General features: G+C 48.4%; 13 protein-coding genes across 13 annotated transcripts; 8 read left to right on the top strand and 5 right to left on the bottom strand.

The window, feature by feature from the left end:
- Window positions 1–35363: 35363 nt before the first annotated feature.
- On the top strand, window positions 35364–35849 carry CLAFUR5_04707 (uncharacterized protein; the record flags this gene model as incomplete). Its single annotated transcript, XM_047903855.1, has 1 exon — window positions 35364–35849. One exon carries the CDS (start codon window positions 35364–35366, stop codon window positions 35847–35849), a length of 486 nt encoding a protein of 161 aa, XP_047760542.1.
- Window positions 35850–36012: 163 nt separating this feature from the next.
- CLAFUR5_04706 (uncharacterized protein) lies at window positions 36013–37689 on the top strand (the record flags this gene model as incomplete). The annotated part of the gene is made up of 1 exon (XM_047903854.1): window positions 36013–37689. The coding sequence occupies one exon, from the start codon at window positions 36013–36015 to the stop codon at window positions 37687–37689; it is 1677 nt and encodes a 558-aa protein (XP_047760543.1).
- Window positions 37690–37876: 187 nt separating this feature from the next.
- On the bottom strand, window positions 37877–39329 carry CLAFUR5_04705 (Glutaminase; the record flags this gene model as incomplete). The annotated part of the gene is made up of 2 exons (XM_047903853.1): window positions 37877–38533; window positions 38604–39329. 2 exons carry the CDS (start codon window positions 39327–39329, stop codon window positions 37877–37879), a joined length of 1383 nt encoding a protein of 460 aa, XP_047760540.1.
- A 550-nt stretch (window positions 39330–39879) lies between these two features.
- CLAFUR5_04704 (uncharacterized protein) lies at window positions 39880–40827 on the bottom strand (the record flags this gene model as incomplete). Its single annotated transcript, XM_047903852.1, has 2 exons — window positions 39880–40232; window positions 40284–40827. 2 exons carry the CDS (start codon window positions 40825–40827, stop codon window positions 39880–39882), a joined length of 897 nt encoding a protein of 298 aa, XP_047760541.1.
- A 1156-nt stretch (window positions 40828–41983) lies between these two features.
- Window positions 41984–43458, bottom strand: CLAFUR5_04703 (Enolase; the record flags this gene model as incomplete). Its single annotated transcript, XM_047903851.1, has 3 exons — window positions 41984–42779; window positions 42844–43183; window positions 43278–43458. 3 exons carry the CDS (start codon window positions 43456–43458, stop codon window positions 41984–41986), a joined length of 1317 nt encoding a protein of 438 aa, XP_047760538.1.
- An 860-nt stretch (window positions 43459–44318) lies between these two features.
- CLAFUR5_04702 (putative 26S proteasome subunit rpt4) lies at window positions 44319–45595 on the top strand (the record flags this gene model as incomplete). Its single annotated transcript, XM_047903850.1, has 3 exons — window positions 44319–44913; window positions 44966–45527; window positions 45580–45595. 3 exons carry the CDS (start codon window positions 44319–44321, stop codon window positions 45593–45595), a joined length of 1173 nt encoding a protein of 390 aa, XP_047760539.1.
- Window positions 45596–46098: 503 nt separating this feature from the next.
- Window positions 46099–46947, top strand: CLAFUR5_04701 (N-acetyltransferase 9-like protein; the record flags this gene model as incomplete). Its single annotated transcript, XM_047903849.1, has 3 exons — window positions 46099–46120; window positions 46179–46564; window positions 46627–46947. 3 exons carry the CDS (start codon window positions 46099–46101, stop codon window positions 46945–46947), a joined length of 729 nt encoding a protein of 242 aa, XP_047760536.1.
- Window positions 46948–48511: 1564 nt separating this feature from the next.
- On the top strand, window positions 48512–52178 carry CLAFUR5_04700 (putative T-complex protein 1 subunit beta; the record flags this gene model as incomplete). The annotated part of the gene is made up of 2 exons (XM_047903848.1): window positions 48512–50256; window positions 50660–52178. The coding sequence occupies 2 exons, from the start codon at window positions 48512–48514 to the stop codon at window positions 52176–52178; spliced, it is 3264 nt and encodes a 1087-aa protein (XP_047760537.1).
- A 998-nt stretch (window positions 52179–53176) lies between these two features.
- On the top strand, window positions 53177–53581 carry CLAFUR5_04699 (uncharacterized protein; the record flags this gene model as incomplete). Its single annotated transcript, XM_047903847.1, has 1 exon — window positions 53177–53581. The coding sequence occupies one exon, from the start codon at window positions 53177–53179 to the stop codon at window positions 53579–53581; it is 405 nt and encodes a 134-aa protein (XP_047761379.1).
- Window positions 53582–54429: 848 nt separating this feature from the next.
- On the bottom strand, window positions 54430–54826 carry CLAFUR5_04698 (uncharacterized protein; the record flags this gene model as incomplete). Its single annotated transcript, XM_047903846.1, has 2 exons — window positions 54430–54555; window positions 54608–54826. The coding sequence occupies 2 exons, from the start codon at window positions 54824–54826 to the stop codon at window positions 54430–54432; spliced, it is 345 nt and encodes a 114-aa protein (XP_047761380.1).
- Window positions 54827–54902: 76 nt separating this feature from the next.
- Window positions 54903–56011, bottom strand: CLAFUR5_04697 (uncharacterized protein; the record flags this gene model as incomplete). The annotated part of the gene is made up of 2 exons (XM_047903845.1): window positions 54903–55941; window positions 55989–56011. The coding sequence occupies 2 exons, from the start codon at window positions 56009–56011 to the stop codon at window positions 54903–54905; spliced, it is 1062 nt and encodes a 353-aa protein (XP_047761381.1).
- A 284-nt stretch (window positions 56012–56295) lies between these two features.
- On the top strand, window positions 56296–62192 carry CLAFUR5_04696 (Phosphatidylinositol 4-kinase STT4; the record flags this gene model as incomplete). Its single annotated transcript, XM_047903844.1, has 2 exons — window positions 56296–56303; window positions 56357–62192. The coding sequence occupies 2 exons, from the start codon at window positions 56296–56298 to the stop codon at window positions 62190–62192; spliced, it is 5844 nt and encodes a 1947-aa protein (XP_047761382.1).
- A 2805-nt stretch (window positions 62193–64997) lies between these two features.
- CLAFUR5_04695 (Zinc finger CCCH domain-containing protein 45) lies at window positions 64998–66879 on the top strand (the record flags this gene model as incomplete). The annotated part of the gene is made up of 3 exons (XM_047903843.1): window positions 64998–65095; window positions 65154–65611; window positions 65663–66879. 3 exons carry the CDS (start codon window positions 64998–65000, stop codon window positions 66877–66879), a joined length of 1773 nt encoding a protein of 590 aa, XP_047761383.1.
- Between the last annotated feature and the right edge of the window lie 3269 nt (window positions 66880–70148).

The following is a 70148-nucleotide window of genomic DNA, read 5'->3' as shown; positions in this document are numbered from 1 at the left end:
ATACTAGAGGCTCACTACGTCTATATAGGGGGTGGACTTCCGGTAGTTACGACTTCTATATACGGCTATTATACGGCCAGTCCTTACCTATAGTAGCTAAGTATAGTCCTTAGGCGAGAGGGCCTACCTATCGAAGGGACTCGTCGCGCCGCTAGCGAAGATCTAAAACTAATGCCTAAGGAAGGTCACCGGGGTATATAAGTCGATACTAACGAGGATACTTAAGTACGAGACCGCTATACCGCCGATCGACCTATATATCTAGGGACTACGGACCTCCTACTTAGGCAAGTCGGTATAGTATCTAGTATAGAAGGTCATCGCTAGTGCAGTCGTAAGAGCCCGCGAATTAGTACTAGTATATAAGGGCATTCGACCCGGAAACGAGCCGAACTACCGGGTAAGGGACGAATAGCTAGCAATATAATAGGAAGGTAAGAAATCGTTTGTAGAGTAACTATAGAAAGAGAGGTAGAACAACTAGGTTGTAGGGTATAGTGGACGCCCTTAGCTAGCGGGACAACCTAAGGAATAGTTAGCTACGAAATCCGCGGTTAAGTACCCCCCGAAGCTTATCTACTACCGCCTTACGAGGGTATAGAGTAGTATAGCAACCTAACTACGAAGCGAACACATCGGCCTCTAGGGGTACCTATTATAGAGGAAGGTTCTAGGATATACGAATACTAGCTACCCCTACGGCTATCGCTCCTAGAACGTACGGTACGTACTCCTCGTCTATCCGAGGTAGTTACTAGGAAGGGGGGAGTAGATAGTAAAGGCGAGGAACTAGACGATTAGGGCACTTCTTAACAACGCTAAGGACCTACGGCGTATTACGAACTAGATACTAGAGAAGGGCTAGCTAGAATAGTACCGCCTAGTAGGAGTAGTATAGGAAGAGAGGACACGACGTAGCGCGACGAGACCGGCTAGGAGCGGGGGCTAACGGAGTAGTGATATAGACTACGTACGTTTAGAGGGAAAGCTAAACTAGATAAGGAGTAGTCGGGGGCGGGAAGGGTTTTCACCTATTTGGGTTTCCCTTTATATATAATAATAGATATATACCTATATAGGCCGGATAGGGTCCTAGAATAGGGGAATGACAAATCTATCTATCTATATAGGACACCCGATTATACTACTATAATCCGCCTTAAACTCGGGGTCTTATTCGCTAACTCCTACTAAAGTGTCGTAAACCGGTCGGTAATGTCGCCTATTAAGAACATATAGGCCGTAGGACAAGTATATAGGTATAGGTATGTTATATAACTAGATCACGTGACTAGGTTTTACTAGCCTATAGGCTAGTAAACATCCGGATACCTAGTATCTACCTATACTAATACCGGCGATACTATATATAGATATACGCTATCCTATTAGGTCCTTCTTTGTCTTTTATATAATCCGCCGTCTTCTACTACTACGTAACTCGTACCTATTTAATATCGCCGATAATACGCGTACTTACTATAGAGGGATTTAGAGTAGTAGAACTTAATAATACCGGTCTAGGCTACTCTCGATAGGTAAAAGGGTGTCGTAGCTAAGTAATCGAATAAGTTCTACGGAGAAGAGAAGTTCTAGCTAAGGCGCGTATCGAAGATAAGCGCGACGTTTACCGAGCCGAGGCGTTACGTTATATTCACGAAGTTACGTGACCTAAAGGCCGTAGGCCGTAGGGCTATACCGTGATATCTAGGGAGTATAAGATACTAGTTAGTAGCGTAATATACTAGGCTATCTACGATAGAGCTTATACTATAACGTACTTTACTACCGAGCGGGCTATACTACCGAGCGGGCTACTTTTACTAAGAACTATACTACTTCTATAGATATAGCTATATAACTACTATTATAGCGTATATTGTCTTTAAACGAGGCCAAACTGACCTTAGCTGTCTAGGCTACGAAAAGCGACGCGATAATTACGAATCGACTTACTATAAAGGTATACGACGCGTCTCGAACTATACTAGGGTATCGATTGAATAGACGACCTCCTCGGGGTGACTACGAGCATAATTCGAAGAAGCTTATAGAGCTAGAAGAGAGGGTGATACTTAAGTATATACTCGAGCTAGATCTTAGAGGTTCCCCGCTATTAAAGGCTAGTATATAAGTAATAGCCGATTTATTACTATAAGAGAAGGGTCTTAAGCCCGATAGTCTTAATTAGACAGACAGGTTCATTAGGCGGCATCGTGAGCTAAAGGTTCGTATAACACGTAGATACGATCGTTAGCGAGCCCTAATAGAAGATCTAGACGTTATCGAGAAGTAGTTCTTACTTATACGTAATATAAAGGAGAAGTATAGTATCCTTAACTAGGACACCTATAACTTCGACGAGATAGGGTTTATAGATACATAGATATTTTATTAAGCTGTTGTAGTGCTCTTTGGCCTATATAGCTATACTATCTTGTTTTCGTATATATAGAGGGGAAACCGTATTAGTAAAAACCCCTCCTCCTTCCCGCCTATCTTTTCCTCCTAGTTATCGTCTTAAATTTCCCTTGTTAGGGGTACGCTAGTATTATAGGCCTGCCCTAATGACTACCCTATCTATAACCCCCCTCGCTTCCGCCTCTTATCTATCTACTCCTCCGTCTCGCTAGCGAGGCTAAACTACTAGAGGTATCCCTACTATAGTATCTACCGAGAGATTCGGCGAATTTTACCTTTGTCCCTAATAATTGACTTATAGTCTCTCCTTCCCGCTTAGTGCCTCTAATTTCCCCTACCTCTCGCCTACTACGGGCATCGTAGTAGTATATATTCTAGGTTTTACGATAGGTAGCTACACTAGTAGGCTAGGCTATAGATGTCTAGTACGCGTCTCCTAAATAGGTAGGCCCTTAATCTAATATATTCGGACCTAATTTAGATCGCTATACTTGCTTCGGCCCTTATTAGGTCCCTATATAGCTAGTAATTGTGTCTCTAGAAGGCTCGGAGCGCTATCGGGCCTATTGTCTTAGGGGGCTTCCTTTTCTAGTCCTACTCCTATAGGTAGCTCGCTATCTGTTCCGCTAGGCTTTAGGTCTTAGCCTTGCTCCCGCCGGCCTAGCGAGTTATACGCTCCTCCTCTTTTTGTGCTAGCTATTCGGTGCTTATCTATACGGCCGTAAAGGTAGTAGGGTCATCCTCTTTTTAGCTTGTCCTATATCCGGCCCCTCTCCGGTAGTAGCTTTCTATCTTATTCTTTACCTCCTAGATCGTAGTTTATACTAGGTAACCTATCGTCTTTACCGCGTATTGAATTCTTATTCCCCGGATATACTAGCCGATTAGTAATATTCCTATCTGTTGAAACAGGTACGGGTGGATGGCAGCGGAGTGGAGTAAGAGATCAATCTTCAACTGACTAATAGCACGAGCATGCAGCAATATATCAGGAACCAATATGTTGATTGTGTTGGATGTCTATCTAAGCTAAAGGGGAGAGAAGGTATCTCCCTACAAGCTGAGTCATCGTGGATGCCTCAGGCTGCCAGATCACTTCCTGATTGTTGACTCCCTTTGAGATGCTACATCTTAACACTCCCACTCATCTCGTATGGGAGGTTACAGTCTGCTCACCTCCTGTCAATAGTACTTGGACCTTTTTATGACAGGTTCAGCTGGCTTACAAACCTCTGGAAGTGTGGACCAGTCTTTGGTTTTGTAAACCCGTCTGCAACCATCTCAGAGGTTGGGGTGTACTCAACAGCAATAAGCCTCCTCCACCAAAGTTTCCTAACAGCGTTATAGGCAATGTCAATGTGCTTCGACTTGTCATGAACATGTGCATCTTTCACTAGGGTGAGGGCAGCTTGATTGTCACCTCTTAATTGGACTGGTCTCAAATTTGATACAGTCTCCTGGTTTCCAGTGATTCTTGGTTGATGGGAACAGTCTCCCACTAACTCTGGACAATCCATTTCCCTTAGCAGTGAAGCTAGGAATTGGGACTGCTTCGCACATGCATTCATAGCCATGTATTCAGCCTCCATTGTGGATGTTGCTACAGACTTTTGCTTCTTGCTCATCCAAGAAACTGGTGCCCCACAGAGGAAGAAGACATACCCAAGGATTGAGACTCTGTCTGCTTTGTCCATTGCATAATCAGAATCACAGTATCCAATAAGGTGTCCTTTTCCAGACTTTGAGAACTGAAGTCCTAGATCAGGGTATGATCTTAGGTACCTAGTGATCTTCTTCAAAGCCTTCATGTGGTAGGTGGATGGGTCACTCACAAATGAGCTCATCCTTCCTAGGGCAAAAGCAATGTCTGGCCTTGTGATTGTTGCTGGCCACATCCAAGTACCATTAATACTCTGGTACTCTGCCTTGTCACACCTCTCATCCATGTGGCTTGAAGGTTTGAGGGCCTCATAGCTGTCCATGGGTGAGTGTGTAGGTGCTGCCTTCTCATGGTTCATTCCCATCTTGGCTAGGCTGTCCCTAACAAAGTGTCCTTGGTCAAGTTTCAGGATTCCTCTCTTCCTGTCCCTTGTGACTCTCATGCCAAGGATCTTTTCAGGTTCACCTAGATCTTTGATCTTGAAGATCTTGCCAAGTTCTCTTTTGAACCAGAGAACATCTGTCAACTTTGGTGCAGCAATTGGAATGTCATCCACATGTATAAGGATTATGATCTCCCTCTTCTTATGGATAAGTAGGCATGGATCCACTTCTGACTGTGTGAATCCAATCTCTCTGAGCTTTGACACACAGAGTTGATTCCAATCTCTAGCTGCTTGCTTAAGTCCATACAAGCTTTTGAGGATTTTGAACACCATGTTTGGTGGAAGCTCAACTCCTGGTGGTGGTAACATGAAGATGTCTTCATGGAGGGTGCTTTCTGTGAATGCATTGTTCACATCCACTTGGTGAAGATGAAGATCCTTCTTACACACAATAGCCATAAACACCCTAAGGGTGTCCTGTCTTACTGTAGGTGCAAATGTCTCCATAAAGTCAACACCAAACTTCTGTGAGAAGCCCCTCGCAACTAGTCTAGCCTTGAACTTTTCAATAGCTCCACTAATGCTTCTCTTAATATCAAAGACCCATCTTGATGTAACCAGATTTGCTCCTTTTGGTGGAACAGAATTTTCCCAGGTGTTGTTACTCTGTAGAGCATCTAGTTCCTTTTGGATTGCTTCCTTCCAAAGATGTCCCCATTTCTTGTCATTCACAGCATCCTTGTAGGATTTTGGAATTGGGACCTCTTGCTTGTATGCAATGGCTTCTACAGTTGCTGCAAAGGCCATTTCCTCAACTTCTTCCAGGAATTCGCTATCCCATGGTATTGAACTGTCCACTGATTGCATGGCTGCAAAGAAAGCTTGGTGAAAAGCAGCAAGGTTCTCTGAGAGGTCCATTGCTTCTCCCACTTCAGTGGTTAGTTCGGGCTTAGGGACCATGGATCTTGGGGCTTTCTGTTTCATGTCATAGCCCTCAACATCATAGTCAGCCTTTCTCTTTCCAAGGGATGATTTAGGGACCGTCACTTGTGACCTAGTAACGTCTATTTCCTGGGGATCTAGGGAGCTTCTCTCAATTGGCTGATCAATTTTCTGAAATTCCCCTACGTTCTCCGGAGGCTGGGGAAGTTGCACAAACAGCTTTCTCGGCTGAGCGACTTTAGGGCTCTCAATTGGCTGATCTATTTCGGGGGGGCTCTGATGGACGCCTGAATGGTAGGTAGATTGTCCTAAGGATACGTTCTTCCTCGGCCTTCCTAAGGGCTTCCTAGCTGGTGCACTGCTTGGTAGATTCAATGTTGGAACATTGAGACCCATATCACCTCCAGGCTGGTCCTCAAAGAAGTCTGCATGTGTGTGTTGTTTAACAGCTCTCATGTCTGGTTCCCAAAAGAGCCAGGCTTTAGCTGTGTTTTTAACATACCCAATAAACACTGCTTCTTTACCCCTATTCATTAGCTTGTCACTTCTTGCCCATTGAGGTTGGGATCTTGTGTCCATATAGACAACAGCTTTGCATCCCCAAACTTTCAAATGGTTGATGGTCGGTTTGATACCATCAAAAGCCTCATCTGGTGAAACCTTGAACCCATCGTAATCTGGGCCATTTGGCAGTTTGTTCCTCATATAAGTTTGGGCCTCTAGTGCTTCAGGCCAAAATTCAACCGGCATTTTAGCCTCTTCAAGCATTGCCCTTATAGAGTCCTCTGAGGTTTGTATTGACCTCTCAACTGGTCCATTCTGTAGAGAGTTGTATGCCTCAGTCGGCTCGAGCCCAATCCCCAAATCCTTCTCCCACTGCTTCACTAATGCAATAAGTTCTTTTGCATTGTCAAGTCTTACTGCTTTCAGCTGCGCTGATGATTTCCTCTCTGCTTTGATCTTCCAGTTCTGGAGAGCAACTGGAGCATCTTCTCTTTTCCTAAGAGGAAAGGTCCACTTCTTCCTAGAGAAGTTGTCAACAATCTCAAGCCAGTATTTGAATCCTAGTCTTGAGATTGGTAGTGGGCCACATATGTCAATAGATACAAGGGCAAGTCTTTCAGGTCTTCTCTCTGTAACTTTGCCTTTGTACTTCTTCATCTTTGCTATTGAGCATACTCTGCACTGGTGAAAGCCATCCTTAGGGATAGGAATGGGTTCTTTCAAGTCTGTTACCTTGTGAAGATTCTGGAGCAAATTCTTCCCAAAGTGTGCAAATCTTCTATGCCAAAGCTCCCACTGCTTCAGGTCGGTCTCTGATTGAGCAGTCACAAAGGCATTCTCCATTGGTGGTGCACATGATGAGTAATGTGCCCGTTCTTGTAGGAGAGGAGAAATCTCATCAATGAATGGAACCCCCCCAAGGAGCTTTGTCTGGACAACAGTCTCACCAGAGGGGGAAACAAGAGAAAATGATGGAGGTTGCACACCAAACTGCTTGCTAAACTGGTTCCATGAAACCAGGTTCACTCCTAGCTTGGGTACAAGCAGGACATCTTCCAAAACAACTTTTCTGCCAGCTCTCCCACTCATCTCTGCATTCCCAATATGAGTGGCCAATAAAAACCCACCTCCCACTTTGATCCATTTCTTCCTTGTCAAGGGAGTCATAGATCTAAAGAGGCAGCTTTGGTCAGTCATATGGGATGAAGCACAGGAGTCAAGTAACCACTCTGACGAGGGGAACTTGCCTTGGACTTCTGCAGTTGAGTGAGCCACTTCATCATACTCATCATCATCAGACATTGTCTCTGGGGATGAGCTGCATGGTGACTCTTGGGCGGAGAAACCTTTTCCAGTCTTCTTTGCTTTAGAGGTATAAGACTGGGCCTGGTTCTTCTGGAGTGACAGCATGTCAGAGCTGAGTTTCTTCACCATTTTCTTAAGTTCTTCCATAGAGGACTTCTCTCTTGGTGTCCTCCTTGAAGTGGGTGGTGGAGTTCTCTTCTTCTTGACATGTGTTGTATTCTGGGAAGATGGTGGTTGGGAATGAGATCTAAGGACCTTTCTTGCCTCAGGCAAACTAGGGCAGTCCTTGATCAGATGATCCTTCTCACAGAGAAGGCAGGAGAGTGGTCTTGCTAGACCTGAGGGCTTGACCCAGGTGGCTGCCATGCCATACTCAGCCTTAGAGGGATCCAACCTGGCTTCTTGAGCTTCAAGGATCTTTAAGGTCCTTTCATGATCCATCTTTGGCTGAGCCATGATAGTATCCCTGGCTACATGGTAGTCAGGTGGCAGTGAGCTTAAGAGCTGGGTCATCCTCACATCAGCTTTCCTGTAATGCTGACCCTCTGGGTCAACATCAGCAATCCTTTTTCCAAGAGAAACCAGGTGTGTCCATGCAGATCTGATGGTGAACTCTTCACTCATCTCAAAGGTCACAAATTGCTTTGTGAGCTCATGTGCATGGGTTGGTAGCACCTGGCTATACTTGTTCCAGAGATACACCCACTTCTCAGCAGCTCTTCCAGATTCACATGAGCCCTCAAGCTCAAATTCATCTTCTTCTGTGATCCTACTAAGGATACTGAAGTTGCATACTGCATTGTGTCTTGTCCATGTTGGCGTATTGAGGATCTCTTTGGTTGTAGCCTCTTCTTGGAGTTTCAGAGTCTTGCCCTTGATGTTGTCAAAAGACACTTCCATTAGGTCATCAATTGCAAAGAATGCTGATTGGCTCTCCATCTTGTATCTCTGAAGGTTGAACCATCTCTTCCAATTGTCCCTCCCAAGAATTGGGATTTTGCCTCCCTTCTCCTCTGTCTTCTCTTGGTATGAATCCATAATAAATTGGATGTAATGAAACAAGGTGTGTATGTTCCAAGGTGGTGGCTCAGATCCTGCTGAGGCTTCTGGTGTAGAATGGGAAAGTTCGTAGGTGTGGATACCAAGGCCTGCTTGGTAAAGTAAAGAAGGAGCGGTGTGAGGTCTCGGGGCTAGGACACAGGTCTGTCTCTCCTAGCAGAGCTTCAAATGACTTACTTGAAGTCCTTCTTGATAGTATCTCGATGCAGTTCTGCCTACAGAGTATCTTCAAGGTATTGGCTTTGAGTAAGCCGCACAGAGTCCTTGTCTGGGTTACCTATCACTTAGTATCGAACTAAGCTCCTTGATAGGATAGACGGGGTAGACTTCTGATTCCCAGATGTTTTCTGCTACGATAGCAAGGGATACAAGTAACCTGTACTGATATAGGTTGCTCTTATTCCTGCACAAACCCGGGCTCATAACCTGTTGAAACAGGTACGGGTGGATGGCAGCGGAGTGGAGTAAGAGATCAATCTTCAACTGACTAATAGCACGAGCATGCAGCAATATATCAGGAACCAATATGTTGATTGTGTTGGATGTCTATCTAAGCTAAAGGGGAGAGAAGGTATCTCCCTACAAGCTGAGTCATCGTGGATGCCTCAGGCTGCCAGATCACTTCCTGATTGTTGACTCCCTTTGAGATGCTACATCTTAACACTATCTCTATTTCTACCGTACTTATTAACGTTGTCTTATATACGCCTAGTACCCTACGTAGGTTACCTACCTATATCCTATTTAGGGGTTACTCTATCCGTTTTGGGCCCTACGCGCGTTAAGAAACGCCCTAGTAGTCTACTCCTTTATCGTCTATGTCTTCTAGGTTATATAATAAGACGTTTAGCTCTGCCCCTTCTACTATAAAGCTCGCTACTTCTCTAGTAAAGGGCTCTAGTCTGTATCGTACTAGTACCTACTTCTTCTTCTCGCGGTAGTTTAGGGATTATAGATAGATAGATTTGTCATTCCCCTGTTCTAGGACCCTATCCGGCCTATACAGGTATATATCTATTATTATGTATAAAGGGAAACCCGAATAGGTGAAAACCCTTCCCGCCCCCGACTACTCCTTATCTAGATTAGCTTTCCCTCTAAACGTACGTAGTCTATATTACTACCCCGTTAGCCCCCGCTCCTAGCCGGTCTCGTCGCGCTACGTCGTGTCCTCTCTTCCTATACTACTCCTACTAGGCGGTACTATTCTAGCTAGCCCTTCTCTAGTATCTAGTTCGTAATACGCCGTAGGTCCTTAGCGTTATTAAGAAGTGCCCTAATCGTCTAGTTCCTCGCCTTTACTATCTACTCCCCCCTTCCTAGCGACCACCTCGGATAGACGAGGAGTACGTACCGTACGTTCTAGGAGCGATAGCCGTAGGGGTAGCTAGTATTCGTATATCCTAGAACCTTCCTCTATAATAGGTACCCCTAGAGGCCGATGTGTTCGCTTCGTAGTTAGGTTACTATACTACTCTATGCCCTAGTAAGGCGGTAGTAGATAAGCTTCGGGGGGTGCTTAACCGCGGATTTTGTAGCTAACTATTCCTTAGGTTGTCCCGCTAGCTAAGGGCGTCTACTATACCCTACAACCTAGTTGTTCCACCTCTCTTTCTATAGTTACTCTACAAACGATTTCTTACCTTCCTATTATATTACTAGCTATTCGTCCCTTACCCGGTAGTTCGGCTTATTTCCGGGTCGAATGCCCTAGTACGCTAGTACTAATTCGCGGGCCCTTACGACTACACTAGCGATAACCTTCTATACTAGGTACTATACCGACTTGCCTAAGTAGGAGGTCCGTAGTCCCTAGATATATAGGTCGATCGGCGGTATAGCGGTCTCGTACTTAAGTATCCTCGTTAGTATCGACTTATATACCCCGGTGACCTTCCTTAGGCATTAGTTTTAGATCTTCGCTAGCGGCGCGACGAGTCCCTTCGATAGGCAGGCCCTCTCGCCTAAGGACTACACTTAGCTACTATAGGTAAGGACTGGCCGTATAATAGCCGTATATAGAAGTCGTGACTACTAGAAGTCCGCCCCCTATATAGACGTAGTAAGCCTCTAGTATAATACTATATTCTGTTTAGCTTTCCGTAATATTGCCTATACGTACTTCCTCTACCGTAGCGCCGGGTCTACCTAGAGTCCGAGGCAAGGAAGGAATCGTATTTAGCAAGCTAGCTACGAGATAAGGTAACAAGTCTTAACCGCGCTTTCCTACTTATCTAGTACTACCGTATAGCCTCGTTTCGAGAGGTTAGCCCGGAGCAAAAGCTTCCCTCTACGCCCTCCCTCCCTATTTGCTCCTTAAGTCAATATCCACCTCTATAGGCCTAAGCCCTTTAGTGCTCTCTATTGACCGATATACGTATCCGTCCTCTCGGGCTATATAGATAGTGTTAGCCGTCGCTACTAGTATATACTACGCCCTAGGTTTTGACGCCCTTCGCGTTACCGTAGCCTATCTCTAGAAAGCGGCCGTCTATACCTCGTAGGTTTGCTCGGGGCATACACTACGCCGGGTAGCGAACTCCTTACGTTTCTACCTACTAACTAATATGAAGTTCCTTATTACCCTACCCTCGATCCTCCCCGATTATAGAACTAATCTACTTATATTATACGTCTTTTCCCCGTCCTAATAGCCGTCTTTTCCTTACTTAGGCTATCGTCTTTTCCTCGTCGCAATCTACTATATTAGACTAGGTACGTTATGTAGCGGGATAGGTAGTGCCTTAGGTAAAACCCTCGTTCCTATACCGGGTATTTAATAGGCCCTTATAGGCTTCGTCGCGTGTCTACCTACCTACCGTATTGCCCGCTAGTAAACACTAGATTATTTCGTAGTCCGCTCGACGCCGTTATATAGTCCGCTTAGTTATTGTTCTATAGTCCGCTCGTCTAATGTTCGTCGCTTAGCCCGCTCGGTTTACGGTCTCCGGAGGTGAAAATTCTATACTTATACTAGAGGTGTCCTGTCGAGCGTATAGGCTACGGTTCCGCGCCCTTCTTATACGTAGAAAGAAGAGGGACTCGCTCCCGACACGAGTACACGCTCGTCGGATAGTTTTTATACCCGTTTTACTAGTAGTCCTCTATTCGCCGCGGCTTCGCCTACGTTACGCGCCCGTCGCGCCTACGACGCTCTAGCGTAAGAATACTTAGCTCTCTCGTAGCTAGACGAGAGGTTCGTAGCCGACACTACGTATAGGTGATTCTCGTCGTCGACCTAGGGATTATACTATTATCGATGTCTTATTCTATAGATAGTAACTAAAGCAGTAATCCGATCTAAATACTACCTTACCTATCTCCTAGAAGATGTTTAGGTTATACGCTATAAGCTACGGTAGGCTAAAGACGATATTATATACGAGGTCGGTAACGTAGTATAATATTCGCTCGTAATGACCGCCGATAACTACGTCTATAAGGGCCGCGTATATAATTTGCCGCGTAGTAGCCGTTCTATCTCCTAGCGTTAGTCGTCGGCTCTACGTTAAAGGGATTAGGAGTATTATATATTTGCGTATAAATTTCTAGTTAAGAAAGAGAGAGGTAGAAGTAGAATCTATAAGGCCTCGAGCCTTTCTATATTATATTATTACGGGTAATACTATATAAGGGTATATAGCTAGCTATTAGTTATCTAGTACGTATACCGATATCTTAAGCTCCTTACTATAGTCTATTACCGTCTCTTATATTCCGTATCTCTTAATCTTATACTCTTTCTATCCTAGGAAGTTCGGGTGACCGCTATCTACTACGCTTAGGTAGCGGTCGTACTATTTCCCTACTACGGATTAGCGGCTAGGGAACTAAGGTTTACGTTCGGATTCGGCGTAGTATTACGTAGACGCGGTAAGCGGTAGTCGCTATCTTACCTATATATTAGGTAGATTCTATTACTAGGTCCGCCGCTTTCGCGTCTTATAGATATATAATTAGCGGAAGTTACTTATTAAGGTAGCGGCGGAGGAAAAATGGCGACGACGACGGTAGTAGACGACCGAGAGTAAGGGGGAGACGAGTAGAGGACGCTCTATAAGAAGGCGGAAGAGATAGTAGCGGTAGAAGAAGGGAGGTTTCCGGAGAGAGTACTAAAAGGAGTAATAAGCGAACTACTCGGGGGACTAAAGGCGCTTAAACGACAAACAAGCACTACGATCAATATAGCAATCGAGGTAGCAATACGAAACGTAAGAAACAACCCTTAAAGAGACCCGAGACAGACCTAGGGCCTAACGACCTAGGCAACAATCGCGAGCCAACCCACCCCCCCTTAAAGTATAGTACTACGAGTCTATATTACGGACTAGAAAGAGAAGGAAGAGATAGGAAAGATGACCGGGAGGGAGATAGTCGAGAAGATCGGAGTAAAAGGAATAGTAGGGGCAAGGGTAGACAACAAAGGGGTCAAGCTGTTTATAGCATACGTATAGGACAAGAAGGCCCTCGAAATAAATAAGGAGTAGACACTAAAGATCGGGAGCACAGCGAAAGTCTCCTATTAACAGTATATAGTAATTACGTATAGGGTCCTACGAACCTTTGACACATAAAGGGATATACTAAACCTCTAGAGGCAAAACTAGGTAATAGTACTAGGACTATAGATCACAAAGACAGCGTAGGTCAAGAAGAAGATTGAGGAGGGCAAGAGGGCCTCCTCGCTAATCTTATAGGTTATAACACTAGAGCAAGCGAACAAGGTCTTAGACTAAGGATTATACTAGGACTTTAAGAGGCTAGATATAGAAATCTATTAGAGTAACTACAGAATCCTTTAATGTTTTAACTGTTAACAGTACGGACATATTGCCCTAAAGTGTAGCAAAGCTATACTAGTCTACTTATACTATACTAGTGATCACGCGACCTAAGAGTGCCAAAAACGGAAGGAAGACACAAGATGCGTAGTATATAGGAGAAAACACCCGGTATAGTCAAACTAATGCCTAGTTAGACTATCAGCCTAGTAGAGAGCGCGGGAAGCAAGGGTAACAATACTAACTAGGTTCCTAGTAGGTAAATAGAAACAACTAGAGAGAACTACCTACCCGAATAAGAGACCCTAGCTATAAGAGGAGCTATAAATAGTGCTAGTAATAGGGAGACTAACGTTCTTGTATAAGGCAGCGTAGAGCAATAGACAAATGAGAATCAACCAAATGATAGGGAGCTAACCCTAAAGGGAAGAATAGGAGGAGGGACGGGAAAACTAACAGTAAGACTAATAGTAAGACTAAACGGACCTAGACATAAACATATCCTAATGCCTTACACTAATAGACTATCAATCATTCAGTATAATGTGAACAGAAGCAAAGACAAGGTCTAAAGGAGCTTTCTACAAGCCTTAGACCCGGAGGAACACTACATTATAGCAATATAGGAACTATAGATCAACCTATACTCTAGGATTCTATTAACTGTACGAGACCCGAGATACTACGTAGTAATAAACAGAACCGAGGGAGTCCTACGAACTTGTATCTATGTTAGTAAGAAGGTACTAGTAGAGGACTAGTAGGCCTAGCCGAGAACCGATAGGGATATTACTATAGTATAGCTCAAAACAACTTAAGGCCAAGTCCTAATCTATAGCGTATATAACCTACCTCTAGAGTCCAGAAGTAGCACACAACTACATACGCTAGGAAGGCTCCCGGAAGCAATAGACTAACAAAACCACAACATCGTGATAGGAGATTTCAACCTCTACTACCTAAAGTAGGGATCGGACTTCACCCTAGTATACCACTTCTTAGTAGGGAGGCTCATTAGTCAGATAGAAACAGCCCAAATAGACTTGATCACGCTAAAGGGAACAGAAACTTAGGCTAGAAACAACAGTTCTAGCACGCTAGACCTATGCTTTATGTCCTACGCCTTAACACGGTAGAAAGCTACATAGTTAATGACTAACTAGAGTCCTTATTAGACTACTATCTAATCCAAACCGACATCTAACTCATAGTTAAGGAGGAGAGGGAACCTAAGAGGAGGCTCTACTAGAAGTAGGCCGAGTAGACACTAGTATAGTAGCGGCTAGAAGGCGAACTAGAATAGGTGAACATTAATAATATATATATAACGGAGGGGGTCGACGACGAGAATCACCTGTACGTGGTGTCGGCTACGAACCTCTCGTCTAGCTACGAGAGAGCCAAGTATTCTCACGCTGGAGCGTCGTGGGCGCGACGGGCGCGTAGCGTGGGCGAAGCCGCGGCGAACAGAGGACTACCAGCAAAACGGGTATGAAAACCATCCGACGAGCGTGTACTCGTGTCGGGAGCGAGTCCCTCTTCTTTCTACGTGTAAGAAGGGCGCGGAACCGTGGCCTATACGCTCGACAGGACACCTCTGGTATGAGTGCAGAATTTTCACCTCCGGAGACCGCAAACCGAGCGGGCTAAGCGACGAACATTGGACGAGCGGACTACAGAACAACAACTGAGCGGACTATGCAACGGCGTCGAGCGGACTACGAAACAATCTGGTGTTTGCCAGCGGGCAATGCGGTGGGTAGGTGGACACGCGACGAAGCCTGTAAGGGCCTGTTGAACACCCGGTATGGGAACGAGGGTTTTGCCTGAGGCACTGCCTGTCCCGCTACACAACGCACCTAGTCTGACATGGTAGATTGCGACGAGGAAAAGACGATAGCCTAAGCAAGGAAAAGACGGCTGTTAGGACGGGGAAAAGACGTACAATGCAAGTGGATTAGTTCTGTGATCGGGGAGGATCGAGGGCAGGGTGATAAGGAACTTCATATTGGTTAGTAGGTGGAAACGCAAGGAGTACGCTGCCCGGCGTGGTGTGTGCCCCGAGCAAACCTGCGAGGCATGGACGGCCGCTTTCTAGAGATAGGCTGCGGTAACGCGAAGGGCGTCAAAACCTGGGGCGTGGTGTACACTGGCAGCGACGGCTGACACTGTCTGTACAGCCCGAGAGGACGGATGCGCATGTCGGTCAATAGAGAGCACTAAAGGGCTTAGGCCTATGGAGGTGGATATTGGCTTAAGGAGCAAACAGGGAGGGAGGGCGTAGAGGGAAGCTTTTGCTCCGGGCTAACCTCTCGAAACGAGGCTACACGGTGGTGCTAGATGAGTGGGAAAGCGCGGTTAAGACTTGTCACCTTATCTCGTAGCTAGCTTGCTAAATACGATTCCTTCCTTGCCCGAGGCCAAGGCGCGTCTACTGGCTAGCAAGTTCTTCCCACCCCCAGTCGAGGCTGATCTAAGCGACATAAACAGCTCTACTCCCCTAGCCCCTAGCATCGCGGTCCAACAGGAGGTGTCCGAGGGAGAAGTTACCGCTGTGCTGAGGAAGTTGCCGGCGAAGAAAGCCCCGGGGCCGGATGGGATCCCAAACGAGCTACTAAAGAAGTGTAGAGATCAACTAGCCCCAGCAGTTGCAGCGATCTTCAACGCCTGCCTACAGACCGGATACCACCCGATAGCTTTTAAACAATCGACGACAGTGGTCCTACGCAAGCCGCAGAAGGAAGACTATACGCAGGTGAAGTCGTACCGCCCAATTGCGCTCCTTAACACTCTTGGGAAGGCGCTTGAGAAGCTGGTTGCAACGAGACTCTCCGAGGCGGCAGAGGAACACTCCCTACTCCCGGACACCCAGATGGGTGCGCGCCCACAGCGATCGACGCTATCCGCGATGGAACTTATCACCTCTCAGGTAAAGGCCATCTGGTATAAGAATAGGGACAAGGTGGCTTCCTTACTTAGCCTAGACATATCGGGAGCCTTCGACTACGTGTCACACCCGCGGCTTCTCTACATCCTAAGGTCGAAAGGACTCCCTGAGTGGCTTGTCAACTTCGTACGGTCCTACCTCCAAAACCGCAGTACGTCGATCCTGGTCGGCCAGTACAGAAGCCCATTTCAAGCAGTCCACACTGGAATCCCGCAAGGCTCAACGCTAGCACCTATTCTGTTCCTCTTCTTTATGGCGACGCTGCTCCCAGCCCTAGAATCCCAGAACACCGCTGCGAGCGGCTTCGTAGACGACACAAACATCCTAGCGTGGTCTTCCTCGACTGAGGAGAACTGTAGGCTACTAGAAGAGAAGCACAAGATCTGCGAGGACTGGGCTAGGAGGCACGGGGCTCGGTTTGCCCCAGAAAAGTACAATCTGATACACTTTACGCGCCGGCCACGGTTCCACAATATGCAAGCTTCTATCCAGATACAGGGGCACACGACTAACCCGGCAAATCAGCTCAGGATCCTCGGACTATGGGTGGACCCGGCGCTACGGTGGAGGAAGCACGTACAGGCAATATTACGGAAAGCTGAACAGAATATGGCATCATGCCAGAGGCTCACTGCGTCCACATGGGGGGCGGACTTCCGGCAGTCACGACTTCTATATACGGCTATTGTACGGCCAGTCCTTACCTATGGCAGCCAAGTGTGGTCCTTAGGCGAGAGGGCCTGCCCATCGAAGGGACTCGTCGCGCCGCTAGCGAAGATCCAAAACCAATGCCTAAGGAAGGTCACCGGGGCATATAAGTCGACACCAACGAGGATGCTTGAGCACGAGACCGCTATACCGCCGATCGACCTATACATCCAGGGACTACGGACCTCCTACTTAGGCAAGTCGGCACAGTACCCAGTACAGAAGGTCATCGCCAGTGCAGTCGCAAGGGCCCGCGAATCAGTACCAGCGCATAAGGGCATTCGACCCGGAAACGAGCCGAACTACCGGGCAAGGGACGAACAGCTAGCAACACAATGGGAAGGTGAGAAATCGTTTGTAGAGCAACTATGGAAAGAGAGGTGGAACAACCAGGTTGTAGGGCATAGTGGACGCCCTCAGCCAGCGGGACAACCTAAGGAATGGTCAGCTACAAAATCCGCGGTCAAGCACCCCCCGAAGCTCATCCACTACCGCCTTACGAGGGCACAGAGTAGCATAGCAACCCAACTGCGAAGCGAACACATCGGCCTCCAGGGGTACCTATCATGGAGGAAGGTCCCAGGATACACGAATACTAGCTGCCCCTGCGGCTATCGCTCCCAGAACGTACGGCACGCACTCCTCGTCTGTCCGAGGTGGTCGCTAGGAAGGGGGGAGTGGATGGCAAAGGCGAGGAACCGGACGATTGGGGCACTTCTTAACAACGCTGAAGACCTACGGCGCATTACGAACTGGATACTAGAGAAGGGCTGGCTAGAACAGTACCGCCTAGTAGGAGCAGTGCAGGAAGAGAGGACACGACGCAGCGCGACGAGACCGGCTAGGAGCGGGGGCTAACGGGGTAGTGACATGGACTACGTACGTTCAGAGGGAAAGCTAATCTAGACAAGGAGTAGTCGGGGGCGGGAAGGGTTTTCACCTATTCGGGTTTCCCTTTGTACATAACAATAGATATATACCTGCATAGGCCGGATAGGGTCCTAGAACAGGGGAATGACAAATCTATCTATCTATCTATATAACGGAGGGGATTAACTAAGCAGTAGAGCAGCTAATAGAAGCTATATAAAGGGCAGCCTAGGCCTATATACCTAAGAAGAGATGGTCGCTATACTAGAAGCTATACTAGACACTAGAGTGTATAGCTAAAGTCAAGGAGGCAAGGAGAGCAAGAAGGAGATAGGAGCAACGACGTACCTAAGTAAACTAGGAAGCCTATAACAACGCGTATAAAGCAAAGAAGGCGCAGATCAGAAGAGACAAGACGTAGGAGTAGAGGTCAACTATAGGGATGATCACAGAACACCCGGAACAAATCTAGAGACTAGTAGAATAGGCTAGGAAACTAGACGAGGAACGAAACTCCCCGCCCTAGTTTCCCTTAATATAGGACTAAGACGGGGAAACGCAAACCACTCCGATAGGGAAAGCGAAAGCATTCGTAGACCACTTCTTCGGGACTTAGGTAGAGGTAGACCTAAGCAACATCCTAGGAACACACATTCCTCCGCTAAGGGAGGCTAACTAGTAAGTGTCTACTATAGAGATCGGAAACATTATCAAGAAACTAAAGGGCAACAAAGCCCTAGGCCTAGACAAGATCCCTAACTATTACCTAAAAGCTAGTAGTAGCCTTATTACTCTAGTGCTTACGCCAATCTTTACCTAGTGTATAAAGCAGGGGTATTGCCTAAAGGCCTTTAGGCAATTACTAACTTACGTCCTAAGGAAACCCTAAAAGGAAGACTATACTAAGTTAAAGTCATATAGACCAATTACGTTGCTAAGTATACTAGAGAAGCTCCTAGAGAAGGTCGTAGCTATAAGGCTCACCGGAATAGTAGAAGAACATAATCTCCTCCCGGTAACGTAAATAGAGGGGAGACAAAAGAGATCTACCCTTATAGTAGTCGAACTGATCATAGAGCAAATCAGACATATCTAGCACTATAGCAACAACAAGGTAGCCTCACTGCTTTCACTAGATATATTAGGGGCTTTCGACAATATGTCCTACGTAAGGCTCCTATATATCCTTAGAATGAAAAGCATCCTAGCCTAGATAGTACACTTTATATAGTTATTCCTTAAGGACAGAACAACCTAGATCCTCCTAGGGCCCTTTAAAGCCCCGTAGACCCTAATTACGAACACGGGTATCCTATAGGGCTCTATACTCTCCCCAATTCTGTTCCTCCTCTTTATAGCCGACCTGACCCTACTCCTAGAAATAGCAAACACCTTAGTATCGGGGTTCGTAGATAACATAGATATCCTAGCGTAGTCGGGGTCTATAGAGGAAAACTACGCACTCCTAGAGGAGAGACATAGACAATACGAAAAGTAGGCAAGAGAGTATAGGGCAAAATTCGTACCGGACAAGTACTAACTTATCTATTTTAGTAAGGCAAAGACAAAACACAACTTAGTAGTACTAGTAAAAATCTAGGGGTTCGAGACCTATCCTATAAGGGAACTTAGAGTCCTTAGGATATAGCTAGACCCGAAACTCAGCTAGGGACTATAAGTGAAGAAGGCGTAAGCGAGAGCGGACACTAATAGACAATTAATCGAGAGACTTACTACGTTAACCTAGGGGGCGACCTTCATAAAGGCCTAGACTATGTACAAGGCTATTATTAAGCCCGTAATGCTATATAGAGCAGCAATTTAGGTAGCGGAAAAACACATCCCGAAGAGAATTGAGGACCCCCTTAATAGAGCGTAGGTAGCCTACCTAAAGAGAGTACTAGGGGTATATAAGTCAACCCCTTACAGGATAATAGAAATGGAATCAGGTACAGCCCCTATTAGGGAGTACCTCTAGGGCATAAGGTGTCAATACGTAGAGAAGACATTAGCATACCTAGCCTAGGGAACTATCTAAGTAGCTACTTAAAGGATAAGAACCTAGTAGGAGAGGAGGAGAAGACCTAACCGGCTATACATAATCCTATAGAAGGAAGCAGACCTAAAAACATCATAGGAAATCCTAGTAGCCCTTGAACAGAGAGAAGCTCTAAGGGAGCAAGCTAACACAGGGGACAAAGGGAAAAAGAAGCAAAGCCAAGCAGAAAGGATCGTAGGTCACCTATAGGAAACGCGTTAGAACTAAAAACCGGTGAGGCTAGGAGCCCTACTAGCGGCTAGGACCTTCGGGAGGTATAACTACCTTATCTACAAAGACCTAAAGAGGGCGGAAGCAAGCATAGCTATCCAGATTCGCTCTAAGTACATTAGGCTAAGAGCATACTTACACTAAAGAAGAGTCCTAGGGTACGATTCCAAACGTTGCCCCTATAGCTACCTATCCTAAAACCCGGAGCACATAGTACTGAACTGTACTAAGTGGGTAAAAGGGAGAAGCTAGTAGAGGGCGAAGGCAAGAGACAGGCAATACTAGGCTATTATCTAGGACAGACAAGATATAAGGAGAGTGATAAGATAGATCCTTAACGAGGACTACCTAGAGCAATTCTCCCTAGTAGTAGAAACGGAAAGGTGGATAGAGAGGAGGGAGAGAGAGAGAAGAGCCGGGGAAACAGAAGGGAGAAAGGGAATCGAGAGGAGGACATCACTAGGGTTACGGGCAAGGTAGTCATAGGGTAACAACTATAATACTAGCGTACCCTAAGGGAAGGAGAACGAAAGGACAAGATAGGAAAGAACGAGGAGGGCAAAGACGAGGAGGTTTTCATCCGTTAATCGGGTTTCCTACCTACACAAATAGACCTAAATAGCGAGAGACCTACATAGGCTATAGGGCACTAAAACAGGCGAATGAATAATCTATCTATCTATATATTAGGTATTTAGGGTTAGTCGATACGTAAGAACCTATACGGTAGCGGTAGTACTTACCCTACTTCTTAAGGTCTTCGCGCTACTTATAGTTAAGCGTAGGTAGGTTCTATAGATATATCGGTAGATCCTCCTTCTTCTTAGTACTAGCGTACTATAGTAGGCGCTATACTAAGGTACCTACTATACCGGTAGCGGTACTAGTAACTACGTTACTATTATTCTAGTTATTCTAGCCGCTATTACCGTTCGAGTTACTATTACTACGGGGGCGCTCCTTCTACGAGTATAGTCGATCTATCTCGTAGAAGCTCTCGTCTAGTACGGTATACTCCTCGATAACGTCTTATATACTATCTAGGCGGCGGTCGACTTCGCGGTCGCCGAAGGTCTTAATAAAGTACTTACGGTTTAGTCGGTTACGGAATAGTATAAGCTCGGTCTTATCGGTCTATAACATCTAGGCGCGTAACTTCGAGTAGCGGGTATAGAAGGCTATAAAGGTTTCGCCTTGTTCTTACTTATAGGTAGTAATATTAACTATAGCCTTAGTTTCTTTATTAGGTATACTATATTAGCGTGTTATCTAATCTAATAACTCTTCTCTAGTCTTAAACTCGTTAAAGGACTACTATCTAGGCATAGGGATCCTCGGCTTAATGCTTCGCTAAGGATCACCTTATGTCTACCTATATATAAAGCGTAGACTATCTACCTTAGTACGGAAGGTTACTATAGTTAGCTTTAGGAGAACACTACTATACTAGCTGTCGAAATTAGGGTCGTTATCGTTCTTAAAGTACTTAGGGTTAGGCACACCCTTACCGATCTCTATACCGCGAGTAAGGGTGCGGTTAATAGTAAAGAGACGTTCTAGAAGATTAACTAGTAGTGTCTAGGTACGGGTATTACGTGTTCTCGAGTTACGACTATTATTAGGTCCTAGTCGCGGACGGTCGTTATCACGTCCTCGGCTATTATTACTACGGTCATCGTCGTCTCTATCGTTATTACTACTACCGCTACCGCCACCTCTACTAGTAGCTTCGCAATACCTACGTAATAGCTACTCGAGTAAGGTCTCGTATAGGCGGGAACGAGAGGGTCGGCGGCCTAAGCGGCCCCTACCTACGTTCTATATAGTGTCTCCTACCTTAAGCCGAGCCTTTAGATTATCGACTTCTTATTATAGGGCCTAGTTCTTCGCCTTAGCATCTTGTACCTTCTTCTTCTCCTTCTCGTAGATCTCGCTAAACTACTTATATAGGTTATTAGCTTCCTTATATTTCTTCTCTAGCTCTTATAACTTAGCTAGGTTGTAATCCTTCTTACTCTTAAGATCTGCTACTATTTTCTATATAACAAGCTCTTTACTTCGTAGTATATTATAGATACGGTCGTATTTGGTATATAGCGTAGTATACTAGGTGTTCTAGAGGTCGTTAGCTCGCTCTATTATATCGAGTTGTCTACCCTTAGTAATCGCCGTATTAACTACTTATAGTACGAAGTCGTAGGTAGTCTTCGGGTGTTAGGATATAAGGGTCGTAAGGTTATCTAGGGTAACTTTCTAGTATTTAGATACGAGAATGTATTCTGTCTCGTCGAGTAATAGATCTACCTCGTCTAGGTCGCCGCCTAGATTCTCTTCGAGCTTGAACTCGAACAGTTCTATAAAGTCAATCTTACTACCTTCTTCTCGCTCAAAGGCCTTCTAGTAAGCTTTATTAATCTCTTATTACAGCGCGATACCGGTGTCTACTATAACCCGCCGGTTGTCGTCCTATGTCTAACTCTAAGGAAAAGAGGAGAGGTCGGGGAAAAGAGATATACGGTACTTACCTTTGCCCTTAGGCTTAGGTAGCGGTAGTATACCGCCGTTTGCTATTTATAAAGTTATATTATCTAGGCTCGGGGGAGGCGTAACGATGCCTATATCCTAACTGTCTACGAGCGCGCAACTACCTACTAATAATGTCGCCGCGTTACGTTCTCTAGGTATCTACGCGCTATACGCCTTACCGTATTCTATATTCTAATACGACTCTACGCGTTCTCTAGATCTACGGTTCTGTCTATTCACATTATTACGCGTCCCTTACCTATATCCGCGATCTAGGTAGGGTAGTAGAACAAACTATAAGGGCGCGCGTACTATAGGGTCCGAACGAGATAGTTATTATTCTACGAAGCTACGAAAGAGGAGCGCGAGGCGCGGCAAAGTTATAAAGTAAAGCTAAGCCGCGCTAACCCGATACGGAAGGTCCGCGGTTTAGCCGGGCCGACGTAGCTATAGTAAGGGGTCGCGGGCTACCCGTAATAAATAAGGCCTAATCTAGTAATATAGCCTTAAGATAGTAGAAAAGCACTCCTTATCCTTTCGTGTCCTCTAATACTTTAAATACTAATAGTATAGACACTAAACCTATACGTATATAAACAAGTAGGCCTACTCGAACTATATAGGAGACTATATATCTAGGGACTATATATCGGCTACGAGACGGTACGCGAACTATCCGGGGTATTACCTATCGTATAGCGCGGAATGCCTATAGCGGAAACTAGCGAAAAACAAGGCAATTATAAATAGAACCGTCGCCCTAAGATTCTACGGCGACTATAAGGCTAGTCTATACCGGAACTAGCTAGTAGCGGTTAGGTATAAGCGCCCTAGAGCCGAGAACGATATAAAGGATACGTAACCTAGGGCGTACGGGAGGCTACGTACTCTATTAGCTACGGCGAGGGAATCTAACTAGGCCCGGCTCCCCTTTAGTATATAGCTAATAGGCGTAGACTAGGACGTATAAGGTAGTAGGATATAGGACATTATAGAGGAAATAATTATTAATAACGATAACTAGCCTCGATACGCTTAGTATTATCTAGTATAACGTTAATTATAGTAAGGATATAGTCTAGAACTATTTCCTATACGAGGCGGACCCGTACGTCTACTACGTCCTAGTAATCTAGAAGCTATAGATTAACCCGTACTATAAGAGACTAACGACCTATAAGTTACTAGGCTATACGACATACCTACGAGGCGACGGTAGACCCCGTACGTACTTCTATATTAGTAAGGACATACTAGAATCCGACTAGGAGGTAGTATACTACGTAGACGAAGAAGGCGGGGGCAATATTACCTCCCTCTACGTAGGTAGTACCTAGATATACAACCTATATATATAACCGCTAGCCTCGAGGTCTAGCCGCGACCTTAGGGTCTATAGACACCTAGATAGTACGCTTAAGAGACAAGGGTACTATATCGTAGTAGGAGACTTTAATATATACTACCCTTCCTAGGAAAGCCTTATATAGCCGTACCCTATAGCCGACGAAGTACTCGACTTAATAGCGAGTAACGTAATTGCCCTTAATACCCCGAAGGACCTAGGCACCTAGAAGAGAGGGGGACTCTAAGGCACGATCTACCTCTCCTAGATCTTAGATAGCTACTACAATATAGTAACCTACTATAGGATCAAATATAAACTCGAGGCGTCGTTAGACTATATACTAGTTAGGACCTCTATTACGATATAGATATAACGTATACTAGCGAGAACCTCTAAGCTAAACTAGGGAAAGGCCTACTAGGCTAACATCTAGGCGTACCTCGATAACTCCGAGAGGCTAGTCTAGATCGCGTAGTAGTAATACAATAGTAAAGATGAGATAGACGAGGTAGTCTAAGGGTTAATAGACGAAATAAGAAAAGCGACCTTACTTTACGTTCCGCTTACCTAACTAACGATATAGTCTAAACTATACTAGACGCTAAAGTATACTACGGTAGTAAGAGAAGCAAAGAGAGCCCGCCGGGTATAGACGAGTAGCTATAGCGAGGAGGCCTAGAACGTATATAGGGAGGTATACTAATAGAAGAAAGCTATAATACGGAGGGAGAAAGTAGTCGGCTAGAGAGCTATAGTAGAAGAAATCGCCGGCAAGCTAGCGAGGATATAGAAGCTAGCGAAATAGGCCCGACAGGACCCTATATAGGGCCCCTCCTTCTCTATCCTAGCGCTATAATCGCCTAGTAGCCCGGTTAGCGACCCCGAGGCTAAGGCGTATCTACTAGCTAGTAAGTTCTTCCCGCCCCTAGTCGAGGCTAATCTAAGCGATATAAATAGCTCTATTCCTCTAGCCCCTAGTATCGCGGTTTAATAGGAGGTGTCCGAGGGAGAAGTTACCGCTATACTTAGGAAGTTACCGGCGAAGAAAGCCCCGGGGCCGGATAGGATCCTAAACGAGCTACTAAAGAAGTATAGAGATTAACTAGCCCTAGTAGTCGTAGCGATCTTTAACGCCTGCCTATAGACCGGATACTACCCGATAGTATTTAAACAATCGACGATAGTAGTCCTACGTAAGCCGTAAAAGGAAGACTATACGTAGGTGAAGTCGTACCGCCTAATTACGCTCCTTAATACTCTTAGGAAGGCGCTTAAGAAGCTAGTTATAACGAGACTCTCCGAGGCGGTAGAGGAATACTCCCTACTCCCGGACACCTAGATAGGTACGCGCCTATAGCGATCGACGCTATCCGCGATAGAACTTATCACCTCTTAGGTAAAGGCTATCTAGTATAAGAATAGGGATAAGGTAGCATCCTTACTTAGTCTAGACATATCGGGAGCCTTCAACTACGTGTTATACCCGCGGCTACTCTATATCCTAAGGTCGAAAGGACTCCCTAAGTAGCTTATTAACTTTATACAGTCCTACCTCTAAAACCGTAGTATGTCGATCCTAGTCGGCTAGTACAAAAGCCTATTTTAAGTAGTCTATACTAGAATCCCGTAAGGCTTAACGGTAGTACCTATCCTATTCCTCTTCTTTATAGCGACGCTACTCCTAGCCCTAGAATCCTAGAACACCGCTACGAGCGGCTTCGTAGATAATACGAATATCCTAGCGTAGTCTTCCTCGACTAAGGAGAACTATAGGCTACTAGAAGAGAAGTATAAGATCTACGAGGACTAGGCTAGGAGGTATAGGGCTTGGTTTGCCCTAGAAAAGTTTAATCCAATACACTTTACGCGCCGGCTACGGTTCTATAATATATAAGCTTCTATCTAGATATAGGGGTATACGACTAACCCGGTAAATTAGCTTAGGATCCTCGGACTATAGGTAGACCCGGCGCTACGGTAGAGGAAGTACGTATAGGTAATATTACGGAAAGCTAAACAGAATATAGTATTATACTAGAGGTTTACTACGTCTATATAGATAGATAGATAGATGATTCATTTACCTATTGTGGTGCCCTCCGGCCTATACGGGTTTATGTCTATATATGTTACTACATAAGGTAGGAAACCTATTCCTAGGTAAAAACCTCCTCTCCTTCTCTAATAGCTTCCTTGCCATAAGTTCTCGGTTTTCCTTCTATTAGGGTGCACTAGTGTCATAGTGGTTAGCCTCTGACTACCTTGTCTACAACCCTAGAGTTGTCCCCCTCTTCCTACTCTCCTCCTCCTTCTTTCTCTCCTCAATCCATCTCTCTGTTTCCCTAGTAAAAGAGAACTGCTCTAAAAATCCTTAGTGGATGATCCACCTTGTAATCCTCTAGAGGTCTCCCTTATTACTAATCATAGCTTAGAAGTTTCTGTTCCTTGCCCTTGCCCTCCATTCACCTCTCCCTATACTCCATTCTTTGCAAACCAGAAGTCTATGTTCGACATTCTGGGACAGGTAGCCGTATAGGCAACTCTTGTCTTCGATACCTAGGACTTTTCTCTAATGTAGGTATACCCTGACTCCGATATGTTCAGAGCGGATTTATATTGCTATGCTTGCTTCTGACCTGGTCAGGTCTGAGTACAGTAGGTAGTTGTGGCTACTAAACTATTGGAGTGCCTTTAGGGTTCCTGGCCTCTATAGGGTTCTTATCTATTTAGTCTTCTAGAGGAGTCCTACCATCCTTTTAGCTAGAGACTGTTGCTTCTTCCCTTAGCTCTACGTCTATATAGGGGGCGGACTTTTAGTAGTTACGACTTCTATATACGGCTATTATAAAGGAGGCTAGAAGGGCAAGGCGACAGTAGACAAAGGAGTATACCTAAGAGACGTAGGAGCAATACTGTCGCGCGATATAAGAGAAGAAGGTATAGATAAGACGCGATAAGCTATAGGACTAGAGAGCGACGATCGGGCTCGTTATAGAAAACCCGGAACAGATATAGAGACTTACTAAATAGGCACGACTACCTAAAGAGTAACAAACCCCTTAATTCCCTCTAATCGTAGACCGCGAAGGGATTGCCTAGGCTACGCCCCGGGGTAAGGCAAAAGTATTAGCCGACTATTTCTTTTCGACGTAAGTAGAGGTAGACCTTACGGACATCGACCCGAGTATATACCCGGAACCTCTAGATATAGAAGATTAGGCGGTTAGCTCTAATATAGTAATAGGAGTTATAAGTAAGCTAAAAGGACGAAAAGCCCTAGGCCTAGATAGGATACTAAATGTTGAATAGGTACGGGTAGATAGTAGCGGAGTGGAGTAAGAGATCAATATTTAACTAACTAATAGTACGAGTATATAGCAATATATTAGGAACTAATATGTTGATTGTGTTAGATGTCTATCTAAGCTAAAGGGGAGAGAAGGTATCTCCCTATAAGCTGAGTCATCGTAGATGCCTTAGGCTACTAGATCACTTCCTAATTGTTGACTCCCTTTGAGATGCTACCTCTTAACACTCCTACTCATCTCGTATAGAAGGTTACGGTCTGCTCACTTCCTGTCAATAGTACTTAGACCTTTTTATGACAGGTTTAGCTAGCTTATAAACCTCTAGAAGTGTGGACCAGTCTTTAGTTTTATAAACCCGTCTACAACTATCTCAGAGGTTAGGGTGTACTTAATAGCAATAAGCCTCCTCTACCAAAGTTTGCTAATAGCGTTATAGGCAATGTCAATGTGCTTCGACTTGTTATAAACATATACATCTTTTACTAGAGTAAGGGCAGCTTAATTATCACCTCTTAATTAGACTAGTCTCAAATTTGATATAGTCTCCTAGTTTCTAGTGATTCTTAGTTGATAGGAACAGTCTCCTACTAACTCTAGACAATCTATTTCCCTTAGTAGTAAAGCTAGGAATTAGGACTGCTTCGTATATATATTTATAGCTATATATTTAGCCTCTATTATAGATGTTGCTACAGACTTTTGCTTCTTACTTATCTAAGAAACTGGTGCCCTATAGAGGAAGAAGACATACCTAAGGATTAAGACTCTGTCTGCTTTGTCTATTATATAATTAGAATTATAGTATCTAATAAGGTGTACTTTTCTAGACTTTAAGAACTAAAGTCCTAGATTAGGGTATGATCTTAGGTACCTAGTGATCTTCTTCAAAGCCTTTATGTAGTAGGTGGATAGGTCACTTATAAATGAGCTCATCCTTCCTAGGGCAAAAGCAATGTCTAGCCTTGTAATAGTTACGAGCCACATCTAAGTACTATTAATACTCTAGTACTCTACCTTGTTACACCTCTCATCTATATAGCTTAAAGGTTTGAGGGCCTTATAGCTTTCTATCGGTGAGTATATAGGTGCTGCCTTCTTATAGTTCATTTCTATCTTAGCTAGGCTGTCCCTAATAAAGTGTCCTTAGTCAAGTTTCAGGATTCCTCTCTTCCTATCCCTTGTGACTCTTATGCTAAGGATCTTTTTAGGTTCACCTAGATCTTTGATCTTGAAGATCTTGCCAAGTTCTCTTTTGAACTAGAGAACATCTATTAACTTTAGTGTAGCAATTAGAATGTTATCTATATATATAAGGATTATGATCTCCCTCTTCTTATAGATAAGTAGGTATAGATCTACTTCTGACTGTGTGAATCCAATCTCTCCGAGCTTTGACACATAGAGTTGATTCCAATCTCTAGCTACTTACTTAAGTCTATATAAGCTTTTAAGGATTTTGAACACTATGTTTAGTAGAAGCTCAACTCCTAGTAGTAGTAATATGAAGATGTCTTTATAGAGGGTGCTTTCTATGAATGCATTGTTCATATCTACTTAGTGAAGATAAAGATCCTTCTTATACATAATAGCTATAAATACCCTAAGGGTGTCCTGTCTTACTATAGGTGCAAATGTCTCTATAAAGTCAACACTAAACTTCTATAAGAAGCCCCTTATAACTAGTCTAGCCTTGAACTTTTCAATAGCTCTACTAAGGCTTCTCTTAATATTAAAGACCTATCTTAATGTAACCAGATTTACTCCTTTTAGTAGAACAGAATTTTCCTAGGTGTTGTTACTCTATAGAGCATCTAGTTCCCTTTGGATTGCTTCCTTCTAAAGATGTCCCTATTTCTTGTCATTTATAGCATCCTTATAGGATTTTAGAATTAGGACCTCTTGCTTGTATATAATAGCTTCTATAGTTGCTATAAAGGCCATTTCCTTAACTTCTTCCAGGAATTTGCTATCCTATAGTATTGAACTATCTACTGATTGCATAGCTATAAAGAAAGCTTGGTAAAAAGCAGCAAGGTTCTCTAAGAGGTCTATTACTTCTCCCACTTCAGTGGTTAGTTCGGACTTAGGGACTATAGATTTTGGGGCTTTCTGTTTCATGTCATAGCCCTCAACATTATAGTCAGCCTTTCTCTTTCTAAGGGATGATTTAGGGACCGTTACTTATAACCTAGTAACGTCTATTTCCTAGGGATCTAGGGAGCTTCTCTTAATTAGCTACCCAATTTTCTGAAATTCCCCTATATTCTCCGGAGATTAGGGAAGTTATATAAACAGCTTTCTCGGCGAAGCGACTTTAGGGCTCTTAATTAGCTAATCTATTTCGGGGGGTTTCTAATAGACGCCTAAATAGTAGGTAGATTGTCCTAAGGATACGTTCTTCCTCGGCCTTCCTAAGGGCTTCCTAGCTAGTACACTACTTAGTAGATTCAATATTGGAACATTGAGACCTATATCACCTCTAGGCTAGTCCTTAAAGAAGTCTATATATATGTGTTGTTTAACAGCTCTTATGTCTGGTTCCCAAAAGAGCTAGGCTTTAGCTATGTTTTTAACATACCTAATAAACACTGCTTCTTTACCCCTATTTATTAGCTTGTCACTTCTTGCCTATTAAGGTTAGGATCTTGTGTCTATATAGACAACAGCTTTATATCCCCAAACTTTCAAATAGTTGATGGTCGGTTTGATACTATCAAAAGCCTTATCTAGTGAAACCTTGAACCTATTGTAATCTAGGCCATTTGGTAGTTTGTTCCTTATATAAGTTTGGGCCTCTAGTGCTTTAGGCCAAAATTCAAACGGCATTTTAGCCTCTTTAAGCATTGCCCTTATAGAGTCCTCTAAGGTTTGTATTGACCTCTTAACTAGTCCATTCTATAGAGAGTTGTATACCTTAGTCGGCTCGAGCCTAATCCCTAAATCCTTCTCCTACTGCTTTACTAATACAATAAGTTCTTTTATATTGTCAAGTCTTACTACTTTTAGCTACGCTAATGATTTCCTCTCTGCTTTGATCTTCTAGTTCTAGAGAGCAACTAGAGCATCTTCTCTTTTCCTAAGAGGAAAGGTCCACTTCTTCCTAGAGAAGTTATTAACAATCTTAAGCTAGTATTTGAATCCTAGTCTTAAGATTAGTAGTAGGCCACATATATTAATAGATATAAGGGCAAGTCTTTTAGGTCTTCTCTCTATAACTTTGCCTTTATACTTCTTTATCTTTGCTATTAAGTATACTCTGTACTAGTAAAAGCCATCCTTAGGGATAGGAATAGGTTCTTTTAAGTATATTACCTTATAAAGATTCTAGAGCAAATTCTTCCTAAAGTGTACAAATCTTCTATACTAAAGCTCCTACTACTTTAGGTCGGTCTCTAATTGAGCAGTCACAAAGGCATTCTCTATTAGTAGTGTATATAATGAGTAATGTGCCCGTTCTTATAGGAGAGGAGAAATCTTATCAATGAATAGAACCCCCCTAAGGAGCTTTGTCTAGACAACAGTCTTACTAGAGGGGGAAACAAGAGAAAATGATAGAGGTTGCACACCAAACTGCTTGCTAAACTAGTTCTATAAAACCAGGTTCACTCCTAGCTTAGGTACAAGTAGGACATCTTCCAAAACAACTTTTCTACTAGCTCTCCTACTTATCTCTACATTCCTAATATAAGTAGCCAATAAAAACCTACCTCCTACTTTGATCTATTTCTTCCTTATCAAGGGAGTTATAGATCTAAAGAGGCAGCTTTAGTCAGTTATATAGGATAAAGTATAGGAGTTAAGTAACCACTCTAACGAGGGGAACTTGCCTTAGACTTCTATAGTTAAGTGAGCCACTTCATCATACTTATTATTATTAGACATTGTCTCTAGGGATGAGCTGTATAGTGACTCTTAGGCGGAGAAACCTTTTCTAGTCTTCTTTACTTTAGAGGTATAAGACTAGGCCTAGTTCTTCTAGAGTGACAGTATATTAGAGCTGAGTTTCTTCACCATTTTCTTAAGTTCTTCTATAGAGGACTTCTCTCTTAGTGTCCTCCTTAAAGTGGGTGGTAGAGTTCTCTTCTTCTTGACATATGTTGTATTCTAGGAAGATAGTAGTTAGGAATGAGATCTAAGGACCTTTCTTGCCTTAGGCAAACTAGGGCAGTCCTTGATCAGATAATCCTTCTTATAGAGAAGGTAGGAGAGTAGTCTTGCTAGACCTAAGGGCTTGACCTAGGTAGCTACTATGCTATACTTAGCCTTAGAGGGATCTAACCTAGCTTCTTAAGCTTTAAGGATCTTTAAGGTCCTTTTATAATCTATCTTTAGCTAAGCTATAATAGTATCCCTAGCTATATAGTAGTTAGGTAGCAGTGAGCTTAAGAGCTAGGTCATCCTTATATTAGCTTTCCTATAATGCTAACCCTCTAGGTCAACATTAGCAATCCTTTTTCTAAGGGAAACTAGGTGTGTCTATACAGATCTAATAGTGAACTCTTCACTTATCTCAAAGGTCACAAATTGCTTTGTAAGCTTATGTGTATAGGTTAGTAGCACCTAGCTATACTTGTTCTAGAGATACACCTACTTCTTAGTAGCTCTTCTAGATTTATATAAGCCCTTAAGCTCAAATTCATCTTCTTCTATAATCCTACTAAGGATACTGAAGTTATATACTGTATTATGTCTTGTCTATTTTAGCGTATTAAGGATCTCTTTAGTTGTAGCCTCTTCCTAGAGTTTCAGAGTCTTGCCCTTAATGTTGTTAAAAGACACTTCTATTAGGTCATCAATTACAAAGAATGCTAATTGGCTCTCTATCTTATATCTCTAAAGATTCAACTATCTCTTCTAATTGTCCCTCCTAAGAATTAGGATTTTGCCTCCCTTCTCCTCTATCTTCTCTTAGTATAGATCTATAATAAATTGGATGTAATGAAACAAGGTGTGTATATTCTAAAGTGGTGGCTTAGATCCTACTAAGGCTTCTAGTATAGAATAGGAAAGTTCGTAGGTGTAGATACTAAGGCCCGCTTAGTAAAGTAAAGGAGCGGTATAAGGTCTCGGGGCTAGGACATAGGTCTGTCTCTCCTAGTAGAGCTTTAAATGACTTACTTAAAGTCCTTCTTAATAGTATCTCGATATAGTTCTACCTATAGAGTATCTTCAAGGTATTAGCTTTAAGTAAGCCGTATAGAGTCCTTGTCTAGGTTACCTATTACTTAGTATCGAACTAAGCTCCTTAATAGGATAGACAGGGTAGACTTCTGATTCCTAGATATTTTCTACTACGATAGTAAGGGATATAAGTAACCTATACTGATATAGGTTGCTCTTATTCCTATATAAACCCGGGCTTATAACCAATTAAACAGGTACGGGTAGATAGTAGCGGAGTGGAGTAAGAGATTAATCTTTAACTAACTAATAGCACGAGTATATAGCAATATATTAGGAACTAATATATTGATTATATTAGATGTCTATCTAAGCTAAAGGGGAGAGAAGGTATCTCCCTATAAGCTGAGTTATCGTAGATGCCTTAGGCTACTAGATCACTTCCTAATTATTAACTCCCTTTAAGATGCTATATCTTAACACTAAATATACTACTAAAAGAGTATAGAGAAGAGATCGCGCCGAGCCTTATAAACCTATTTACCGCGTACCTACGGCTAGGGTACTGCCCGAAGCCGTATAGAGAGTCTATAACAGTAGTACTACGTAAGCTATAGAAGGAGGACTATACTTAGCCCAAATCGTATAGACTAATCGTACTTCTAAACACGATAGGGAAGGTCCTAGAAAAGATAGTAGCCTAGAGACTTACGTAGCTAGCCGAGGACAATTACGTACTCCTAGTAATATAGATAGGGGGAAGAAGCTAGCGATCGATACTAATAGTAATAGAGCTAATTACGGAGCAAATTTAGACCCTCTAGTACTACGGTAGGAACCGAGCGGCGTCCTTACTATCCCTCGACGTCGTAGGAGCCTTCGATAACGTCTTATACTAAAGGCTAATATATATCCTATAGCAGAAAGGCATCCCCTAGTAGGTAACGAAGTTCGTCTACTCCTTTCTCTAGGAACGGACAATATACCTAGTCCTAGGAAGGTACACGTCCGACCCGGTAAAGGTAGAGGCTAGAATACCTTAGGGATCTACTCTCTCCCCTATCCTATTTCTAATATTTATGTCTAATCTAATCCCCCTACTTACCTCTCCGTAAACCTTAGTATCGGGATTCGTAGACGATATAAACATTCTAGCCTAGTTAGACTCGATAGAAGAGAACTGTCGCCTCCTTAAAGATAGGTATAAGAAATGCGAGGAGTAGGCAAAGAAGTATAGTGCCCGGTTCGCCCCTAAAAAGTACTAACTTATACACTTTAGTAAAGCGAGAATATACTATAATATAAAGGCGGCGGTAAGAATCTAAGGCTACGAGACTAAGCTATTAGCGGAGCTACGAGTACTAGGGATCTAGCTCGACCCGAAGCTAAGCTAGAATGTATAGATTAAGAAAGCCTAGAGTCGAGCGTAAGTCAATAAAGCCTCGATAAAGAGGCTTACGGCATCTATATAGAGAGCAATATTCGATAAGGTAAGAGTAATATATAAGGCGATCGTTAGACTAGCTATATTATACGGGGCATAGATTTAGGGAATAGGAGGCGTAGGCAAACCGATCCTAAAACGGATAGAGTAACCCCTAAACAGGAAATAGGTAGGTAACCTACGTAGGATACTAGGCGTATATAAGACAACGTTAATATATACGGTAGAAATAGAGACAGGAACACTACTAATCGGCCAATATATCTAGGGAATAAGAATTTAATACGCGGTAAAGACGACAGATTACCTAGTATGAACTACGATCTAGGAGGCAAAGAATAAGATAGAAAGCCGCTACCGGAGAGGGGCCGGACATAGGACAAGCTAAAAAGAGGATAACCTTACTACCTTTACGGCCGTATAGATAAGTACCGAATAGCTAGTACGAAAAGAGGAGGAGTATAGGACTCGCTAGACCGGCGGGAGTGAGGCTAAGACCTAAAGCCTAGCGGAATAGATAGCGAGCTACCTATAGAAGTAGGACTAGAAAAGGAAGCCCCCTAAGACAATAGGCCCGATAGTACTCCGAGCTTTCTAGAGACATAATTATTAGCTATATAGGGACCTAATAAGGGCCGAAGCAAGTATAGCGATCCAAATTAGGTCCGAATATATTAGACTAAGGGCCTACCTATTTAGGAGATGCGTACTAGACATCTATAGCCTAGCCTACTAGTGTAGCTACCTATCGTAAAACCTAGAACATATACTACTACGGTGCCCGTAGTAGGCGAGAGGTAGGGGAAATTAGAGGTACTAAGCGGAAAGGAGAGACTATAAGTTAATTATTAGGGACAAGGGCAACATTCGCCAAATCTCTCGGTAGATACTATAGTAGGGATACCTCTAGTAGTTTAGCCTCGCTAGCGAGACGGAGGAGTAGATAGATAAGAGGCGGAAGCTAGGGGGGTTATCGATAGGGTAGTTATTAGGGTAGGCCTATAACACTAGCGTACCCCTAATAAGAGAAATCTAAGACGATAACTAAGGGAAAAAGATAGGCGGGAAGGAGGAGGAGTTTTTACTAATACGGTTCCCCCTCTATATATACGAAAACAGGATAGTATAGCTATATAGGCCGAAGGGCACTATAATAGCTTAATGAAATATCTATCTATCTATATAACTCTTAAATATATATCCTATCTAGCTCTTATAAGGTCTACGACTCGATCGGTATAGGTATTAGGTATATATATATATAGAGTATATATTACGCGCTCGGTAGGAATCGTCTAAACTCGAGGTATTCGAGGTAAGCGCGCCGTACATAGTAGTCGTATCGTTATAAAAAGTAGATCGGTAGATTTGTCGTAGTAAGGCGAGTAGAACGAGCTATATATTATATATATAGTAAGCGTAGCGGGTACGTATAAGGTCGAGATATCTAGAATTCGTCGACTCGAAGCCGCTCTCGAGTTTGGTAACCCTACTGTAGTCGAAATTCGTCCCGACCCTTATGTCTCTTCGAATAGCGGACTTGGTAGGGATATGGATATGCGAGAGGCCTTCCCATTGCTCACAAGAACAATACAACTGCTTCCTGACTCCTCGCGATCACTGACTTCGTACTCGTGTTAGCCTCGCTACTGTCTTGCAAATCCCGATTTATCGAGTCCTTGGCCACAACTGATCTGTCGGGACTTCGAGCATGCCTTGCTGATTCAACAGACTAGCTGATAGACCTGCCTGGCCGCGTCTCATCATGAGCGACGTCTGGGCATATGCCTACATAGGCGACGAGAAAGCGATTGCGAGGGCGATCGAAGCAACGATCCTGGACACATGCATCCGCATCAACAACCGCGACTTCGACCTACCCACCGACATTGATGCCAATGGCTGGACACGCTTCTCCAACGACTTCGTCTACTCCCCAGAATATCAGCCAATACTCGCTCAAGATTCGCGTCTCGCAGTCGAGGAGCTAGAACGAAAGGGAGCCAAGAATCTGATCGAATTGTTTCGCGCGATGACTGTCGCTTACCCAGAATACCGGCTCGTACCAATCGATTACAACACGCAGGTGCACGAAAAGGCGGCATGGGCAGAGTCGTATGTCACGATCGAGACGACGGGGCTAGGAGATGTGACAAGGCAAAGCGTGGGAGTGTTTGAATGGAAGCGCGACAAGGCGAAGAGATGGTGGATCACGAGATATCATGGTATGGCTGGAATGGCGGGTGATTGAGGATATGATGCTGCGACTGTGCTCTCCAGAACACGCTCAGACGCATGAATATGGGAACACATCAGGAAGCTATGCGTAGCACAGCGCAAGCAAGCTCTACCCCGCCAGCACTGCATTGCATACTGCGGCAGGAGCTCCTTTTGGCATGATACCGTGCTCACCAATGGCCCATTCTCGTACTGAAGAAGCAAGACAGCTCGTTTACGCCGACTGTCCGGTTGATGACCCGGGTCAATTCAGACTGCTGGTCCTGCGCCCAGGTCCTCGCGATGCTCAAGCAGATGGGACGAAAACACCTGTCATCGCCGACCTTCGCTCTTTCCAGATCTGTGAGGCGCCGCCATACATCGCCTTGTCGTACTCATGGGGCACAGAACCAACCGGGATCGAGCTTGAGATCGGTCCGTTGGCGTGCATACCTATCACGAAGCACCTAGACCGAGCTTTGCGCCAGGCAAGGAATCCACGAAAATCGGTCTTCCTGTGGGTCGACGCATTATGTATCGATCAGCAGAATGTGGAGGAACGCAGTGCACAGGTGAGCATCATGCAGCACATCTTTTCCGCGGCAGAGGATGTCTACATATGGTTGGGCATGGGGACAGACGTACTTTCAGCAAGAAATCTCGAAGATGGGCCCACGGCGGAGAATCTGCGATGGATGATTGCTTTGAACCGCGACACGAAACAGAACGACCAATTCGTGGGTCTGAACGCGCAGGCTATGCGTTCAATCATGGGACAACAAACTCATGCATGGTGGAAGCGGAAGTGGGTACTCCAGGAGGTGTCCGTCGCTAAGAACCCTCCGCTTGTGCTGTACGATGAGTACATATTCGATGGAGCGGCGTTTTTCAAGTCATGGCCTGCGGAGTTCATCCTGGGGTCTCCTCGAACACAGCAGATATCCGATGTGCGCCCTGGACAAACGTGGTCATCTGGAATCTGGCAGGCCTTCATGTCCATGGAGCAATCTATGCGTGTGCCATGGCTCATGCGAGATTGGTGGACATACTATCAGATTCACCCCAGTGAAGGTCGGCCACTAGGTGAGTTACTTCGAATTGCTGCAGCTTCGAACACGTCCAACCATCTCGATCATGTCTACGCGCTACTGGGTCTCACTACTGCGCAGCACCGAGCTGAGATTTCCGTAGACTATTCTAAACCCCCGGAAAGGCTCTTTCGTGATGTATCGCGCCTTCTGTGGGACAGGAACACGAACGCGGAGCAGCATAGTTTGGTGAAGGATGGAGAAAGCACATCTTTCGCCATGCTTGCTTTTCAGTGGTCTCGTTACGAAACGCCATCGTGGTCCTGCAACTTCAGTGTCGCTACCGGCATTGACCGTGTCGACTATCAGACGTGGACGCACCTACCTACGGGAAACAGAACTGAAGAAAGCTCAGAGGCGTTGACCTTCGTACAAAAGCGGTGGAACTACCACAACATCGAGACAGAATATGCGATACCTGAGCTGCCAACTTCCCGGGAGCACGACAACCTCATCACACTGTACGGCGTGGTCCTGGACACCGTAGAATTCGCCCTTGACGCGGCGAAATACATGAATCATCCACACGCCTGGCAGGTAATGGCCGAAGCGCTTCACTGTAAAGAAGACCATCTACGGGCGATTAAGGTCGGCGTTGCGAAATACGACAAAGGTATGCCGGAAGTACGCATGCTCGAGCCATTTCGCATCTTCACCACGCAGAATGGTAACTTAGGCCTCGCATATCGGTCTTCTCGGCCGAGCGAGCATACTAAGCTATTCAACATCGAAGTCGGCGACGACGTGGCGCTCATGCTGGGAGCGACTACTCCGGTCACAGCATGATCGCTGGGCCTCGTATCGACTGGTTGCAGCGTGCATGCTTGGCAATCATGCTTGCGGGTGCCGAGATGGGCTTGTGCATGAGTTCAAACAGCTCAGCAGGTTCATCATATCATGAGGACATCAACAAATACCGTGCCTTTGATAAGCCGCATTGGAAGCTTCTCCACTGCCTGCCATGGGACCCTTCCTACCAGTCCTCTTCTACCGATGCAGAGCAGCCTGCGCCACCAATGTATTCCCTGGCCTGGCTCTGATCATCGACCACCTTAGGATGCCTATCCTTACCCTCTGGATCCCATCGCAAGACTCCTGTTGGATCTATCACCACGACATTCTTGTCCTCTGCCATCAACCGATTGATGTCCTCATGAACAACCCGTCTCGCAACCTTGTTCAGGGAGAAGACATCGCGGAACGAGATCACGACCGCACATGCATCTGCGTAGGCACCTGAGCCTGGATCGTTAGGGTCTTCCTCCCCTAGCATTCGAGTCAAGGCCCGCGTCAAGATCTCCGACCCAGCGAATCGTACCGCACCACGCATGTGGAAGATAGCAATGCGGCGATTGCAATTAGGATCGTGGTCGTCTGCCGTTTTGATCTTGGCGATAGCTGTGGCAACGGTGGAGCGAGCAATTTGGCTGACGTCCATCATGTGGAAGCCCATATCCCGTGACAGCTTCTCGCAGATACGGACTCCGCGGACGCTGTTACCTTTGTCATCCAGTTTAGGCGAGAATGCTGCCAGGCCGACTTGTCCTGGTAGGGCCCCCAGGATCCCGCCGGCCACACCAGATTTCGCGGGTATACCAACGTTCGAGACCCAGTCGCCAGCTGCATCGTACTAAAGGTATCTACATGTCAGCATGGTAGTTCACGGGAAGAGTCAGAGCCACTCAAAGTGCCCTACTTACCATCCCACAAGTCGTCATAACCGACAACACCTGCCTCACACTATCGTGCGGAAAGATCTTCTCGTTCGTCACAGGATGATAACCAGCGTTACTCAGCGTCGCCGCCATCAACGCCAGATCCCTCACAGTAACATTGATGGAGCACTGCCGGATATAGCCCTTCACCACCTCGGGCGGATTGCAACTGATAATCCCCGCCGCCTTCAGCATATGAGCCAGTCCCATATTACGATCAAAGTCCTTCATCTCGGCCTCATAAACTTCCTCACACACCTTCAACTCCCTCCCGGCAAGCTTCGACATCACCTTCAAGATCCGATCCGTCCGCTCCTCCGCTGTCGCATTGGGGCCCACGACCAGCGAGTGTGCAGTAATGGCACCGGCATTAATCATTGGATTCATCGGGCGATTGGATTCTTTATGAAGGGACAACTCGTTAAAGGCATCACCAGATGGCTCGACACCGATTTTCTCCACGACGTGCTCGAGCCCCGCATCTTCGATGGCGAGAGCGTAGACGAAAGCTTTACTGATCGATTGTATCGAGAACTCAGCTTGATCATCACCCGCTGAGTACACATTTCCATCGACCATGGCAATCGCTACGGCCAGGCGGGAGGTGTCGGCCTTGGCCAGCACATCGATATAGCCTGCTGGAGCTCCGGATTCGTCTGGGCGGGCATGGTCGAGGACGCGGTTGAGGTAGTCCGGAATGGGGGATTTCATGGTGGGAGATGTGATTTCGAGTGTGCGTCTGCAAGTATGGCATCGCTGGTGTTCTTGTACTACTTACTGATAGCTCCTCGGGCGTACTGCGTATGCGTTCGTGCCAAGGTCTCGAGCTGTCTTGGTACTGCAAAGTCGTGGGATGATATCATGCTTGTCAAAGAGCTGACTGAGCTGAGCTGAGCGGAAACTTGGAAGAGCATTTCATCTTGAACTCGAAAGGTTACACATACATGACAAACCTATATCTATTGTGTCGTTGCCAGTTCCATACACGGCGAGACATCGTAAAGTCGCACAAGTCTTTGAACACGGACAACTTGCTTCTGCTTTCAGTTACTGCCATTGAACTTTGCTATATGGATAAGTGCTTGCTTGCATGTTTCGCTCTCTGCATACCAAATTTCCCCCCTCCCAAATGCCGTATAAATAACTCTCACACTCACGCAAGTGCGGCAAGCAAAGCAAGCTCACATTAGAAACCCCATTCCCTTCCCATCATCATAACCTGGAAATTCCCATTACAATAACCCTCCCCCACATTCAAACTCTACAAAAACACCGCCATCCCACCAACAAAAACAGCAACCACACTCAACAAACCACAAATCTTCAGCGACGACGCAGCGCCATCATACGCTGGAATCTCCGGCGAGCCTGGCGTCGTTGGAGCGGGGGCTGGCATGGTGCCGGTGGCGTGGGCATTGCACTCGGGGCCGGGACACTCGGCGTGCGTGGTGGTTGGGTAGGGGGGACGGACTGGGGTGTCGTCAGATGGTTTTGGTGGGACGTTGCCGTCGCCGGAGCCGCCGCAGGAGGTGCCGTCGCAGGGCTCGTCGGCCGGGCTTGTCTCGGCTGGAGGCTTGGGGCCGGTTGGGGAGGGCCCTGGGGCTTGGATTTGGCCTGACGGGACGTTAGTTGTGTGTGAGGAGGGAAGGGGTGGTGGGGACTTACCATCTGGAATTTGGCTGACTGGGGTGCCGGTTGGCTTGGGTGGAAGTGGGGTGCCGGAGGTGGCCTCGCAGTCGCATGGCTCGGTGATGGTGACTGGGACAGGAGTCTCTGGGCTGCCTCCGTCACAGCCCTTGGTGCACTGCTTAACGGTGGTGGTGAAGCCGGGTGGGATGTGGTCGTGGCCTGGCGTCCATGTTGGGGTCTCCTCCTCGCAGCTCTCGGTCACGGTGTATGTGACTGGGACAGTGCCGGTAGGGCAAAGCGAGATGTACTCGGTTTCGTAGACGGTGGTGTGGCCTGGCTTCTTGCTGGTAGGTGCGTGTGTGGGCGCAGACTCACACTGTGGGCAGTATGTAACACTGGTTGTTCCAATGACGGTGACCATAGTCTCTGGCATGGCGGAGTCGCAGGTGTCCACTGTGATCGTTGTATATGAGACAGATTCTGATGAGCTTGTTGGTACAAACTCGATGTATGCGTTTGGTGTGAGTTGCGCAGCGACACTACCAGCCAGCGCGGCGGCGGCAGCCATTCTTCGGGCCATTTTGACGGTCGTGTGGTTTCTTCAAGTCGATTGGTATCAGATTATGACTGCTACGCAGAGCGAGTGTCGGGAAAGCAAGCGTGAGTGAGCGTACGCGCAAGCTGTCCAAGCAGTGAAGCAGTGTTAAAAGCGAATGTGGTTTCGACTAAGAAGAAATGCTTAGGGAGATCGAACGAGTGAGATCCTCCGGAAGCAGGTATTATGAGTAATGAAGGACGAAAGCGAATGGTTTCGGAGGGCAACGGCCTTATAGCAACAATCCGTTCGCAGTGCAGTTGTGTTGATCCAGCTGGCATTCCAGAGTAAATTGCCGGCTTGGTCCCAGATTCATTCCACAGTCCCGCGACAAATAGCCGAATAGGGTCAAGGCACAGCTTGAAGAGATGAACGCTGAGATAACATGCCGTTGATCGCGGGTAAGATGGTCTTTGCCGGGGTCTTTGGCCTGGTGCATCGATAGACCTCTCTTGTGGCAAGAAGGCAAATGATGGTCATCCCCTCGATGCGAGAATCCACTGCCAAACGGGAGCACTAATACCGTACACACATGTCGCTTGAATGACATTCGGACGCACTCCCACAGTTGACCAAAGGGATGCCTTGCCAGCATTGCGCGTGGGTTGGTAAGGGTATGGGATTTGTTCAATACCGACAAGGCGGTCTCCCATCCATCGGTCTTCGCAGATCACAGCACCGGCGACTTCTTCATGTTTGACAGGACTGTCTTTGGACGACTGTAAGAGTCGTATGCCAATGCGATCAATGTCTTGGGCCAGGACCTGATGCTTCGCTGGTTCTCTGCATCAGGTGTGTGGGTAGGTCAGACAGCCGCCAGATGCTCCAGGTAGTGGGCTCGGTTGATCAGTCCAGCCTCTCGGATCTGGTCGGCGGTATCGCGCGTGTGCGTGTCCCGCATACCTGCAGCGAGATGATGTTTTCATTGAGGGCTTGAGGCATGTAGCCTTTCGAACTGGGACTAGCGTCTTTCTCGTTAAAATGCTTGGCCCGTTCTTCGCGCTGGACACTGTGATGCTTCCTGGTATACTGCATCTATCTTTCGTGAGCTATCTGTCATTCATGTGGAATCATCACGCTAAGCCTTTGTCTAGCGTTCCGGCCCATCGCATATCATACCTGCATTTCATCCTTTCGCAGCTTAAAGGTTGACAGCGTTGCGGAACTGAGTACCGGCGTAGACAGCCTCCTTACCGAGCTCCTCCTCGATTCTCAAGATCTGGTTCAGCTTGGCCAGACGCTCGCTACGTGCTGGAGCACCAGTCTTGATCTCACCAGCTCGGAGACCGACAGCGATATCAGCAATGGTGACGTCCTCAGTCTCACCAGAGCGGTGAGAGACCATGAGGCCCCATCCGGCACCGTAAGCATCCTTGGCAGCCTGGATGGCCTCGGAGATGGTACCAATCTGGTTGACCTTGAGGAGGAGAGCGTTGCAAGCCTTGGTGTCGATGGCCTTCTTGATGAAGGTTGGGTTGGTCACAGTCAAGTCATCACCCACGATCTGGAAGTCGCTGTTCTTGTAGAAGTAGCTCCAGGCCTCCCAGTCATCCTCGGCGAATGGGTCCTCGATGGACACGATTGGGTACTTGCTAGCGAGGTCGCGGTACTGCTGTGCGAGCTGCTCGTATGTGATCCACTTGCTCTTGTCGCTGTCTGGGTTCTTGAAGTCCAGGTCGTACTTCTTCTCGTCCGACTTGTAGAACTCGGAGGATGCAACATCCATGGCGATCTTGATCTTTCCGGTGTAGCCGGCCTCCTCGATCGATTGTGTGATGAGCTCGAGTGCCTCCTCAGCGGTCTGGATGTCTGGAGCAACACCACCCTCGTCACCGACGTTTCCGGCAGATTGGCCGTACTTCTTCTTGGCGAGAGACTTGAGCTTCTGGTAGACTTCAGAACCCTGACGCATGGCCTCGGAGAAAGTTGGTGCTTCGCTACAAGGGATGCTGTCAGTACACTTTGCCGCAATTTGGCATCCACCCAGGGACCTCTGCGCACCTTGGGACGATCATGAACTCCTGGAAAGCGAGACGACCACCAGCGTGGGAGCCACCGTTGAGCACGTTCATGAATGGCACTGGGAGGACGAATGGCTTCTTGGTGCCTGCGAGGTCGCTGATGTGTGCGTAGAGTGGGACCTTCTTCTCTGCTGCGGCAGCCTTGGCGACGGCCATGGAGACACCGAGAATGGCATTGGCACCAAGCTCAGTCTTGTTTGGGGTGCCATCGAGCTTGTTAAGGAAGTTGTCGACAGCCGACTGGTCCTTGACGTCCAGGTTGGCCTTGATCAGCTCTGGCGCGATCTTCTCGTTGACGTTGGCGACAGCCTTGGTGACACCTGAACAGGTCAGTACATGCCCAAAGACAGGTACGTTGCAAGCAGTGCATGAGATCTTGTGTGCCTCGATCTGCTCTTGTGTATCGTCACTCACCCTTGCCGCCCCACTTGCTCTTGTCGCCGTCACGGAGTTCGCAGGCCTCGTGGGAGCCGGTGGAAGCACCGGATGGAACGATGGCGCGGTGCAGGCCGGTCTCGGTAACGATGTCGACCTCGACGGTTGGGTTACCGCGAGAGTCGTAGACGGAGCGTGCGTGGATCTTGGAGATAGCCATGATTGCGATGTTCTAGATGGTATTTGTTAGCGGAAGGTGCAATGCAACATGTGGAGGACGGCGCGACGGAGATGTTCTGGTGTATATGCAGGGCAGCAGTGACTCCATCGTCACAGCAGCGGCTCCGCTGGGCATTGCTGAAGAGCATTTCCGTAGTCGACCGCTAGGTGATGTTTCGGAGTGCTGGAGCAACGAGCTGGTACATAGACACCGGAGCCGCGGGCGTACTTACCTGCTTGTATAGTATGGTGTTGTTGTTGCTGAGACTGGATGGAAGCTGAAGAAGGAGGGAAAATCCAGCTCAACAGTGACAACACCTGTTTGTTTTGAGCTAGAGTAGCAGCGTTTGTCTGTTGGGACTTGGGAGGACCCCACGTTGGCATGACCGGGATGGAGATGGAGGGGCAGCAGATGTGTGTTCCACGGGTGGCTGTCATCTAGCCACTTTGTTGAAAAGCATCACTATGGCTGTGTGCGACACGCGTAGACTCGTTCCTGGCCGATGCCATATCCTCACATGTTTTTGACTGGCTATCTCTGCCATTTCTAGATCCCTTGAGGTCTTCCAGTGTGAAGGAGATGGCATCGTCGGGATGTCTGCCATGTCGATCCAGGAGTATCGCTCCGTGGACGGCCCGAAGTGCTCGTTACATAAGCATGCATGAATGCCTCAGTATCACGCTCCGTCACGACGCAACACTGATCCGCCTTACAGCTCTCTCGAAATACTTGCCATCGACCAAACATCAACACATCCTCACCCCTCCACACACACCATCCTCGCCCGACTCAACAACAGCGCTCTACACCTCCGACCACAGCGCACATATTGACCCCATCACAACCCACACATTCACACCATGAGCGACCCGGAGAGAGATCACGCGCTGGAGGAGTACAAGAACAAGCTGCTGGACTCGCGAGAATGGGAGGCGAAGCTCAAGGCGCTGCGGTTAGAGATCAAGTGCCTACAACACGACTTTGACGTATCAGAAGACAACATCAAGGCGCTGCAAAGTGTCGGTCAGATCATCGGAGAAGTGCTTAAGCAGCTTGACGAGGAGCGCTTCATCGTCAAGGCATCATCGGGACCTCGATATGTTGTTGGATGTCGGTCAAAGGTGGACAAGGTCAAGCTGAAGCAGGGCACACGAGTCGCACTCGACATGACGACACTCACAATCATGCGCATGCTTCCCCGAGAAGTCGATCCGTTGGTGTACAACATGTCGTTGGAGGATCCCGGACAGGTGTCGTTTGGTGGGATCGGTGGACTGAATGACCAGATCAGAGAACTCCGAGAGGTCATCGAGCTGCCGCTGAAGAATCCCGAGCTGTTTTTGCGAGTCGGCATCAAGCCTCCTAAGGGTGTGCTGCTATACGGCCCTCCTGGTACTGGCAAGACACTCCTCGCAAGAGCAGTCGCCAGCTCTTTGGAGACCAACTTCCTCAAAGGTCTGTTCTCGTATCATTGCCGCCGTCTTTCTGCGCTAACACATCACTCCAGTTGTATCGTCCGCCATCGTCGACAAGTACATTGGTGAATCGGCTCGCCTCATTCGCGAAATGTTTGGCTACGCGAAAGAACACGAACCCTGCATCATCTTCATGGACGAAATCGACGCCATCGGTGGACGTCGTTTCTCCGAGGGTACTAGCGCTGATCGTGAGATTCAACGTACGCTCATGGAGCTTCTCAACCAGCTTGATGGTTTCGACTACCTCGGAAAGACCAAGATCATCATGGCAACCAACCGACCCGATACCCTCGACCCTGCGCTTCTCCGAGCCGGACGACTCGACAGAAAGATCGAGATTCCACTGCCGAACGAGGCAGGTCGATTAGAGGTGCTCAAGATTCATGCGGAGAGCGTGCAAAAGGAGGGCGAGATTGATTTTGAGAGCGTGGTGAAGATGAGCGATGGCCTGAACGGAGCAGATCTGAGGAATGTGGTGACAGAAGCTGGACTGTTTGCGATCAAGGACTACCGGGAGTCGGTCAGCCAAGATGACTTCAACAAGGCAGTCCGGAAGGTCGCTGAGAGCAAGAAGCTTGAGGGCAAGCTTGAGTAAGTTCAGGAACCATTCGAAAGGACACACAGAGACTAACATCAATCGCAGGTACCAGAAGCTGTAAGTATGAGCTTGCAGTGCTTGCATCGGGCCTACTATACAGTGCATCGCAAAGGAGCTTGGGTTCTACGAGCATGGCGTTAGGCAAGGCGACCGCGCCGGCGCAGCGCATGGCGCTATTGTACAACAGTAATTGCTATACTACGACAACCAATACCACCAACATGTATCTCATGGCTTCCGAGCTGCATCTTCCTGTCGTTGCCAATTCTGGACTAGTGCCACTTACAAGCCATTTCTCGCCGAATTCGCTTGTTGCTACCTCCACACCGTGGACCTCCCCTAACAAAACCTTGACAACTTTCCACCATACCACCAATGACCAGGTAGCAATGACCGCGACCTCATAAACATCGTGAACCCCATGTAGGCACCGACTTCGTGTATATCATCCGCCACATCAAGGTCTGACATCTCGCTGCAAGGTTTGCTTTCCCATTTTCCTCCTTTCTCGCAGTATCAATTTCTTGATCATCTCATCGCAAGGGAAGAAGGAAGAAGCCTGCCATGAAGCTCAACGCACACACCGGTACGCCATACCGAACACATCACTCCATAAGCCTCGCAGACTCATGCTGAACTAACAGCACTCTCAACGCCTACCCTCCTCCTGGTGCCATACAGCGAGCACCACGTTCCGCACTACCATGAATGGATGAAGGATCCGGATCTGCAGAGTGCCACAGCGTCAGAACCGCTCAGTCTCGAGGAAGAATACGCCATGCAGCGCTCCTGGCGGGGTGATCGTGATAAGTTGACGTTCATTATCTGTCAGCCTTTACGCCAAAAAGATGATCGGGAGCAACGACCTGGCATGAGCCATGTTAGAGTGGGAGAAGATGATAGTCCAGAGAGAATGATTGGCGATATCAATTTGTTCTTGTTCGATGCGGAGATCGAGGAGGGGGAGAGGGAGGTGGAGGAATTGGGAGGAAGTGGGAGTGGGAGTGTCGTTGGGGAGGTGGAGTTGATGGTCAGTCTACACGTATCCAACCCCAGCACACGATGCCGGCCCACTGCTGATCAGATAACTAGATCGCACGCAAATCCCTCCAACGGCAAGGATTCGGCCGTGCAGCGCTCCTAACATTTATCGACTACATCCATACCCACTGGCCTGATATCGCGGCCGAATACGCTCAGAGCGGAGCCATCACACCACAACTCAGCTTCCTGCGGGTCAAGATCAACCAGACGAATGTAGGCAGCATTCGGCTCTTCGAGGGTGTAGGTTTCATCCGGACTACTGAGGAGCCGAATTATTTTGGAGAGCTGGAATTGAGGTTTGTGCCGGATTTGGAGGGGTTGAGGAAGCAGAAGGGGTGGGAGGAGGTCGTGGAGTTGGGGTATGGGTAGAGGATATCTTGAATCTGTGGGGTGGGCTCTTGGTGGTATTTGAAGACCTTGGGTCCGGTCTTTTGGGTCTCTTGGTGATGAATGGTTGGCGGTGATGGTAGCAGGTGATCGATTGTGGATTGGACATGCTGGAGGTATGGGATGTTGGATACATGCTTCATCTATATCGAGTTGGTATAGACACGGTCGCTATTTCAAGTTGACTATTGCAATGTGCTGGTCCGAGATTGGGTATCATACTTTGCGATAGTAATTGCCAAGCTCAAAAAGCGTCTGTTCAGTCAACTTCCAAAACATCATATCAACAATTGCTCAACGCACAGGCAGAGACATCGCCCAAAATTACTACAGTGTATTGACACATATACCAACATGCATTCTTGCTATCCTCAATGTGCTGACATCACCACAGACCGCATCGTCGTCGTCCCACCACTTTTCCTCGCATACTACCTCAACACTAGTGCTGGGCAAGAGTAAGCGGACTGGGTCGGCCGTCAGGAATGTTCATGAAGCCGTGCACATATCTCATGTTTCACATCTTTTTGAGCCGTCAACTTACGCCTTGTGTCTCCAGATTTACCTCGAACATTCTCATGTCCACATCTGAGAGAATGGCATAGACGAACAAAAAGAACGAGCATCCCCAGTTCGAGTGCTCGGACGTAGAGCATTTGACAACGTCTACACGAGGTGAATATCTCGTCGAAGTAGTCTACCTTTAGTCAAAGGCTCGAGGCACACAGAAGACCGAGCTCCATCGCCTCAATAGCATAGACGCAAGATTTCGACGCGGCAAAGCGGCATGTCGTTGCATGAACCAGAAGCTCGCCCTATATACCGGCACGAACGCTTTCGCGCTCGATGATTTCAACCGCTCGAGCTCAAGGACACTGTCGTGTTGAGGGCAGCCCGGCGTTAATAGGAATATGCCCTGCCGTCAGTAAGTGCCTTCATGCTGATCAAAGTCCGGTCTCACCCCAAGGCCAAAGTCCATAGAAATACAGCCTCGCTGACAGCGCATGTTTCTCGCCATGGCAGAAAGACGCATTACCAGCAGCTTCATCGCAACGCACGTCTGTCTGGCGCTGCAACGATACGAGCATCACAACCCAAGGCCGGGGAGCCCATGCGCGAATTTCCACGCGATCACGCTTCTTCGACTCGGCCATAGTGCTGATGATGCCAGCCGACGGACACCGACGTCAGGCTGCTCATGTAGTCAAATGGCCCTCGTGTCGTCTCAGCAGATCACGACTGTTGGAGATCTGCGTGCATGTGAAGATGTCGTTCTTCAGGAAGGATTTATGCTTCAAAGCCAGTACATGGGACCGAGGCACACCATTGAACTCTGTTACGGAAAGTACCAGAGGAGAGGGTCGAAACCAACTGGACGCGCTGCCTGGGTGGGAAAGATGGGGTCGCTCGAAGGACACAGTCGTCTTCTTGAACGTATCCTCGAGCAATCGATCGATAGAACCGCCGACTCCATCACCAGTCGAACGCGACCGCTCCGATACTTACGACGTTCAGCGAATGCCTCAACGCACCGACACCTCCCGCCATGGCCAGAGACTTCGATGACACGCCCGAGCAAGCAGTGCTGCTCAAGGCCTTCGAGCGCGAACGCGATGAAGAGATGCGCGAAGTGATAAGAGCAGAAGGAGAAGAAGGAAACGAAAGAGAAGACTTTATACACGCCAATGGTGGTGCCAATGCCCACCTCCCCGACTCGTACAGGTCCGGAATACGAGAATACGACGATGAACGCGATCAACACGATCATCCTCACGATGTACGAAGCACAAATACACACAAGAACGAACAGCACAGCTTCAGGCTGAGGCTCTTGCTGTTGTTGCGGTCTATCGTCGGCCTTACCTGGCTTCGCGCCATCCCTGCGACAACTAGAAGGCTCGGTGTGAGAGGGACTGTGCGGTCTGTGTTCAATTATATCGAACCTGAGTCTCAACCTCGGAGTACAGCATGGCTGGATGGACTGCGTGGACTGGCGGCGTTTGAAGTCTTCATCTTCCACTATAATGATGGCTGGGTCGACCGGACATTGGCGTGGGGTCATGAGGAGCACATGAGTACCGCTTGGTACTACCTCCCGTTCATTCGGACGATATACGCCAGTGGCGACTCGGCCGTGTGCTTGTTCTTTGCAATCAGTGGGTATGTGTTGAGTTACCGGATGTTGAGGTTGATGAGACAGCAGAGGTACGAGGAGCTGCTGCAAGGGTTGTCATCGGCGGTCTTCAGGAGGGCGATTCGACTGTACACACCAGTGTTGGTGGAAACGTTTGCGTTGATGGTGTTGTGTCGATGGTTCAATCTGCCTAAGCCAGTGCATTATGAGGCGGCGCCAACGTTCGGGGCGGAGCTTGCGAGTTGGTTCAAGAGTTTTGGCCACCTACTGTTGCCGTTGCGGTATCCGGATCGATGGGACCAGATCCAGGATCGGTATGATGGTGGAATCTCGTGGACGATACCGTTGGAGTATTATGGGAGTCTGTATGTGTATATGATTGTGCTGCTGGTGTCGAGGACGGGGAGTATTGTGATTAGGAGGTGTCTCATCTTTGGACTTGTAATGTTGAGCTTTGGAAAGGACGATTGGATTGCTGCGCAGTTCTTGATGGGAATGGCGTTTGCGGACTACCAGCTGGAACGGGAGGAGAGAGTGAATCTGCCAAAAGATGCAACTAGACCTGCTGGTGGAAGATGGAGCAGGATACGGCCGGCGTTCTTCTTTGGCCTATTTCTGTTCGGCTTCTACCTTTCTGGCATGCCAGGGGGATACATGTACTCTGAATATGAGGGCGACATCAGGGTCAAGCCAAGGCCGTTCTTCGACTGGTTCGTGCAACCAATCGCTTGGACAGGTGTGTATCCTGACCGTCAGATGGACCGCAACATATTGTGCTTCGCCACGATGTGCTCCATCGCCGGCATTGGCGAGACACCGGTCCTGAAAAAGCTCCTGGAGACTCGACCGGTGCAGTATCTGGGAAGAATATCCTTTGGACTCTACCTCTGTCACATCTTCTTGCGGGCATGGATGCAGCCTTGGCACGATGCGTCTCTGCTCATGTTCGGGTACGATCTGGAGACATCCTGGAAAGATCGAGCAGGAGGCTTGAGGTTGATGTGTGCATATCTGGTGATGATGGTACCTTCCACAGTCCTGAACTTGATCGTTGGAGGACTGTTCGAGCGGTATCTCGATAAGCCGTCCGTCTATGCTGGCAAGACATTCGAGAAGTGGTGTCTGTCGTTTGGCACGGGTGCTGATCCTATACGGCCGTTTACATCGTCTTAATGCGAAATGTGTAACTGTGTTGAAAGAATTCATCTATCGACTTGCAAGTTGAGCGACCATTTCCAATCAAAATTTACCGACAGCTTGATGAGATGTTACCTACATGGTAGTTGTGCCCCTCGATCAAGCTTCATGCAGATGCAGGGAAACTGAATGCGCTTTCGAGATTTTGGTTCGCGCTGCAGCAACAATTGAACTACACAGCACCTTCACATACCCACACGACATGGTGAGCTACGGAACAGTGCCTCAAGTGAGGCATCACTAACATGTGACAGTCTCACATCTTCGCAGAAGGCAGCACAGAGGAGCGAGGCGAGAATGCTCGTCTTAGGCAAGTTTCTACAGGCACACGACATGCCAAACATTATCCTGACCGGCATACAGTGCCTTCGTGGGCGCTATCGCGATCGGTGACCTCGTCAAGTCAACCCTCGGACCCAAGGGACAAGACAAGATCCTGCAAAGTGCTTCGACCGGCGAGATCATGGTGACAAACGACGGCGCAACGATCCTCAAGAGTGTCGCTTTGGACAATGCAGCAGCAAAAGTCCTGGTGAACATCTCGAAAGTGCAGGACGATGAAGTAGGAGACGGCACAACGAGTGTGGCAGTGCTGGCAGCAGAACTGCTAAGAGAGGCAGAAATACTTGTCAACCAGAAGATCCACCCACAGACGATCATCGAAGGATACCGGATAGCCAGCAACGCAGCGCTGAAGGTGCTCGAAGAGAGTGCGACGGATCACAGCTCAAACCCTGAGGCATTTAGACGGGACTTGATCGCGATTGCACGGACAACACTGAGCTCGAAGGTTCTGAGCCAGGACAGAGAATATTTCGCAGAGCTGGCAACCGATGCTGTTCTTCGCATGAAGGGCTCGACGGACCTCACGCATATTCAGATCATCAAGAAGGCTGGTGGCAAGCTCTCCGACTCATATCTCGACCCTGGCTTCATTCTGGACAAGAAGTTCGGTACAGGCCAGCCCAAACGAGTGGAGAATGCCAAAATCTTGGTCGCAAACACCTCTATGGATACAGACAAGGTCAAGATATTCGGAGCGAGGGTCAAGGTCGAGAGCACAGGCAAGCTGGCAGAGCTCGAGAAGGCAGAGCGGGAGAAAATGAAGGCCAAGGTCGAGAAGATCAAGTCACATGGCATCAACTGCTTCGTCAACCGACAACTCATCTACAACTGGCCAGAGCAGCTCTTCTCAGATGCAGGCATCGCTTCGATCGAGCACGCAGACTTCGATGGTGTGGAGAGATTAGCACTCGTTACGGGAGCCGAGATCACCAGCACATTCGACCACCCAGAACACGTCAAGCTGGGACACTGCGATTTGATCGAAGAGGTCATCATCGGCGAGGACGCACTCATCCGATTCTCTGGTGTAGCAGCAGGTCGGGCATGCACAGTCGTCCTTCGAGGGTCATCGGAACAACTTCTCGATGAGGCAGAGCGAAGTTTACACGATGCTCTTGCCGTGCTTTCACAAACGGTCAAGACACCCAAGACAACTCTTGGTGGTGGCTGCGCAGAAATGCTCATGTCCAAGGCAGTCGATCAGGCAGCACAAAACGTTGCAGGCAAGAAGGCGCTCGCGGTCGACAGCTTTGCCAAGGCTCTCCGCCAACTACCTACCATCCTCGCCGACAACGCTGGTCTCGACTCCGCAGATCTCGTCGCACGGTTACGGAAGGCAGTCTACTCCGGCATGTCGTCAAGCGGTCTCGACCTTATGCTACCCGGAGGTGGCATCGCGGATATGCGCGAGCTCGGCGTAGTCGAGAGCTACAAGCTCAAGCGCGCTGTTGTCTCATCCGCAAGTGAAGCCGCCGAGCTTCTGCTGAGAGTCGACAACATCATCCGCGCGGCACCCAGACAGCGTGAGCGTATGTAGAAGCACAGCCGCGAATAGAGATTGCAGGCATAGCGATGGACTGCTCGGCGCAGGCTTTGATGGCAGGTACGATCATGTGCTGTAGATACCTAGGCTAGACGGCTACATGACTGTATGAAAACGCCAAAAAGTTCATGGCATCGACTTGAATGTTCCTGACCCAAACTTTGCTTACCTGAAAGCATGATGTCGCGAGGCAAGCAGGCATTCTGTTGGCTATCCAGGTGTGTCTTGCCATGTTGGGCGAGCGACGCTTGCCGTGTTCGAGCGTGGATGGTCTGTTTTGCTCTGACTGGACTCGAATGTAGCAACTCACACACATCAAGCCTGTCCTCAGAATTAGGCTGTGGCTTGTGAGTCTTTGTAGACCTGCTTCAGCAGCTCAGTCCAACACCACAAAGGAGGGAGAGGCTTGCAAAGCGCGCACTCAAACCACCACACATCAGTCATGGCAGACCACGAGATCGCACTTGCGGCAAATTATGAGCAGCACAAACGTGAATGGACTTACTTTAAGACGATCCAGGGCCTGCGCAAATAAGCGCTGCAGCTACATCAAGCCGTTGAATGAGACAGGCTACTCCCAAGACCGCTACTTCCGACTAAGAACTCCCTGTAGGAGTAACCTGCTGGTGTACATAATACCCCACGAGCTGAGTCTCCCAGACCAAAACAGTCGCCGCGCGGAACGGAGTCACCTCAGAGACCGGGCACGCGGTGCACTGAGCATGGAGTTCCACAAGAGGCATTCAGAAGTGCTTTTTGAAGAAAGGCTCCACTTCATGGAATGCTTGTGGCCAGGGAAGACATACCCACAGCAAGACCTGGAGAACCACCTCGACCAGCTTATCGTTTCGCACCGAACGCTGTGCAACTGAATCGAGAATGAGAACGTCAGGCTAAGGAAGCTAAAGAAGAAGAAAAGAACCGCAGACGGAACCAGGACGTACGACTACGCACCACTCCAGCTGGGCTCCCCAACCGCAGACTTAGACATCATGATCCCGACCATGCGAGCAGTCATTCTGCTTTTCTGGCCAGACCCGCCACGAAGCACCAAGATCACCGAGCGAGCTGCACTGGTCCTTACTGGCGATTCTACTCTCCTGAAATCCGGCCCTGTCGCGCGCCAAGCTCTCTCCGAACACAGCCTTCCAGGCTACGATAACTGTGACAGGATCGTGCACATCCCCATGCCCAAGGCCGTGGAATTTCTAATCCAGCCTGACAAGCGGGCGGTCGCAGCAAATCCTGCCCTCCAGGCACGAAATGGGCACTACGCGGCGCAGAATCGAGCGGAGTGCTTGTTGGAGGCGCGGGAGAGGGTGAGACTCGCGAAGGAGGGGAGGATTGGTAAAAAGGCTAAGAGCTATGTGGAATTTGAGCGACGTGTGGAGGAATAGGAACGGATGTGGAGACAGGAGGGGTTCAATGAACGCCATGCGATGCTGGGGGCTATGGCGTAGAGCTGGTGATATCGACCGTGGTGCTCAAGCGGAGGAGTGTGTTGCGAAGCGGCCGTGGATGCACTTGGATGTCAAGATAGCTTTTTACTTCAGTAGAGGATGTCGACTATGGGATCCAGAAGGACATGAAATAGGTTCATATGTTTCTTGGCAGTGTCTTTCCTGGCGGAGATACTGAGCACTAATCTCGGCCGAAGACTCAGTGCTCAGGTGTTTGAGTGCGGCTGATCTCAGCTGCGCAGGTAGCCTACGCATACTTGCCATCCTGGCATTGCTTTTGACCGCCAAACACGCGTGTCTCCAGATCCACGATCTCCACCAGATTTTGTGCCTCTCGAACGCTTCTGCAGCAGCACTCACGAACGCCGCGATCAGCGATCGGGCCTCTTCGATGTGCTCGAGTCGCGGGTCGTCCTCCTGGCTGTCTCGGTAATGGCAGAGCCCTTGAAAGTCTTCACAAGTCGCGGCGGGCTGACAGTAGACAGGGTCTCGGTCGATATGAGTGATCATCAGCTTCTTGGTCGACCTTGGGTGGACTGGTAGCAAGAGTAAGACCGCGCGGCCGCGCTCGCAGAATTCGCAGTTCTTGCTTATGCTTGCCATCTCTGGCAGCTCTGTCTCAGGGGTAACAAGTTGCCCGTCGTTCTTGAGATCGACATGGACCATGGTCTTCAGAACTCCGTTGCACGTTGTCGTTGTACGTTGTGGGAAAACTTTTGAGCATCTTCATGACGATGTATTGAATTTCCTTCGCGAATGCGTTCTCGCGGCACTGCTCCAGCTGATCAATCGATGATGTACGGAACAGCTACATGGAACCGTGGTATGCACTGTCGTGGAAGTAGTACAGGGCCAGTCTCGATTTGAGAGTTGACATCTTTCCCGCCACGTCCGCGGTGTCCTTTGCGGTGCTATGCAAAAAGTCAACAACGAACGGCGACAGTAAGTAGCTCCGGCACATACCTGCATATCAGCATGTGCCTGAAGGAGCTTGTCAGGCGTCAGGTAGAGCCAACGAGTTCCACCATCGTAGACCGTCGGCGGTTTCTGAAGAGCCATTGCGACGTGCAGATGCTTGGAAGGAGTCTTTCGTAGATCCTTATATGTGCACTGCATCTGTGCGGCCACACAACTTTCGCTTCCTGCCACACAGAGAATTTCAAAGCATGTCGTTCGAGCCATTCTTCATGCATTGTGACGGCGTTCAGGTCGAAACTGCGCCGAATGCCAGAGATGTCCTTCACGCGAGTTCGCGCTTTCAAGATGCTGCTTGAGGCTGAAGCATAAAGATCTCTTTCAACGAGTTGGCATTCATCGAAGCCATGCGCTTTTGCATGATGTAGCGATGTCGAACAGCATGGCGACCTCCAACGCTGATCACAGGCGGTGTTGACGTTCCTTCGCTCTCGCTCGGGACAGCCGATGTCTGCGTGGACGCTTGGGCAGAGTCGGCATTCTGCTTCGCGGCTCTCTTTGCCCGCTTCTCTTCCTTTCGCTTTCGGCGTTCCTCCTTCATCGCGCGCTTCTCTTCCTTGAGACGAGCTTTTCTGTCCTCTTCTGTTACGACTGTGTCTGCTTTTGCTATTCTGTCGGCCTTCTTGCTCTCCTTCTTCCGCCTCTTCTCCGCCTTGGCTTTGTCTTCCTCACTCGACTCTGATGTTGAAGCATCTTCTTCGGCCGCCTTCTTCTTGTCCTTTCGCTTCTTCTGCTTCTCTGGAATGGCGTACAGGTCTGCTCGTTCTTGCTCCTCTTCCTTGATGGCATCGCCAGACTCTGATTTGCTCTTCTTCACCTTGGCCTCGGCTGAATCGTTACCTGCCTTCCTCTTCAAGCTTTGCTCAGACACGGTGCCATCGGCTTTGATATCCTCGATCTTTGTACTCTTTGGTGGCTCCATCTTGTCTCCCACCAACAGTCCGCCACGCACAAAGTTCATGAAGCCGTACTTGGTATTCTGATATGCTCGCAGCTCAGCGTCCCTCAACGCATCCTGCTTCTTCTGCACCTCCGCATCGCTCTTGCCGTTCAGTCGTCCCAGAACTCCGGAGAAGAGGGCCAGACCGAAAGTCTCGGCGTTGCCTTTGCCGACCTGTGCCCCGAGTCCCAGATTGTCCTCACGTAGCATAACTCGAATGTGAGATGCATTGGCAGCGGTGTAGTGATCGGCATGAGTCGCATTCTCGGCGCCCAAGTAGTCGCCTGGTTTCCATCCTTGCTTCGAGAGGATCTTGTGGCCGAAGTTGGTCGTTGACTTGGACCAGTTGTTGTTGTTCGGGTCGTGGGAGAGCTTGGAGCGCCTAGCATATGTTAGTAGTGGTCGTAGATAGCTTCTGAATGCTCATACTTCTTCACGCCGGCGAGACCCATGACTGCTGTCTGAACACGAGGTGTGTTGGTCGTGCCTGATGCGAGAGAATTTTGGATTCACTTCGAGACCCTCGCGGAGTTCGGACCGTTGTGGCTGCCGCCGACAGCCTAGCTTATCTCCATTCCACGACTATGCGTGATATGGCACGCCGTAGAAGTCCTCGAAACAGTGCCACGCAACGCACGCACGGCACGTTGACGTCTGCGCTAATGACGATTCGCTGGGATCAGCTACATGGTTGTTGTGCACGTACAAGGCCAGTGCGGTTGATCGCGGCGACGACATGCGAACGTATGTCTTCTCCTGAACCACATCTGCAGAGTTATGCTAAACGAGATCTACAGAACCACGCGGGCGACGCGTCGCAGCGCCTTAGACAAGCTTGCTGCGTTGTCTGCGGAGAGCACCACCGCCCAGGACGATGATCGAGACATCAAGCGATTGTGCGCGCTGGGACGGCGTCACGCGGACGAGGCAGCGACGAATGGCGGTATCGATGGATCTATCGCAGCACAGAAAGAGCCGCAGACATCCAATGTGCCTATGAGCATTAGGGAGTTGGAGGTGTTGATAGCGTTGTGCAAGGCAGCACCGTTGATACAGACAACGAAGGACGCCGAAGCATTACTACGACAGCTTGCACCATATGTATCACAATCACATCGACAAGCATTCGGTCATTCTCCGCTGTACCAGCGACTGCCGCCGTGGGAGACCCTCGCATACGATCTTACGACAGCAGTATTGGCCTTGGGCCTAGACCATCCCTCTCTACGGCCGGAAGCTTGGGAATGTATCAACGATACAATTGAAGAGCTCGGGACAAGTGCGGAGAAGACTGCGTGGCTCAGACCATTGGAGAACGGCGAGACCAAATTCGGGGTCGACCAGCAAACGCTCAAAGCCATACAACTAAATGTCTCCCTCCTTGGCTTCCTCCATGCACTTTCGAAGTATGTGCGGGTTTGGTCGCCAGAGCAGCGCATGTCCCTGATACCCAAACTTCAGCGGATACTGTCCGAGAACTTCATGGTATCATTGGAAGGTGCACTTTCCGCAGTCCGCAATGCGAGCAGTACTTCCCGAACAGTCAAAGAATGGAAACGATGGACTCGCCACTACGCTGCGAAGGGACATCCACTCGGTGCTATGGTACTCCAGCAAGCTTTCATGGAGATTGTCGAAGAAAGTGTTCTGGCGTTGTTGCCCATACAAGAGCCGATGCGAGGAGATGCCATGCTCGATAGCCTGATGCAACGCAATCTAGCTCTATATCGTACCAACAGCCAAGCATCGAACGAGCACGTCAGAAACTTGACAGCCACGATCGCGGAGCAGATGAAGTTTCTCGAGGCGGATGCCGACTATCTGAAGCTAGCTTCTGTCTGGCAACAGCGCTTAAGCCGCGAGATCAAAGCGAGTGCCCTCCGTAGCTTCTTGGGCTGTTGCATTCTTGACGGCGAAGGTGCTAACATGGAAATCATGCACACAGACGTACTGAAAGGCTGGCTGGACGCAGTAACTGCCGATGCTACCCAGATGATCGACGAACCGCTCGCTCGGACCGTGCTCAAGTGCATGGTCGTGCTGTCAAGCATATCAACACCTGTTGCTGCAGATCTCACACGCTCCTTGCCACGACTGATCGTGCAGGGCAAGATGACACCACCGACTGCCGCTGTGGCTTGCGAGTGCCTAGCGCGGATCTTGAAGAACACTTCCCAGGACTTGGTGATCAGCACGCTCTACAATCTGGGCAATGTGCTCACTGCACATTCCGACGATCAGCCTAACAGAAAGTCGCCTTTGTTCAACAGCGGCTTGAGCTACGATAATCATAGCAAGGACTATGGCGGCTCTCAACACAATCTTGGAAGCGCTATATCTCTAGTGCTCAGCAACAGCGACGAAGAGGAGACGGTCACAGTCTACGGGACCGTGGTTCAAGCAATCGTCGCGATAGCTGTTGGTCGGATGGAAACACAGCTCACGGCATTGGTCATCTCCATGCTTGTCCAGAAAGTAGGCAAGATTAGCCAAGCTGTGGACACTCGCATAATCATCGAGATTGCCGCCCTCGGTCTCTGCGGTGGCAGCAACGAACTCAAGTCGCTGTTGCGGCTGTACGCTCGAATGGGCAGCGAAGCGCTCGTACAGAACAACATGCTCATCGTTTCCGCTGTGAATGAAGCACGCATCCGCCTGGCGGGCTGGGTCAAGAAAGATTCGCCCTTCTTTGAGCTGTACCTCAAGCACTTGTTGGGCTTGTACATCAGTAGTGGCGATACAGCTACTGATCGGACGGTAGACTCTACGCTCGCATCGAAGTCGATTGCACAGCTGTTTCGACCAATGGCTATACTCGCGTCGACCGACACCGAGCACAGTCCCAGGGTCGAGGACGAAGACGAAGTGCGAAGTCTGGGTCGTGATGTCTGGTTTAACATCGCTGCGCACGGATTTACGATCAACTCAACGGCCACTAAAGAGCATGCGCGGGACCTTCAGACGATGGCAATGTATAGTCTGCCGCTGGTCGATGAAGCTCGGGTGGACATGCCGGAAAACAGTATCGAACTCAACGCTATTCTGCGTCGCGGATCCGGCCCAGAGCAGCATGTCCAGCAGAAGCAGTTGCTAGCCCAAGCACTTCCGGGATGTCAGACAGATATAATGAAACTGAGCTACCCTGAATGCACATTCTTGCAGGCGGCTCTATTGGTCTCGACACTCCGTTCCCGTGGCGGTGACTGCACTGCGGTGCTCCCCTACTTCCTCGAGGACAAGGTCAAGAAGGGTGCCCTTGGGAACTGCATGCTCGAGGTTGCTAAGAACAGCGTCAACGCCTACCTGAGTCGATCACTGTCGGGCACGCGTCAGGACTTCGCCGCACCACAAGTGGCGGCTCAGCTAGCGACTTTACTCGAAGGATGCTGTCATCGCATACCGAAGGTCCGCCAAGCGGCCGTAACATCCTGCGATCGGGTGATCGATCAGATCCCTTCAGCACTTTGCCAGAAAGTGTCTCTGTTTGCGTTACTAGAACTGCTATCACTCGTCTGGAAGAGCTGTCTCGATACCGAGACCGACGAGTATTCATTCGTATCACGCTATAGCTCTCACCGAGGCAATGTGTCCATCCAACTCGGCGACGACGTTCACGACCGGCAGACAACACTCACCGCTTTCCACCAGCGATGTCGCTCATGGGTGACGAGAGCGATCGCCGTTGCACCTTTGGACGTGAAGGGGCATCTGCAGGCTTACCTGGAAGAGTACGAAGACGATGGCGCATATGGCCATATTGCTCTCGGCAGATCCTTCGCTGTCGAAATGGGGGGCACTATTCCACTCTCTGATCAAAGACTCACCAGTGTTGCGGTGCCAGTCAATGTGAATACGGCGTCCGATTTCATGGCGCAATACACCACCCGACAAGAGTACCGTCATCTCGATGGTCAGCTCGAGACTGATGAGGAGTGGGCTCTCGTGGACTACAGCGGCAGATCCCGGCCTGCTGTTCTCGATGCTGAAGCACCTGTCCGTGATGAAGCGGCCGAGCTAAGAGGAATGGCGCAGCGCCTGCGAAAGCAGACTCAAGTGCCATTTCAAGAGGTGCGCAACACTCTCCGTAACGCAGCAGGCATTCTTAGTCGAAATGGCTCAGCTCGCGTCGCACTGATTCAAGAGCTTGTCGGCATCCCGTTCCTGCTCTTCACGAAGCAGTCCATCAATCTTGGCATCTCACTTTGGCTTGGCGTTGTCAAGGAGAATCCAAGCTTGGAGTCGAGAGTCCTGGTAGAGGTTGCTGCCGGCTGGGAACGATCCATTCGCCTCAAGAAAGGCTTCTTCGATTCACGCATCAAGCATCTCGACCCCTTCTACGTCAAGGAAGAATTTGCCCCCTCGAACTGGGAGACTATCAAGAGACGTGAGCAGATGGTGCATAACCTCATCGCACCACATCTTCGACTTGCGCATTTCCTGTCGAGCCACTTCAGCGCCACGAGGTTGACTTCGCCATCTGTTGAGCGCATTTACTCTCGCCTGATGCGCATTACGTTGCTGGCCATGCAGAAGACTGTGGACCAGCCATTGGCTAGAGAAGTGCACTTCCACATCATTCTTCTCGCGCAGAAGGTATTGAAGTTTGCAGTCCATCTGGACACTGCTGCTAGATGGCGTCTCAAGGATGCAATCCTGTCGGCCGGTCTGTCATGGTTCTGCGCCGCGCCCAAGTGGTCCTTCGGCAGCAACAAATTGCAGGTTAAGGCGGAAGTCAAGCTACTCAACGATGTCACTGCAGAGTTTAGAACTCTTGCGGAAGTTGGAGCTAAGAGCTCCCGGGCGTTGGCATCTTTGCAACAGAGGCAGGATCTTCTGCTGCAGCTCATTGCCCATGACATTGGTCGGCTCCAGATCTGGACCAATCCCGCGAACGAGTCAAAAGCTATCATGCCAGGCCAGCAGGATGTGGCAAGTCAAGAAGCAGCAATAGCGTCTTTACTTCAGGTCGCTTGGGATGAAGATCCGCGCATCGCTGTCCAGCTTATTACTCGCTTCCCCAAGTCACAGAGACTCGCTGCAGAGGTGCACAAGCTTTTGCTTCGCCGACCTGAAAAGGCAATCCACGAGCCAGATGCTCTGTATATCTTGCTGAGCTCGGAGTTACCTGGCGATGTCAAGGACCAACTGAAGTACCTGCTCTACTGGGCTCCGATCAACCCCATGGCCGCCGTGACCTACTTCTTGCCTTCCTACAAGAATCACGCCTTGATCATTCAGTACGCTGTTCGAGCTCTCGAAAGCCACGATGTCGACGTTACCTTCTTCTACGTCCCACAGATCGTCCAGGCCCTGCGATACGATTTGCTTGGCTATGTCGAGCGCTACATCATCGAGACTGCTACATTCTCACAGCTCTTTGCGCACCAGATCATTTGGAACATGAAGGCCAATGCCTACAAGGATGAAGACTCGCAAATACCAGATCCTGTCAAGCCCGTCCTTGATAGGGTCATGGACGCCTTGATCGGCAGCTTCTTGCCGGAAGACAAAGACTTTTACCACCGCGAGTTCGACTTCTTCGGCAAAGTCACTGGTATCTCAGGTACACTGAAGCCCTTCATCAAATCCCCCAAGCCAGAAAAGAAAGCCAAGATCGAAGAAGAACTCCGCAAAATCGACGTCGAAGTCGGTGTCTACCTCCCCAGCAACCCAGACGGCGTCGTAATCGGCATCGACCGCAAATCAGGCAAACCACTTCAAAGTCACGCCAAAGCACCTTACATGGCCACCTTCCGCATCCGCAAAGAAGACAGTAGCGACGCCGATGCAATCGGAGACAGTCGAGCCCTTATGGCACAGAACGCCGCCGCCCGCCGTAGATCATACGAAATATGGCAATCCGCCATCTTCAAAGTCGGCGACGACTGCCGTCAAGATGTGCTCGCCCTTCAACTCATCGCCTGCTTTCGGGGAATCTTCAACAATGTCGGCTTAGACGTGTACGTCTTCCCCTACCGCGTCACGGCCACTGCTCCGGGATGCGGTGTCATTGACGTTTTGCCCAATTCGATTTCCCGTGACATGTTGGGGAGAGAAGCGGTGAACGGTCTGTATGAGTACTTCATTAGCAAATATGGATATGAGGACTCCATCCGATTCCAGGAGGCGAGGAGTAACTTCATCAAGAGCATGGCGGCGTACTCAGTCATCTCCTACCTACTGCAGTTCAAAGACCGACACAACGGCAACATCATGGTCGACCACGCCGGCCACATCCTCCACATCGACTTCGGCTTCTGCTTCGACATCGCTCCCGGCGGCGTCAAATTCGAGCGCGCGCCCTTCAAATTAACGCAAGAAATGGTCGCCATCATGGGTGGCTCGTCCAACAGCCAGCCCTTCAAGGCGTTCGAAGAGCTCTGCATCAAGGCGTTCCTCGCGTCGAGGCAGTATGTTGAGCAGCTGGCACATATTGTGATGACGATGCTGGATTCGGGGCTGCCGTGTTTCAAGCCGCAGACTTTGCAGCATTTTAAGGAGAGATTTGTGTTGGAGAAGAGTGATAGGGAGGCGGCGGAGTTTGTGAAGAAGTTGGTGCATTGGAGTGAGAGGAGTTATAGTACGGGGGTTTATGATTATTTCCAGTTGTTGACGAATGGGATTCCGTACTAGCTGGACTCGAGGGAGGTGGGAGGCTAGTGTGCAGGATGTACTATGATCTGCTTGGCGGAGGCAGATAATGGAGAGAGAGAGGAGAAAATCAGTACTGTCCATATCCAGTACTGAGCCTTTACCTCAATGTAGTAATATGGCACCTTCCGAATATAGCCAATGGACTGACGGAACTGGTGGGGGCTTCTGACAGATTGTTTTGAAACGAAACAGCGACATTAGATCGCAGCTGCTGTGGCTTCGTCATTCGGAACCAAATGAAAGCACCGTTATTGTTGGTTATGGTTGCGGTTGTGGCGACTGCTATGGCAGTACGCTAGTGGTCGGTGACAGATCGTAGCTTTGAGCTGACATCCAGGAGCCGGATGCCAGGAGGTTGGTACACAGTGATGGTGTGGTAGTGTGAATTTGTCATGTTGTTTGGGGTGTTTGTGTTTGTGTGTTGGGTTTGGTATTGCGTTGTCGTTGTCGTTGATCGTTAGGTAGGGCTGGCAAGTGACGCAGGGGAACTGTACTGGCTTGATGTCGTTAAGCTGTCCCTTGCCTAGTAGTAGGACTTGTTGGTACACTAGCGGAGTGTGAAAGACGAGGTGTAGCGAGCTGACGAGGAGCGATGTACTTGTCGTGATCTTCACGGATTTAGGTAGATGGTCGGCAGCATCCTGAGTTAGTGGAAATGCACAGCTTAAAGTTAGATGTAGTGCTGGAGAGAACGAACTGCTGCGTCAATGTGCATTATCATGACGGGAAGTTGCAACAGTCGGCCGTCCGGATGATGTTGGTAGTCACGTAGTAGACGCCATAGTAATATAAGGACATGCATGCTCCAAACGCCATGGAAATAGGAGCAAGCCATAGGGTTCATTCCCGTATGCCCGCGGTTAGAGTGTAGTGAACAATGCTTCCTGCATGGCATCCTCGTCCGGCCGTGTAGTTGCAGGCATAGTCCAAACTCAGTGCGACTGACTGAGGCAATCAACGACTTCAGCTGAGGCGCAGCACACGCAGAGCCTCGGACACGGCCAGGGTGGACTTTGTTTTGCTGTACATGTACTCGACGTAGTCCTTCGTGCCTTCCTGTCTGATCTCCGCAAGTGTGGCACAGGCGATATCGGTCGCGCACGTGGCATGCATGTCACCGGGCTCGTATTCTGGGCGGCCATGCCGTCTCTCCACGCATTGCAGACGGCAGTCGTGGGGACGATGATGATGATGGATGTCGTCGTGCCCGTCTACAATGTTATCATGGCGCATGGTTTGTCACATCGCGTCTGTGGCTGCTTCGGTCCGACGTTCGCGGAAAGTCTCGGTGGTGCAGATATGTAGCTGCTGTCGGCGAGGTGTCTGTTGAGGTAAAACGCCTTCCGTATGCAAGCCATGCCCGCCGCCACAGACGCCTCACTGTTGCAGGTCAAAAGCAGGCGAGGGCGATTGAATTCAGGAACTGCCTCTGTCCGCGTCAAACTCTAGCTGTGCCCTGCGCCGCATCCGGAGTGAGGGCCGACTACAGCTCACCCACTCAGCAGGCCGACGACGATGCTTTCGGCACAGAACGGGCATCTCTTCGGCAGAGGTCAGCATGGCGAGCATGGCTCCATGGAGACCACCTGCAGTCCCCGTGGTGTGGCCTGACGTGCTTGTACCCGACAGGTACCGCTGCTGTGCGCCCGCCAAGCAGTCACCGCCGTGTCCACAGACTCCATCGGCCAATCCAGATGCACCCAATGTTGAAGTGCCGGCCGGCCTAGAGCTTACAGGCAATAAGGATGACCCGAGCAAATGGTACCTACGCTGACCACTGGCGCGTCGACAGCCGCTCTTGGTGTACAGCGAGATATACAAGCCACGTTTTCTGCACGACTTAGCGCCTAGCAAGGATGCGAAGGCAGGGTGCGACGGTACGTAATCGACGCTGGCGGCGCCTCGCGGACCCCGAAGGTCGTCGATTGGGCAGCAGTCTCGCTGTTGCAATCGTTCATGCTAGGGTGTGCCTGCCAACTCGGCGGCTCAGCCACACCCACTTCTCTGCACACGGCAGTTTGATCCCCTTCACCACCCGCTACCCTGGCAATGGCCATCGCTCTCGATTGCTCCAACTATGCGACCACCTGCTGCTCTTTCACCTGCATACCATACCGGCCGCATAACGGGCCTCGGCAGCTAGGGGTGCCCTAATGTGCTAATGTGCCCTATAGGCGGTGGCGAACGAGTGAGGGCGCGTGGTGCAAATCAGCAGTGGGCCGTTTGTCTGCGTAACCATGATCACACCCGCCGTCGGAACAGCGTGCTGACCAGTGACCACAATAGCCGATCGCGCAACAGCAGTGGCATAGCGGCCGTTGCTCCGAACGCATTGTGGCAGAGTGGGGCCGGTTGCCTCCTAGATCCCACAGCCCACAGGCAGTCGTTCGTCAGACAAGCATCTTGGTAGCAACGTCCTTAGTTGCAGGCTGCACATTTGTCGGCTGACGACCGCCATGCATTGTACAGTGGCGTCTGCACTACATCTACCTGCCCAAAGCTATTTCCGCCCACCTGCCTCGATCATGGCATCCCGTTCCGGAGCCGCGTCCATCACAGCTATTCCCACTGGTCTAGACTGCACTGGCGTCCGAATAGTGAGGGAGCGAGCACGGACATAACTACTTCGCAGCTCTTCTGACTGCATGACTCTAGCCTCTTATTGGCCGCGACACCACGGCGACACATTAACTCTCCATCAACTCGGGTGGCTTTCTCTTCTTCTGTCATCCTGCTTCCTGTCCTGCGGCACTCCAGCTGTGACCTCGATGAGTCGACAATAACATGAGTGGTCCCGACGCACCGAATGCGACTCAGTCGCCTGACACTCAAGGCCGGACACAGCAACAGCAGCAACAACAGCCTCCTCGTCAGTCCGGACAGTATGTGAAACATGATTCCAATGGCCACTTCGAGACATGGTAGTCTGACCCGTGGTAGTGCGCCGTTTCAATCGCAATTACAGTATCTGTCACAAGGTCAACAGCATCCACAACAGCAACAATATGGCCAACAACCATTCGACATGGGCCAGCTGGCAGGAGCGTTACCTGGACAGTCCCCTCTAGCACCACAGCATTACGGCGGCCTTGATCATTCTCAAGGTCTTGCTTCACCAGCTCTCTACCAAACAGCACAAGGCATGTACCCACCACAATTCGACCCTGCTATGCTCGCAAGAGCGCAGCAGCAGCAATTCCTTGCTGGCCAGTATGGAGGACCAGGTCCAATGCAGAACATGCAACGACAACAGAGCTTTCCCATGCAGCAACAGGTCCAATTCTCCCCAATGGACCCATACGGATATGGATTGAGCCCTAATCAATTCTCGCCCATGGATCCTCGATTTGGGCCTCAAGCGCAATACATGGTGCCTCCAGGCATGCCTGCTGACATGAGTAATCCAGCCCCAGCCCGTTATCTCCACTCACGTACTGACTTGCGGTCAGCTCAATTTGCACCACGCCCAGCCGCCGACACAGGTCCCATCCCGAACTTCCCCCGTGGACCACCACGAAAGCCGAAGCAGTCTGGGCATGCGCTATGGGTTGGAAACCTGCCCCCAGCGGCAATGGTGACGGATCTGAAGGACCACTTCTCTCGGGATGCCACGAACGACATCGAAAGCGTGTTCTTGATCGCCAAGAGCAATTGCGCGTTCGTGAACTATAGGACCGAGGCTGCCTGCGTCGCAGCTATGAACCGCTTCCACGATTCACGATTCCATGGTGTGCGCCTTGTCTGTCGTTTGAGAAGAGGCACGGGCTCTAGTAATGCGATCACGCCAACGGAGGATGGTGCGAACTCTCGGCTATCACCTCCGGCAGCGCGTACCCCCGATGGAGTAGTTGATGGTGCAGATGGCGTCGATGGCGTCGACGGCGTTGACGGAGTGGATGGAGACAACAGTGGCCCTACGATTGCGAGGAGTCATTCTGGTCAAAGCGGTGTCTCAGATGGGTCCCCAGGCCCGACTCTGGGGAGCGCACCTCCAGCAGCAACAGCTGGCGAGAAGGTGCCCGAGAAATACTTCATTGTCAAGAGTCTTACTGCCCAGGATCTGGAAGCCAGCGTACGAAACGGCATCTGGGCAACACAGTCGCACAACGAGGAAGCTCTCAACCAGGCCTACGGTCAGACAGAAAGCGTCTTCCTCGTCTTCTCCGCGAACAAGTCAGGCGAATACTTCGGCTACGCACGCATGGCCTCCGCAATCTCTGGTGAACTTGTCGACCTCTCCAAGACCTTCCCCTCCGCCGAAGAAGTAGCCGCCGACCCAGCAGGCTCACCACAGTCCATCCCCACACCAGCAACAGCGACCGCACCCAAAGGCCGCATCATTGACGACTCCGCACGAGGCACTATCTTCTGGGAGGCAGATCGTTCCGGAGAAGACGCTACATCCTCAGGACAAGACGGGGGTGGTCAGAACTGGGGCAAACAATTCCAGATCGAGTGGCTATCCACTAACAGGCTCCCTTTCTACCGCACCAGAGGCCTGCGCAACCCATGGAACGCGAATCGGGAAGTCAAGATTGCGCGTGACGGCACCGAGCTGGAACCAAGTGTTGGAAGACGATTGGTACAAATGTTTCACCGCTCGTCGACACCGCAGTCTGGCGGTGGGATCGGTGGCGTTCCGGCGCCTGGAATGGGATTCCGTTGATCTACAGATGGTATTTGAAATTGCAGCCTCGTCATATCTTGAAGGATGCCATGACAGCGACAATCACAGACGCGATCTCGAGACAGCGACTTGGATCAGCATGGAACAGGGCGTTTTCTCTGCCGTCTACCGTTTGCATAGCGAGGGCTGAAACGACAGGAATAGTCGGGCGTCGCTGCACAGCATTATTGCATGGTGATGCATGGACGATGAGCACGACATGCGCAGGGCGCATAGGACGACAAGGTGTCGGACGGACGATGGAGAAGTCATTCTTATCACAGGCGCATCAGTCTCTCTGCCACATCGCACTGTTGCTAGGACTACTGCAACGTGCTGTAATTATCCCAGTCACTTGTCATTATCAACCGTACCAATGAGCTGGACCTCATCACACGGCGTCAGCTCTGCTCGTCGGACAGCATCGAGATTTGTTGTTATGCACTCCTGTTCACAGAACCAGGAAATTGATGGTGGTAGATCTATACCTCAATTTGCCACTTCCAACTGCCAACATGCCAGAAGGTCAACATCAAGATCACTATTGCGAGAGTAGGCGCGATATGGTCTACAGATTTGTGAAATTCGTTATCGTGCGCAACCACATGCGCGGGAAACGCGGTGGTCTAGAGCAATCTCCAGACAAGGATTGAAAAGCTGTGTCACCAACCAAGAATCCCGAATGCCCGGGTATGCGCAGTCCACAATCTGGTTGTTCCACGATTACGGCTTGGCGGGGGATCGGAGTTGCAAAGCATGGATCGCAGCATGGGGGATGACACGACATATGCGAGACATGTGTCCCTTCGTTCCCTTCAGGGCTGCAGTCGTGTGGTGACGGCAAGTGCCCTGACGTGGAGAACGGGGATATTTTCTGCTCGGGAATGGCCTATTGGCAAGATCGTTGATTGCTCGCTTGTTTGGAACCGATCTTAGCGGGCTGGAGGATGGCTTTCGGGGCGAGGCGGGAAGGGCCTTTGGTGTGGCGCAGCAGTTCTACTATGGGCGGAAGAGATGCTCCGCACTAGCCGCATCGTTTACAGTCCTGGGCATAGTTTTTACAACCCCTGTTCTTTTACCTTTCCTTATTAGTAAGGATGTATCCACTACTTAGCGTAGCTCACTACCTAGTATGTCCTCTATTATTAGCTATTACTATCTCGTAGCGTTCTCGTATACTCTTATATATAGACTATATGTCCTTAGGTATAAGCTTGGCCTATTCAATCTTAATAGTAGCTATTACCTTATCTCGTATTATAGGAAAATGAGCACCTACCCTATACTTAAGAAGAGCCTATAGATTCTTAATAGGGTTGAGATCTAGTGAATTAGCTAGCTATTATATAAGGTGTAGTGTTACGGGCCTAGGCGGACGTCTAGTAAATAGCAGTCGGTCACGTGACTCGGCACGGGCCGGCCCGCATACCTCGGCTCATATATTAACTTTCTGTACCTTGTACTTCTCTTAGATAGCCTATCTAATAACTTCGTTATTTGCCCTATATTAAGAACGGCTCCCTTATACTTTATTAGACCTCCTTTACTAACCGTAGAATACGTACTACGAAGAACCTATAAAGTAATAGATTAAAGATATAGAAACTACGCTTATCGCGAGTTTTCTATACTAATCGCGCGATAAACGCGATAGGTCTAAGTTAATAAGAACAATTATACCTTTATTAACAAGATACTAGCTAAGAGTATAGGCGGTAGGCACTCCCTACTTACTAGTCGCTCTAAGATCCGCCGCGAGTCGCTTATATTTAATAGTAGCTATTAAGATATAGTATCTTAAAGGGAGTTAATAATTAGGAAGTGATCTAGTAGCCTAAGGTATCTACGATAACTCAGCTTATAGGGAGATACCTTCTCTCCCCTTTAGCTTAGATAGACATCTAATATAATCAATATATTAGTTCCTAATATATTGCTATATACTCGTGCTATTAGTTAGTTAAAGATTGATCTCTTACTCTACTCCGCTACTATCTACCCGTACCTGTTTAATAGGTTATAAGCCCGGGTTTATATAGGAATAAGAGCAACCTATATTAGTATAGGTTACTTATATCCCTTACTATCGTAGTAGAGAACATCTAGAAATTAGAAGTCTACCCCGTCTATCCTATTAAGGAGCTTAGTTCGATACTAAGTAATAGGTAACCTAGACAAGGACTCTATACGGCTTACTTAAAGCCAATACCTTAAAGATACTCTATAGGTAGAACTATATCGAGATACTATTAAGAAGGACTTCAAGTAAGTCATTTAAAGCTCTATATTAGGGCGAGAGCCTAGCCTATAAGATATAAGAGTAAAAGCGAGAATATAGGTACGAAGTGTAGATATAAAGGGTATAGTATAATTGCTACACAAAACGAAAGACGAAGAAAGTAAGAGAGGCCTAGGGAAGGCTAGATACTTATACGCGACCCTCGTAAGTACGTGTCCCCGTATTAATAGGGCTAACCCGTACGAAGCCGCGCTTAGTAGCTTTGCTCAAAACCTTATTCTAACCTGCCCTACGTTCCGAGTCTTCTACGTGCTTCTTCTAGGGTCTAGCGTAGTCGCGGGTACTCGCGGGAGTGCCGTGAGTTATATAGTTACGAGCTAAAGTAAATCCATTAAGGTTTAGTAGAGTAGTAAATTTAGAGGGCTAGGTCCCGTAGTAAATGTTACGGGGTATATAATTCTTAGCGCTTATATACTAAGCTAGACTTTTACTTCTTGACGACTTCTAAGCACTCTAAGGCTCTTCTGTCCCTACCTTCTATATACTCTATAGGGAGACTATAACACTCTACTAGAAGAGACAGACCTATTTTCTAGCCCTAAGACCTTATACCGCTCCTTCTTTACTTTACTAAGTAGGCCTTAGTATCTACACCTACGAACTTTCCTATTCTATACTAGAAGCCTTAGTAGGATCTGAGCTACTACTTTGGAATATATACACCTTGTTTCATTACATCTAATCTATTATAGATTTATACTAAGAGAAGATAGAGGAGAAGGGAGGCAAAATCCTAATTTATAGGAGGGACAATTAGAAGAGATGGTTCAACCTTTAGAGATATAAGATAGAGAGCTAATTAGCATTCTTTGTAATTAATGACGTAATAGAAGTGTCTTTTAATAACATTAAGGGCAAGACTCTGAAACTCTAAGAAGAGGCTATAACTAAAGAGATCCTTAATACGCTAATATAGACAAGACACAATGTAGTGTACAACTTTAGTATCCTTAGTAGGATTATAGAAGAA

Source organism: Fulvia fulva, chromosome 4 (assembly GCF_020509005.1).
Source record: "Fulvia fulva chromosome 4, complete sequence".
Lineage (NCBI taxonomy): Eukaryota > Fungi > Ascomycota > Dothideomycetes > Mycosphaerellales > Mycosphaerellaceae > Fulvia > Fulvia fulva.
This window is presented reverse-complemented; position numbering and strand designations above follow the sequence as displayed.